The following is a 72,089-nucleotide window of genomic DNA, read 5'->3' as shown; positions in this document are numbered from 1 at the left end:
TAATTAATATAATTAGAAAAGGGTAAATTTGACTCTTAAGTTCCTTTTCTAAAGTTCGCTCTAAAGTTGGTTTTTCTGGGATCCAATTTCTTTGAAAACTTCTTCAGATATTTCCCCGTATAGAATTTAAACATTAAATAATACGAAATTTTGTTAATTAAATTCTTTGATATAATCAAAAATGTAAAGTCGGTCCCAAGTGAAAACCGAACCTTGATATTTCTAAAAGATTTACAATTTGTAAAAACAATATTAGCTTAAATAGTGTCGAAAGTGCCTTACATATTAAGTGCCATACACTTTTTATTTTATCTGATTACATACATTTAATTCCAATACAGCTAAGCTACAAAATTAGGAAAAATATTTGTGAACATACTACGAAGAGATTCAAGTCTTGCATAATTTCAGTTCGGTTCAATAGAAGGAAAATTTCGGTGTTCAATTTTTGAAAACGGGATTTAAGTGTTAGTGTTCGGCAACGCTGACAAAATTTGAGTGTTTGTTTTTTCGAGTTACTTGTTTCAATTTTTTAAACAGGAAAGACGTCTATTAGCGCATATTCAAAATCTTTCTATAGAATTTTATCGAGATTTTCCTCAAAATATTTACTTATATATTAATCGTCTCAAAATTTCTTTTAAGTAAAATTCTCTCAATTTTCTTCTTTGTACAAGACGATAAACAAATTAATTCACCATAAATAAAAAATTATTTCACTTTTATAATTATACACCATGTGTAAATATAAAATTGCTCCTAAGTCTATGCATATTTAATATTTTTCATTATTATACACGCGATTATTATACATACCTTCTTTATATTTACATATTTCTCTTTCTTCTCCTTGTTTCCTTTTCTCCTTCCTCAAGCTCTTTCCGAGATACAAAACAAATTAAATGTATTCATTCACATGCACATAAATAAAAAGCTTAATTTTGCTTTCTTCCCCATTTCAATTCATATTTTTTTCTCTTTCTCTTTCTCTTTATATTATCTTTGATGGAATTTTTAATCCTTAATTAATTTACTTGAAATAACGAACAGTCAAACATCGTTCTTTTCTTTTACTCTCTTTTTCTTTTCTCTTTTTTTTTGTTTTATTGCAATTTCTCTTTATTTCAAACTATTATCAATATTCTATCAACTATTAATAAGAACGATATTATGTATATGATACTTGATTTTGAAGTACCATATCAATCATCAATATACTATATCGTAAAGCACTCGTCATTTTTTAATTGCTGATGTAAAAGGAATCAAATCAACATCTAATACATCAATGTATATAATATATGCATGTATATGAAACGTGCATGTTAGTAGGTGTCAAAAGGTATTTAAGAGTCATCAATGTATAAGATACTTATTAAATAATAAAGATGACAAATATATTGATAAGAGTTTACATAATATATGTACTTAGAATAAAAACAAAATTAAAGCGAAATACATTAAAAATATTCTGAAAGCTAAAACTGAATTATAGTGCAATTTTCAACTTCTAATTGTGTCAATATATAAGCATAGTATATGCTGGAATATAGCAATGTTAAATAAATTTTATTTTTATTTTTAAGTATACAGGTTTTTATTTATAAGCTGATGATATACTTTTAATTTATTTAAAAGATTGATTTTAATGCAAATGATTGTAAAAAATTGTGTTTACATTTTAAGATTTCTTATACAAAATGTAAAATTTTAAGAGTATATTTTAAGAGTTTATTAAGTCAGACAAAAAACAAACAATTATTAAAATAAAACTAATATAAAGAAAAATTTCCTTACAATGTGTCTCAAGAATGAAAAGAATTTGAGGTAATGATAAATTAGACTAGGTAGTAAGATACGAGATCTTTTCATACACGTGTCAAAATTGTGTTGATTCACTTAGTCTTAATTCACGGTGTGTGCTCATTATTGTTATTATACCCTGCACTTCGTGAAGGGTATATTAACTTTGGTATGGAGTTTGTAACTACTTGAAGGAGTCATCTGCGGTATGGACATATATATATATTCTTGCTCAGCGTAAAATTCTGCGTTGATTTAGACATGTCCGTCCGTCCGTCCGTCCGATCGCACGATAACTCAAAAACGAATAATGCAATCGACACCAAACTTTCACAAGTTGTTTCTTTTGTGCCAAGGACGAACCCTATTGTTATTGGACCAATTCGGACAACGGGTTCGGGTAGCTGCCATACAACTCAAAGAGTTTATTTTAATTATTTCAAAAACTAATAAAGGTACAAATATAGAATTTTGTATACATGTGTCCAAATATATTCTACATATGCTCTAAAAATTTTAATGAGATAGCTGCACCGGTTCGGGTGGCTGCCATACAACTCCAAAAGTAATTTTTTTATATTCGACAAAATAATAAAGTCAGAATCATGAAACTTGGCAGTCGTGTGTCCAATTATAGGTCAAAGATATTTCTGAAGTTTTGGTGGAATTGCTTGACAGGTTCGAGCAGCTCCCATACAAGTCCAAAAGCTTATTTTAAATATTTGGGAAAATAATAAAGTCAGATTCATGAAACTTGGCAGTTGTGTGTCCAATTATAGGTCAAAGATATTTCTGTAGTTTTGGTGGAATTGCTTGACAGGTTCGAGTGGCTCCCATACAAGTCCAAAAGCTTATTTTAAATATTTGGAAAAGTAATAAAGTCAGATTCATGAAACTTGACAGTTGTGTGTCCAATTATAGATCAGATATATTAGCGAAGTTTTAGTGGAGTTGCTTGGCAGGTTCGGGTACCTGCCATACAACACCAAAAGCTAATTTTAAATATTTGGAAGAATAATAAAGTCAAATTCATGAAACTTGGCAGTTGTGTGTCCAATTATACATCAGATATATTTGCGAAGTTTTAGTGGAATTGCTTGGCAGGTTCGGGTACCTGCCATACAACTCCAAAAGCTAATTTTAAATATTTGGAAAAATAATAAAGACAGATTCATGAAACTTGGCAGTTGTGTGTCCAATTATAGGTCAAAGATATTTCTGAAGTTTTGGTGGAATTGCTTGACAGATTCGAGTGGCTCCCATACAAGTCCAAAAGCTTATTTTAAATATTTGGAAAAGTAATAAAGTCAGATTCACGAAACTTGTGTGTTCAGTTATAGATCAGACATATCCGTGAAGTTTCTATAGAATGGTTTCACAAGTTTGAGTAATTGCTATACAACAATGAAAGGTGCAGGGTATAATTCAATCGGTTCATACCGACTGAAACGTTTTTACTTGTTTTAACTCTTAATTTCTTAACAACACAATGACTGATCATGTTGTATAAATACTTAATGATATGCCAATGGATCCCTTCAATTAGTATGACACAAGAGTTGTTCGAAAAGGTTGAATTTGTTTTGAAGAACCTTATTTAAATATATAAAAATTCATGAGCTATTCACTAAGATTCTTCTGAAAATAATCAAAAATTGACTACTATAACAAACATGCAATTCGTGAGATAAAATTTTAATGAAAAATGCAAAAGCTCATTCTTTTAATAAAAAAGCTGAGTTTTCAAAAAATTTGTAAACTTTTATATAGATTTCGTGGAAAGTAGTAAATAAGTAATTATAAAAAAGTCACCTTGATTGTCATAATCATTTCATTAATTAGATTACCACACAAACTGAAATCTATAATAAATTTTCATACAAAGTATTGCCTTTAAATTCCGACTTGTAAAATTTTGGTGCAATCAGAATAATTGAATGCCTGTGGCAAAAAGAATACAAGAGTATTTTATTTACATTACAGAACCGATAGCTTTGGTAGTTAGTGCTTATTGTTATAATTTTTGTATTATAATTATTGTTTCTTAATATTTTAATAAATTTAGTTACCTTATAACAAAAAATTTGACAGATAAGAGAGCTTAAAACAGCTAATATTGCAAAAACATCCTCTAGAAGCCTTCACAGAAATCTAAGATATATTTTGAAGGCATTATAATATTTTCTATTTGGAATAGTACTATTAAAATCAAAACCATAAACATCTATATTAACTAACATTTACATATGTAATAATTCGAAATTTTATTGCATTTAAAATCTAGAGAACATAAATCACAAAACACTGTATTTAATTCACCGAAAATCAACAAACTCACATAAATAGATTTATTTATGCAAAAATTTTAAGTAAAAATTCCTTTATCACAAAATTCAATTTTATTGTTGTAGACAATATTGTTTTATTGGTATTATTATAACAAAAGAAAAAGTGCCATACACTCTCGAACTGTATACGTACACACAAGCTTAGGTTCAACAAATTTTACTTTATTTACTGATGTATATATAGTATAATATATTGCATATTTGTAGGACATTTCAGTATATTGATTTTTTACATAATAACATATTATTCCTTATCGATACATTACATAGTTTGTTATAAGGATAATATTTATAGGTCAATACCAGTCAACTACTTTTAATGACATTTTTATATGTCTATGCCTATTAATCAATGTCAGAGAACCTAATTAAGTGTTTGTCAAAGTAAATTTGTGTTTTGATATACGTACTTAGTAGTTATGTGTTGAATACTTTTTAGGATAAATTACAATGAAGCATACAAACTATACAATATAAGAATATATATTGTACATATGTAGGCATATAATAAATGTACGTGTAGTGATATACAATAGAAAATAAAGGATATTTTATAGGTATTATGAACAAATTTTATGGTAGACAATTATTACAATTGTGTATTAAGGATAAAAAGGATTATTGTTCTATTTTGAAGAATGTGTGTAAAATTTTTAAGAATTTTTGAAACAAAAATCCTATTTCAGTGATTATTAGAATCTTTACAAAATTTCTAAATCAATTTCCAATCAAAGATTTAAAAATTGGAAATAATGCTTTTTTTACTTTTTGTTTATATACGAAATTATTCACTTAAAGTTAGATTAATTGTAGATGACATGCATTATAACTTAAGTACATAAGAGGAGAAAAACCAGAAGACAAGTAAAGTATTTTAGCGAATAATTGCAGCAGCAAATTTCTATAAAATCTTTAACAACAATTTTTGAATGAAAAGAGGACAATTGTTATCACTTACTTTTATCATCCGACCCTCTGTACTTCAAGTTTTTAACAAAAATGCAAAGTATTTTTGGAATGATATTTGTCTTTTTGAATGTCCGTCTGTTTTAAACCGAAAATTTGAAGATTTTACACCAAATATTTTAGTAAAAAAATCATTTCCCTACAGCATATTTTTTCCAACCAAGTTATAGTTTCAAAATACAATTCTTTAACAACCTATGGTAGCCAAACCAAAAAACAAATTCCAAATTCTGCAAACGCACAGTTAAGAAAACACTTAGATTTCATATTTTCAGATCAAGTTTTTTTAAAGAATCCGAAATTTCAATAGTTGTCTTTTTAGAATAGAATTTTAATGTTTATGGAGCTTATTAGTTTCTATATAAATATTGATTGTTATTATTCTTTAGAAATTGAAAAATCGGCTCCTGTTTCTTCTACACTGTTATACAAATATCGTCATGAGCAAATATATTTATGAATATTTGAGTTACTCATGACGATAATTTATCAAAATATTTCCAGCGAATTATGAATAAAATATGTATTTCCTAATTAATTAAAATTAATGTTTAAGAATTTAGATCACTATATGCTTAAGATAGAGCATAAAATTACATTAATGCTACTGAAACTCATCAAACATTAAACAAACAAAAACTACCAATTACTATAAATTTGTTAACAAAACTTGTCTCGATTGTTTGTTATTTTAAAAAGGCTTGCATGATGATATTTAACAAAATAAATTAGTTTTAATTCAAATAAAAAATTTGAATATATCTTTCAAAATCAATTTGGGTGCGAGAATGCTATAATCTGTACAGTCCATCATTGTCACCTATATTATATAATAAAATAATAAATAAACCTGAAAATTTTTTAAAACAAAAGGATAAATTTTTCTAAATTTGAATGATAAGAAATGAAATTGACAAATTTTTTTTCTTCTAAACTAAATAAAATTTTCGTATTAGAAAAATTTTCTCATATACTTTATCAGGCTCCTCAATAATAATCAATAAATTTATTATTATCATGATTTTACGCCACATGCATGTGTACAAATACGTACACACACATGTATCTGAAAAGGTATAAAAAAAAATTGAAAAATTTTTGTTGATTTTTTCTTCCCTTAGAGTACACAAAAAGCCAAAATACTTCTAAAGCCACTTTTTCAATTTAAATAAAAAATCAAAGTAAAAAAAAAAAACGTTCCATAAAGAAAAAGGCAAACAAAAGGAAAATTTCCTTTTCCACTTCAAACTCAATTTTTTTTATTATATATATAAAATATTACATATATGTACATATGTATGTGCATACCTTCTTTACAAAAATCATACTCCCTTATAAAATTTTCAACATACCACTATACATACATACGTACATATGTAATATTTCACAATATAGAGCAAGTAATATAATTTTATTTTTAAATCGCTCTCTCTCGCATATAAGAACACTTATAAAGCACACACATTCCCAAATAACTCAATTTCAAGTTTTTTTTTTTTTATTTTAACTTTATTATATTAAAAAGTCATTTTTCTGACCCTGAAATATAAACCTCAAAATATTTTAAATATCCGATCAATCAAAATAAAGGAAAAACGAGAAAAAAAATAGAGTTGACCTTGTCAACTCTGTGATACCCGTACGAATTTGTTATCCTATGTGCGAATAACTAATGTGCTATAACTAACTAAGGGGCAGACTATGACTTTAAGTTGCCGTATTACCATATAAATTTATGCAAAATTTCAGTACTATGTGTTTTTCAAAATACTGTGTGTGCCAAACTACTATTGAAGTTGTATGGCAGCTACCAGAAAGAGCCAAGAAATTTTAGCTAATTTTATCAAGCACATCGGCCCTACTAATGTATTCACTTGTGTGAAATCTCAATATCACAGCTTTTATAGTTTCTGAGGTATAGCCAAATAACTTTTGAAGTTGTATGGCAGGTACCAGATGGAGCCAAGTAATTTCAACGACTTTTATGAGACACATTGGCCCTACTAATATATTCGTTTCTGTGAAATTTCAATACCATAGCTTTAATAGTTTCTGAAATATAGCCAAATAACTTTTGAAGTTGTATGGCAGGTACCAGAAGGAGCCAAGTAATTTCAACGACTTTTATGAGACACATTGGCCCTACTAATATATTCGTTTGTGTGAAATTTCAATACCAAAACTTTTATAGTTTCTGAGATATAGCCAAATGAATTTTGAAGTTGTATGGCAGCTACCCGAACCGGTACCCCGATCATGTCCAATTTAAATAGGGTTCTGGCACTTACTACAATAAATCATTTGTGAAAATTTGGTGAACTTAGCTCAATTAGTTTTTGAGTTATCGTTCGGACGGACGGACGGACGGACGGACGGACGGACAGACAAAGCTAAATCAACTCAGAATTTGACGCTGATCAAAAACATACACTTGAGTCTATATCTAACACCATTATTTCTAAGCGTTACAAACGGTAAGGCAAATTTAGTATACCCTTCGAACATACGTTCGTACGGGTATAATGAAGTATACTCAACCTATATTAGCTGCCATTTCTCTCGTTCTTTTCGGCTCTTTTTGTCTTTTTTTTGTTTCTGTTTTATAATATGTCCAATAAAGTTTTTCTTTAACATACAACAGATATAGATAATAGATATTATTCATTTTTTGCACAACGTAAATGTATCGGAACGTACATGAGAGTTTATTCAGGATCTTACATAGAGTACATTATTTTGGGGGAAAAATCAAATGGACAACAAGAGGAAAAGAGATAAAAAATACTATATATCCTCATATGTATCTCTACTAGCACTCTTTTGTAATATATAATAATACACAAATATATAAATATAAAACAAATTTATATATATATTTCAAAAATATATATTGTACGTATACAATTGCTCTCTCTCTCTCTCTCTGTTCTGTCTATAAATCATTTATTTATCAATTTCAATGTCTGTATTTCCTTTTAAAAACACCATATCTATACAAAACTGTCAGCATATATCAATACAAGATATATTATTATTGTGTATATACAAGAATATATATTCTATGTATATAACAATATTTATATTTAAATTATATTTTATTTATTACAAATATTATACTTTATATTACTTTATAAAGAGATTTACCTTAGAATTTTTCTATATTATTCGAATATACATGCGTACATATAATGTTCTAACATATACTTGCTGACATATATTTTTACAATATTATATTTGATGCATTAACTAAAACCTACATAAATATTTTATATATGTATACAAACATTACATTAAAGTCCTAATTTGCAAATATCGAATGAAAATGTCTCTTCGGTCTTCATCTACTTCATGTATATGATATACATGAAGTCAGAGCATATGAAATTTAAAGATAAAAATTCCATAGCAAAATAAGAAAGAGGAAAATTTTATAGATATTATATAAATGTATATATTATATGCTATACATATAAACAAACGTATATACAAAAGGATCCTTTAAGGATTCAGTTTTAAAATTGTAAGAAATTATGAAGAAAAAAAGCAAAAAAGAAAATTATATAAAAAAAAACAAAAACATAATTTCTCGTATGAAATATAAGAAATAAAATTTTCATTTTTTTTTAACATTTTTCAACATATTTAATATTTTTTTTGCTTAAACGCATTTCTTTTTTAAAAGGTGCTAGTTTTTTTGTGAATAACGTTTAGAATTATATCGCATGTTATAATATTTCGAAAACTTATATACCCAAATCGGCTGAAGTGCAGCATTTGTGGTTTAACTATTTGAGGCTTTTGACAAATACCACAGCATCTTAGTACAGCAGTACGCTTTTCGTCTTTGGGTTATTATATTTCAAGTATAATCTTTCTTTGCAATGTACAGTTATTATTTGTGCTTCGATATTTGTGACAGTTTTTGATTATTTTGTAATCTAGAATTTTTCATAGGTTAAATGTTTACATAGCTCGCAAAAAATTTTAAATTTGGGAAAATGTTTCGGATAATTAAAGAGCTTGTCTATCCCTTTAAAAAACTTATTTAAATTAGTATTTATCATAACAGCTATTGGACTATTACACCGTAAAAAGCTCTCGTTAAATTGCATCAAAAGACAATGGTTTAAACGCTAAACATTGCATTTTTAAAACGCTTATCCATAAATAATTTTGTTTAAATCTAAATTAACTTAGATTGCCTTCAAAAACTGTTATACTCTGAAACATATTATTGTAATATTAAGAAAAATAGGCTACACTGTTGCCAAAGAAAAAATGTACAATAAATTAAACATATGCCGTGTTTTAAAATCCATCGTTCTTTCAAAATTTTATACATAATAAAAAATATTATTCAACTATTTGTTAGATTTTGTACGACAAATTACGAATTTAGTTTCTCGTAATTGTAAATAAACTAAAATTTCTCTCAACCCCTTTTAATTAGTTCAAAATACTGCCTTCATTTAAGACAGTCTAGACATGTTATTCAAAGGTATATCATAAAATATTGTGATATGTTTCAAATTTGCTTATCTTATAATCGCCAGACTGGTTCTTTAACATTTAAATATTTTTTCCCTTGCTCCTCAATTTTATATGGCTATCCCACATAATACCATATACCCTCATCATATTCATTTCACAGCCAAGTTGATTCTCATGGATGTTAAAAAATTTTTTTAGTTCTACACATGGATGACTTTTGTCATATTTTATTCTTTCATTCTTTTTTATTTTTTTTTTGTAAATATGTCGCTTGTAATATTTTATGCAAAACTTGACATTTTCTTAACACAAAAATAACATAATAAGAGGATAAGATTTTTTTTTATTATAGAAAAGCTTTTGATTTTATAAAAAAAATAAAATAATATGAATTTTAAGACTTAAAGTAATATATGTAGACTTATAAGTAAGTATATAAAAAGTAAATTTGTAATGCTAGCAATCTCAAAGCGAACTGTTTCCTAGGAGTGTACACTAGGTAATTTAGATGGATTATGAAATTTTACTCGGAGGAAAACACACCCAAATTTCGATATAAACTTTAAAATACATAAGTTATTGGGGTTGCTTCACGAGACAAAAATGAAATAACAACTCAGCTTCATTAATAGCTAGTTTTAAGATAATTCGATAAAAACTAGCTAAGTCAATTAATTAAAACTAATGATATTCAATATATGAATTCTTGATGAACGAAAACACGGTCACGAGTAAAAGTTTAGTTTCTTACAGAAATAACTGAGATAAAATTTAATACTGTCTCTTTGTAGCAACTCATATATATTTAACATTTATGTTAATAAATTGTGACTATTACTAAACTTAACAACAACATTATATTTAAGGAATTTTACTATTGCGCACTATACTAGGTGTAAGTATTTTAATTGAATGTATATTTATTATGTCAATGTTTAATGAGTTTTGGAGAAGAGCAAAAAATTTTGCACATACATGCATTAGTATATGTAATATGAAACGGCTTACGTAACGTAAGTTTTAGCATAATAATATAAATAATTTTACAATAAACAGTTTAACAATACTTGTTCTTATAGAAATTGACTTACAATCTAAATTAAACATTGTTGTCAGAATCGAAGTTTCAAATTTTTGGTGTAATATAATTTCAGTATCCACCCAATCTTGAACCAGATTTCGTTTCCAATGCAAACTAAAAAATTCATTTTCTAAGTATTTTATTGATAAAATCAATAAATCGTACACTAAATTAGAAAAAAAGAACATGGAGTAGCAATACACAGCGATCCTGCCAAGAAATAGATTTTTTCTACCTCTGAGTCTAAAGCTGAGGTACCTACTCCGTTGATTAATTGGAGTATATTGTGCGGGTTGATTTTTTCATAGTTCTTTTGCTGCGGGGACATAAACACCCAGAGACTCTTTCACTCTGTGCACTCTCTGCACTCTGTGGATTAAACACTCTATACTCACAGAGAACGTGCATCAAATCGTATATACAGAAATATTAAAACTCGAACAAAATAATAAAATATACAAAACCCTCGATAATTTTGTTATTTTCCCTTAATTCAATTTGCAAAATTTCATATTTATATACACTGATTTAAAATATAATCTTATAAGCACCACACCTAAAAATCAAGTAAATAACACGTAATAATATTTTATATTTTGTTTTTTTATTTTAAGAAAAAACTAACGAGTATATGTATATAAATTTACTTATATTTTAAGAAGGATATTATTTAAAGGATATTACAATTTAAAATAACTGTATGAAATTGAAGTTAAAAAAGAAAATGATTGCTTCACAAACAAAAACAAAGTCTACATTTATATAAAAAACAAATATTTCTCTGTTATATTCCAAAATTATGAAGTTGTTTGAAAAGAAAAACTCACCGTTCTTCAAAAACAGAAAGAAATAATTTGTTTTGTGCAAAAAAAAAATTTATTTGTACATAAGTAAAAAAATTTGAGCTCTTCATGAATTTGTAATAAAAATTATTAGATTTAAGGCTAATCTTTAACTTAGTTATGAAAGAGTGTACCATAAAATGAGCGGTGAAAGTCATTAAGTCTTATAACTAAATCGAATCTAAATCTGTTGTTCCAGTTGTCTATTGACGACAGTCAAGTATATGAATAACGCTTACAAAATTTGAAAAATATAATATTCTGTTAATCACTACACTTTAAAATAACTTTAAATATTAAACGCAAACCAATAATTTTCTTGCCTAATTTTTTAGCAACTTTAATGATATTTATACAATGCCAATAGTACGTATATCACTGGCAATGAATGCATTTTCCATCACTATTAAAACACTATAATATTATATAAAGAATTTTAAGGCTAAAATATGAAAATATTTTCTTATAATATTAATTTAATTATATAAATCTTTAAGATTTATATAAATCTATTTTATTTCAATAAGTAAAACATACTCGTAAATACGAATTTTTTTTAAACAGAGAAATAAATTATTTTTTCTTAATTGCTACCGAAATGAATTCAACTAAAATTCATTAACATTAATAAAATACTGCTTTTAGAAACAATCTAGCGATGTTAATTGCATTATTAAGATTGATACTGCATTATTAAAATTACACTCATTCGTATAGAAGTATACTTAAAAATTGCATACCTTTATGACAACGAATGTATTCAATCTTTGAAATAAAATTAAGCAAATTTGAAAATTGAAAGAGACGTTAACATATACGCGAATTTAAGGGTCAATTGCGTGAGCTAAATTGTACCTTTAATGGCATGGCATTTACCGTTAGCTTTCTGTATTTATAGAAATTTGGAAAAGCTTACAGTTTTCGAGAAATATATTTCGAATTTTACAAATTTCAAAAGTCGATAACTTGAATGGGGATGGAAGTGGAAAAAAATTTTCTGTCAACGAAATAAACTATATATTACTGTAAAAGCTGCTAAAATTTCAAACTACCAAACCTTGCGGTAAGGAAAACGATATCAAATATTTGTAAAAATCGGATTTTAGATAACGGTCAATTTTAACGGCCATTTTGTTTTTTTAAAGTTTAAATATGGTATGCCGTAGTACTTTTTTGCGTTTACAGAACTTAAAAAAACGTTTTTGTTTTTGCTTAAATAATTACTTAAAAATATCATTTTTAGGGTTTTGAGGGGTGCTATATAACTTTTAGAGAGAGGGAGATAGGTAATAATTTTCTTCTATGAAAATAAGTTTCTAGTAAAGATCTATGTACGTATGAAATTTCAGCTTCCTATCTTCAAGGGTGTAGAGGCACTCTGTGGACGGACAGAGTGAAACTAATAAGCACGTTTTTCCAAAATTTTGTTGCCAAAGTGGTGAATTTCAACTAAAAATAAAATTAAACATGTTGTTCATTTTGACCTTTTGCTTTAAATTTGGCTAATTTTTTTTAATGTATTAACGATAAAATTGTGTTATACAAACATGATATTACAAAACGTGGGCAACAAATAGACAGAGAAAAATTAACAAACATTTACTTTCTTAATTTTTTATATGAAAACATTGTTTTTAAAGAACTTCTTATACTTTTTATGTAAATAAAATTTAAAATAAGACAACTGGCAATAATATACGTTTATTGATGTAAATATATATATAATAAAATATATACAACTTTTAAATGTATACACGTGTACATGGAAAAACATAATGAAATGACATTATTGCCAGTTTATCAGAAATTACATCTAATACCAACAACACTTAATAATTCTTAAAACTCGATTTAGGAACCTATTTTTAATATTTTTGACATTATTACATCACTTGTACCATCAATAATGTAATATTTCTTCACTTATATTCTCTCTCATTCTTTCCATAATAAACGTTCTACTTGCATGTTTGTATAGATGTACAATTTTTGTTTTTCTTTTGTGTTTATTATTATAAAACATTAAATTTTTGATGATTCACTTAAAATCAAATTTTTCATTTAAGTTAATATTTTGTTCCATAAATTTATATAGATGGCATTATATACACTTATATACATATTTTATATTTATAAACACCATCATGCAAAAAATTTAGCACCAGTTCACCCTCCTTGAAATTTATAAACATTTTCTTTATTTTTCAAATAGGAAAACTGTCATAGATACTGGTTGTATGTGCAAGTAATAAGCGAATAATATACAAGAAAAATTGGCTAAAATCCTTTTTTTTTATAAAATACTCATAAATTTTTCTATCATTTTGGCAGCAGAAGATAAAGATACAAACACTTTCATTATTATCGTGAAGAATATTTTTCATAATTTCACATTTCATGACTTTTCCTACCACCACTCTACTGCCATATACTCCAAATTTTTATATTAGAGAAAATTCTCCTCTTTCGTTGTACATATTTGTAATAGCTACTATGTACGGCAAAAAAAAATTTTGTTTTTTTTTGGCAAAAACTCTGTAAAATATCGAAAAAAAAATTAAAGAATGTTGTTGGCATGACACTAAAAGTCAAAGACCATAAGAATATTTAGAAAATTCGATTCTTTTGTGTATAGCTAGTAACAATTTTCATATTAAAAAGAAGTGCTACTATAAAATATTTGATCTTATAAAAGCGTCAACCCTCTGGTATTGAATAGCTGAGTACGTATGTAATTTATTTAATATTTCAAAATTATACTTGCATACTTATGAATGACAAATATCTAAGTATATATGTATAAAGATGCATATAAATGGTATACATACATTAAAGTGATATAATATGCAAATATACTGGAAGAGGGTAAGAGCTAAAGGAAAATGAAATTATTTTCTATTATTGTCATTTGAACGTATATGCATAATATATACAAAGAACACTATAATGTAATGTAAGTATGTATGCATGTTTTATAATTCATATAGCATCATTATAATGCAACATTTGGTTAGGAAATTGTGGTCCAATTTGTGTAATAGATTGATGTTGATGTGGTCTGCACGACTGCCAAAAAATTATTAGATTTTCGTGATTTGAATAAATAATAACGGTAATTTAACTTACATTATATTATTATGTCACATACTCGAAGGATTTTCTTTCTTTCTCTTTCTATATTTTTATTGTTATTATTATCATTATAATAACGGTTTAATATATATTAAAAATTTATCAAAATGGTGTGTTCCATCAGATAAAATATAATTATGTATAACCAAAAAAAAATATTATTTCCAATTTTGTGCACTATGTACATCAGTACATATGTACATAGTAAAATATTATTATTAGAATAAAAGAGAAATAATAAATTTTAGTTAAGTTTTAAAAAATTTTAATTTAAAAAAATGTGATTATGATGTCAGTTTTTTTTTTAATATAATTTGAGTAATATAAAAACTTTAGTTTTAAACTCTACTATGTATAATATAACTACATTAAGTTGAATATTTAAATTACATAATATTTTTAATTTTCGAAATTTTCAAGGAAAAATTTAAGAACATTCTCGCAAAAAGCAATACTGTATTATTCAATTATTATGATAGAGTGTAAAACTCTATCATAACCCATCGTTATAATGCTATAAGACATTATGTACATATAGAATTCAATGCATTTGTAAATTAAATAACAGTTTATTTAACTGTTATAATTATTTCCAAACTCAAAGTATTACCTTACGTTAGAAGTTGTTGAATATGAGTATGAACAGCATACTGCTCCTGAATCATAAATCTGTATCTCTATAAATTTTAGATGGTGGTCACTCATGTTTTTTACCCAATAAGCATATTTTAATGTGTTTGCACAGAATTTTATTGCTTATTTTTTAATATGTAAGTATGTATGATAAGCATATTTGATATTCAAATCTTAAAAACTAATTTCTTTCTAAAACTTATTATAGTTTTGTTTGGTGAAAGTACAATATTACTTGTAACTCTTATATGCTCACTATTATTATGATAAAGCAAACGACCTTCAATGTATACACATGTGGCCTAAAAGCACATTAATTGAAGCGCTCTTCTTTACATAAAATTTCTACCTCTTACTCTCTAATCTATTAAATAAATTAATATATACCAATAGCTATAAAATATTGTTCAACTTTCAACTGAAATGTCATTGTTACACAATATTCTTCAATATTAACAAATTTCGAAGAAAAAAATTATTTTTCTTTAAAAAATTTCCGAGTAATACACTAATTTCTAATAATTATAATTATTATAACCTTTTCTTTATAAGGAGCTATAAAGTTAAAAAAGTTAACCTAGCTTTATATGTCATTTCTGAGAAGGAAATTTTAAGATCAAAAACTTTCCAATTTATGCGACATTTTAGTTTACTCTAATGCTTCAATAATTTATGATGTCATTCATACAAATTCTAAAATTTAAAAAATTTGAAAAAAATCAATCAAAAATATTCTTTTACTAAAATAATTTATTCTAATTAAAAAATATGAGTAAGTGTTCACACGTTATTGTACACTGTACATACATTCAAACATATATCCATACTTACATGTGTTTATACTTATGCAAATAAATTTAAAGTTTATACAATTATTTTTATTTTCGAATTTTTTTTTCAATTATTTTGTACACCTACCAGAAGTTTTTGTTATTATTATACGTGAAAAAAATCAATTCAAAATTAATTAACAAAGCAGCTAATTCAATTGATTAATAAGTATCAATTAAATCTGTCAGCAAAAATAATAAAACCTGATATTCTTTTATTTTCATTATTAATAGCTTTAGAGTCTAATTAATCTTAAAAAAAGTACTCAAAACTTTACTTGTTGACAAAAATAAAACACTCAATTGAATTGAGAAGTTTCTCTTTGAAGATCGTAAACAAATGGCACGCCAATTTATACGATCAATCGTCACGTCACTTCGCACTTGTTGAATTTTTTACTAATTTTTCTTTTTTATTTTTAATTTTTGTTTTTTTTAATCACTCTCTGAAAATCATTGTTTACTGCTTCCTTTATAAAATTTACATAATAAATATTAATTTAAAGTTAAAGCTGATTTTCTCTTTACGAATAGCGTTTATAATACCAATCAATGTTATTTCAATAGATTGGGGGATAAGTTGCTTTGTCATTGAAAACAAATAAAACTTACTTTGAAATGAAAATTAAAAATTATTAAACCATATTGAAATCATCAATTAAATTTTAATTCTTATATTCACGCAACATTTTGAGATTTTAGAAGCGATTTTAAAGTTGTGCGGTATCAAAGACTAGAGTTGTAAGGAGATTAATATTAAAACTAACTGAAAGTACTAGCAAAGTTTCAGGAAAATTTTCATTATTTCTTGTTCAATACAAAAATCATTGTTAAAGTTGTGCGAGCAAAAACAATATTTTATTTTTAATTCTTTTCTTTCATGCAATACAATTATATTATTAGCCTGTAAATTGAAGTTCCCCTGAAAAATTTTTGTCATCAAAAGCATTACTTTAGAAAAAAAATGTTTTTCTTTTTCTTTAAAAAAAAAAGTTATTTTGGCAATATTTTTATAAAAGGAGAAATAAAAAAAATTTTTCCGAATGATTAAGTCTTGATTAATTTAACATTAAATTTTAGGGTACTGAATATTTTGTTGTCTCGACATACATACTTATAGCATGAATACAAGAGTGTAAAATGTAAAATGTCATTTTCAAGGTCTTTTCATTAAAACTTATATACATAAATGAAATATATTCAAACTCTATTCATTTTAAAATTTTATTTTGTATTAACGAATAAAAATTTGTCCGTCGTTTGCTCAATTCATATTATTTGAAAAAACATTATTTTACGAGTACAGTAGTTGTTACTATCTACAAGTTCTTATGTGCTACTCTCGTATAACATTCTTGTAAGACATAAGAAATAAAATTCATTGTACAATGCGTATATCTCGAAACATTTTAATATATAAGAAACTTTAAACTTAGCAATCACAGTGGATTTGTATTGCAACAGTAGGATCCACACGAATTTTGAATGTGGAAACCCCAATATATTTAAGAAACTAAGACAAATTTTCCTTTAATAAGGTTTTCTGTTTTGTTATTGAAATAAATTGAATGAGACTCATTTACTACCAATTATTACTTACAAAATTTTAGTTCAAATTAATTTCCTATTTTTGAATAGATTACGTTTAGTATAGTTATAAAATATAACTATACAGAACTACATAATAATGAGTAATAAAGGAAGAAACTTGCTCCATTAACACAAATTTTACTATTTCACACTTTTATCAAATTCTCTTATGATCAAATTTACTATTTTAAGAATACCAATAAGTACATCCTAATATGCATACAATAAGTGATAATTTGAAGATGCAACGCATCATAAAAAAATGACAATAATTTGCGGTAAAAAATAATAACCGGAAATTAAAATATTTCAAATTAGACATCGATTATAATTAAATTTCATGAATAATTTGACTGAGGTCATATTAAACACGATTCAGTTTCTATTCTTAGCAATGTGAATACTTACAATTATTTACATAAGATTTACAACATCTATACGAGTACTATCAACTGCATGTATATTTTAAAAATGGTTGTAAATATTACTGTGCTGTCAATGCATGGGTATTACATAATATGGTAAATTGTACGATAATTTTTAATTATTTGCATTAATATCCAATTAATTTCTTAAATAACTGTCGAATGCTAAAATAAAAAAATCTGGAAATATTATTCTTTTTTTAAATATTTCTTTTCAAAGTCAAAACTATGTGACTTTCAAATGAAATTTTAATAGCTAACAAACAAAAAAGTCAATATTTGAAAATAGCAGCTCAAGCAATATGAAATATAAACGCAGATTTTTCTTTTATATTTAAATTATAAAACAATTAATGAGTTCAATTTTTTAAGTCGACAATTAATATGTGGAGGTCAAATTTAGAAAATACAAAAACGTTGATTATCTGATAAAATATTCTTTTCCAAAAATGAATATTTTAATCTCTGTTTTATTCGAAAAATTTGAATTAGCAAATTTCAGCTGTGTTGATTTATTTGCACTAAATGTTTGGTTATAATAATTTAAGAATTTGTTTTCTAAGAAATTTTATGAATTCGATTCATCTTGAAAATCTAAATTTAAGTGGAAATTTTAGAAAATTATTGAACTAAATATTGTTCACCATTGATTATTGTAATTTTAAAAATAAAGTTTACGATTGAACACAATTTTTCAAAAATCTTTAAGTATTGCACATAAATATAATGTGGATAATGTCAAGGTTTCCTACATAAACAATATATTTTTTACTTCAATAATAAATTTTAATTAATTTTGTAAGATTATTTTACTATTCAACAATATTGAGCTATCACAAAATTTTTTCAACACTATTTTTTCTTAATAAACCAGTTAAAACCGACAAAATCAATCAGTTTTATAAAAAATACAGCTTCCCTATAAACTCCACAAGGGCGAGAAAGGTCAAAGTTTACAATACGTAAATCAGTGAACCGTCGGAATAAAGTATTAATAGGAGTATTATAAGTAATATTTTGTTATATACATATTCTGGGACTTTTCATTTTACTACAAATCAAAAATAAAATTTATTACAATACTTTCAAAATACGGAAAATAAAATGTCTAGTCAAAAAACTCTCAAAAATTTACATATGTACATAAGAATATATATTTTGTTTTATAATTTGACTAATTAAAAATTCCTAAAATTCTTTAAATTTTAAATTTCCCTGACCACAAACACTTTGTCATGTTAAATTTCGAAATTCTAAACACATTTAATCAAAAAATATTAAAAATAACCTCAAAAATATTTACATAATAGTGAAGCTTCTTTGGTGTTTGGTATGCTGTTATACATAAAGTTACATAAGTACGTACTTGTAGGTTAGTTTATTTAACTAAATGCAGGAGACAAAATACCATTCAAAATAACAGACAAACTCTTGTTTCAAATCTCAAATGTTATTTGCTCTTTATAATTTTTATGGCTTTATTACATTTCACTTTTCATCGCTTTCAATGAGTACCTATTAACTCATTCCGCTTGATTCCCGAAATTCAGATTTAAAACAAATTTTATCATTTAACTGGAATTAAAATATTGCGCATACATATGGGTAATTTGAAACATTTAATTTCGTCCGTATTTGTATAAGTATATGAAGTTTATCTTTGTGCTGTAATTTTTTTAACATATGTATGTAAGTTATTATAAGATGAATTTATTCTGAAAGTAAGAATTATTAAGAGATAATGCATATCTAAAATTATCATACTATACAACATACAGTTTTACGTTAAACAAAATTACCGGTATTCACTCAGTTTGTACCGAAACTTTATAATGCGCCATTTAATATTTTTATTGCCATGAACAAATAATAGATAGGTATTTGTATAAAACGCTAAAAACAATTAAATTAAATTTCTAGTCCAAACTTCGCCGGTTACTGTGCGGTATTTTCATAAGTGTGTGTACACTAATTCATATTATACTTCGATCCGCCATCGATTACTTGATTTGAAATTTCAATCTGCATACATATATACTGAACAGATTGAAGTAATATTACTTGAAATCGACTTAAGTTTACATTTAAACTACATTTCAATACACGTATATATGTGCATATGCAGTCGGTTTTTAAGTCAAGTAGCGTTTATATGAACTCGAAATTCACCTGAAGTTGGCGTCAAGAGAGACAATTTTGTTTTTGAAATCCGCATACCGCCTCCATGTAAGCTCATCACTAAAATCTTAAAATTACGTAAACGTCAATATTACTCACGAATCACGATTTCATTAAAATTACATTATTATACAATTCTCAAATACGATCTTTCGATTAACATATACCTATCTGGTAGACATACATACATATGAATGAAAATCTCATTTACTCTTTAATCATGTTTTTATTTACTTTTCATTTAAAAATTTTATGATTCTACAAATAATATTTATACATATCTCTATGTACATACAATAATAACAACAGCAACAGCAACAAATATTCAAATAAATTTTTATGTAATATTGGCACTTTTAAAACAAAAAGAAAAAAAAATATTAAAAAATAATTCAATATTTTTTTCTCTCTTTTTTTCTTATTGTTTTAATTTTATTTAATTTTTTTTATTATTATTTTGCTTTTAATTATTTTTTTAGAGAAACAAGTTTCCCTTTATAAACGATCTCCGAGCGATTTTAATTTTATAATCACTAAAGTTAAGCAAACTGAGAATATCGTATTTTTTTTCTTGAATATTTTTGTTAAGCTACACTCTAAGCTTTGAAGAAATAAAAATCAAAACACAATCATCTTATCAGTTTTATTTGGAGAACGTTACAATAATGAAGTCAACTTTTGTGATTTTTATTTTAATAAATTTATTTTTATTGACTTTCACTAAAAGCATTGCTGAAGGTATTAAATAATTAATTTTATTGATATTTAAAATTAAAATTTATTTAATCGAATCTCAAAAATTAATTCTATTTTTTTAATAATTAATAATTTTAGAAGATGACAATGCTAAATATTGTAAAGTAAAAGAACATAGAAATGTAAAAGTTAAAGCTGGTGAACATTTAGTTCTTCCAGAAAAATGCCAAATAATAAAATGTGATGAACAAGGAGAAAAGTATACAATCGAAAAATCGTAAGTTTTTGTTTTTTAAATATTTTATTTTTATTTTTTTTTATTTGATATTTTCGATCTTTCAAACACATTTTTTGAATAAAAAAAAAAAAATAATAACGTCACATTTATTAATTAATTTTTTTTTTTAGTTTATTTAAAAATTAAAACTTTGCTTTTTAATATTTCTTTAATGATAATGTTTTGCCTTAATTCGCAATTAGTTATACACAGATAATTTGTTGTAGAGTCACTGTAATAAATTGATATGTGAAATAAATGACAAAAATAATAGAAATTGATAAGAGGTGACAATTTGAAATTTAATTTTATAGTCGGTAGATACGTGAGTACATGTAACGTGCATTATTTCAAAAAATATTCTTATGTTTACCAGTACAGGGTACCATTGCACCAACCACTTTTACTTTTTAGTTTTTGTTACAGTAGTTCGTTAAGTTTTTGAGTCTTGGTGCAATAGAATATGTATTTACAAATTTCTTGATTAACTCACTAAAAAAGAGTATAAAATATAATTAGATATAGGGCTCAGATATAAAATATTTCAATAATTGTCACAATATTATAAATATGAGTAAATCATAAACCGTTCTTAAAAATAATGACATACAAAGTATTTTAAAAATTAAAATTTTTAATGAGAATGAAATTTTATACATTAGCCTTGCAATGAAATCTTTTTATTATTTTTCTTCCATTAATTTACAAAAATATAATATGTATGTATGTATATATTAAATTATATTTCAAACCATTTATTACTAACCGTTTAAGTTGGATATTTTTCAAGAAAAAAAAGGCAAATTTTAAAAATTTCCAGTAAATCAACTGTTAATTGTTTTTAAATAACATTGTTTTTACAATATACATACTCACTTAAAAATATACATACATATACATACGTACGTACGTTGTACACATTTTACTTCAAGCAAAATATTAACAGCAGGAAATGTGAATTTAGTTTAAGTTTGAGTTGTTCTTTCACTATTTCCAAAATAATTTTGCGAAAGAAAGTGTTGTGAATGCACAGGGTTGTAAATTGCAAAATTTCATTTTCAAATTAAAATAAAAAATTCAATAATGTAAACCTACATATATTACATATGTATACATACTTGTGTATGTTAAAATATTTTTCGGGCCAGTTTTTTAATCGTTTCTTTTAATCAACGAAATTTTATTAGTTCAATGTCACATATGTACATACTAGGTATACATAATATTATTTTTGTAGAGAAAAAGACGAAATTTAATTTTGAGAAATCGATTAAACTTATCTGTTACGAGTATATGAATGGTATGTAGACAAAAAATAAAAACTGATATATAAAAGAAAAAATTTGTTAGATCTTTTAAGAATATTGTTAAAATTTAAAAAAAAAACTAAGTACAATAATAAAATGCTTATCAAAAATAATAACCTGTACTACTCTTCCTTATTTTATTTGTAAACATGTATTTGTTTACATAATTCCTTTTTATATAATATACTTCCTTATCGAACTTTTTTATTGCGAATTATTAAAAATTAAGAAAATGAAGTATAAATTTTGTTTTTTTTTTTGAAAAATGATCAAAAAAGACTAATTGTGAAATAAAAAAATTATATTATTTTCGTATTTATGTATATACTCATATATATATGCAATTAATTATATCTTGCATAAATATTCATACATAGGTACATAATACATATAACATGGTATGGTTAATACTTACATAATATTGCGTTATAAATTTTAATACTTTTATATTATTTAAACAATAAAAATGATTTCATTTTAATTTTTTTTTTCACATTATTACTTTGAATTTATATTTTCCAAGATTATAATAAAACACTAAAAAAATTTTTATAATAAAATGATGACATCTTGTATGTACTTATGATGAAATTTATTAATAGAAGGTTACAACACATAACATATTTTAAGATGATATTAAAATTTTTTATGAAATTTGTGACGTAAATTAAATAAAGAAATTATAGTATAAAATTTTAAAATTTAAAAGTAGGAACAATTTTTTTACATTAAATAATTTTCTGTTATACATAATTATAAAAACAAAAATTACCCAAAAATACACTTAAATGTTTAAAGTATAAGATTTGTAATTTCGCTTCAGTCTGAACGAGCCAAACTAAAAACCTTTTTTTCATTAACAGAGATAACGTTAGCTTCGCGGCTCGTTATTTTCCTTTGCAATTATTCGGTTTGAGGACTTTTTTGAAAGTTTTAGGTGTAATTTTCAAACCTACTTATTTTATATATTTTACAAACTAGTCCACTTTTATCGAAATTATTGCATTATTGCCTCGTGCATTATTTGCCTCGTTTTTAAGAGCTCCAACTCTGGTTGCGATATTGTAAGAAAAAATTTAAAAAATTGAAATATAGCTTCAATTTCGTCCCCAAAAATTCGTCTGTATTTATTATTTATATAATACTAGCTACATTTATATTTCAAACATCATCAATCAGACCACTCTAAATTTTATTTAGAGTTGCGAAAAATGAACTTTCTAGATTTTATTTCAGACGCTTAATAAATAAATAACTTAATAATATAGATAAAATATTTTTGTTTAATTAATTGTTCAATTATTTATTTGTTTTTTTTAATTAAATTCAACATAATTAATTCTTTTCCAATAAATAAATTAGAAAAAGCTTGAAAATGAAAAATACAAACACGGTTTTATAGAAGAAAATTAATATTAACAAAAATGCAACCAACAAATTATTATGAATTTCAATATTTTGAATATAAATATAATTTGATATAAGACAAAACAAAGCAAATAAGCAATTTAATATTGAATACAGGCACTTGTTTGCTATTCCGTGACTACCGTAATCTTATATTCAAAAAATGTGTTTTTCTGTCTCTTATTTATTTACATGTGTATCTTTATTTATGTATTTATTAAGGCAAAATTTCTACTTTTTCACTAGCAATACTTTATATTGTACACATTATTAATTTAATTAAAAAATACATGAATTAATATTTTTAAAAAAAGTACATGTATGTGATAAAGAAAACTTATTTTCTATTTACATGTACTATATATATATGTATATGTAATTAGAACTTGTATATAACAAATTTTTGGTAAAATGTTTTAAAATTTTTTCAAATTTACATAAGCAATATGAGAAATAAAAGGTGTTGGAAATATATTTTTTTTGAAAAATTAAATTTAATTTAAAAATATATATGTATATGTATATATGCATTATAATTATATAAATTTGTAAACAATATGGGTAATTTGGTACTTAGCACAAGTGATTGTTTAACACAAAGTTTTTCATGATGGAAAATTAATAATTAATTGTATATGAGACTATGTGGAAATGAAATTCTTTAAGAAACTATGAGAGTCTAGAACTATGAAATTCTTATGAAAGTATAAAAGTTGTTAATTATTATTTTCTTTAAAGTGATTAATAAAATATGTAGTGTCTAACTTAAAAATGTTGAATTAACTGATTGTGTAATGTAAAAAATAAATTTGTACTTAACTAATTAAAATTAATCAAAAGAATCGTTTAAGTGTTTGAAACAATCTATTTTATAAATGTATGTGGTTTTAAAGGTGAATATTATTCTAATAAAGGTAAATAACAAACAATATAATTAATTAATGTTAAATAAAATATTACTATATTTACAATTAACAAGTATAAAATACTAACATTAATTTAAGGTTACATTGACATTTTTATGCTAAACTTTTAAAATTTTCATTTTTACTCATTTTATACATTATTCATTTCATTACAAAAATTTTTAATAGAAAATATATTAATATAGATTAATTTCAATAAGATTCAAAATATTACTGGGTTGGAACGTACTCAGCGCAATAACTGTTGTTGTTATACTTATGGCATTAGAACTATAAAATTATAATAGGCCATAGAACACTCATTAAATCGTCTTCACTTTCCAGATTTCGCTTTTCTTCTAGTAGTTTGAAATTAGACATGAAATCGTAAAGCTTTTTGCCATATTCAAAATAAAGTGAAGGAATGTAGCTTCCAACGGTCTAGTCTAGTATATTCTTAATATTATTGTGACAGTTTACACAAAAGCCTGATTTTCCGGACATCCGAACAATAGCATTTTTAAATAGTTTAAAAAAATGCATGCAAACGGAAATGTTGATATCCATTAATACCAATCCATTAATATTAATATAATTAATTGGTTAACAATTTTTTCGGGATAAATAAATATTTTTAGCACTTTTCCAAAAATTTTTTGAAAAAAAAGTGCTTATTAGTTTCACTCTGTCCGTCCGTCCGTCCGTCCGTCCGTCCGTCCGTCTGTCCGTGTGTCTGTTTACAAAACTTCTACATTCTTAAAGATAGAAAGCTGAAATTTCATACGTACATAGATCTTTACTAGAAACTTATTTTTGTAGAACAAAATTTTTACCTATCTCCCCCCCTCTAGAAGTTATACCCCCCCGGAACCCTAAAAATGGCCTTTTTTAACTGTTTGGTGCAATGAAACCATAAGCATTTTTGAAATTTTGTTAACGCAGAAAGGCAGTGGCTTGCTTCCCCTACCGCGGTATACTATAGTTAAACTTTAGAAAAACAAAATGGCCGTTCAAATTTACCGTTATCTAAGGTCTTTTTTTTCCAAATTTTTGATGTCGTTTTTCTTCTAGACCCCAGCTTGTAGAAGCTTTAAATTTTAGGGGCTTTTAGACATTAATAAATAGTTCATTTCATTAGAAGAAAATTTTTTTCCATCTCCACCCCCTCACAAGTTATCGCCTCTTGAAATTTGTAAAATTTGAATTTTTGACACCTTATATTTCCGAAACCGCAAGATTTTACAAATTTCTATAAACACAAAAAGCTAACGGTAAATTCCATGAAATTAAAAAATATAATTATTTTTCTTATCTCACACAATTAACCTTTAAAATCGAGCATTATGTTAACCCCTTTTTATATTAATTTTTGCTTTATTTCAAAGACTGCATATATGCGTCATCCTAAATATATGCAATCCTAGCAATAGTTTTGTATATGAATGAAAATAATTTTAATAGTATGATAGGTATACATAGACTGTATTTAAAAGCAGAATTTTCCCTTGTTGAAGGGAAAAGTGCTATAATACAAACCATTCGTTTGACCCAACTTTATTTAAATAGACGCTTAAGTTATTAACTGTGAGGATATCTGACCTCATTTCACAAGTTGCAAATTGATAACCCAAAAATAGCTAGATATAGAATAAAAGTACCATTGTCACAAAATGAGTTTTCCTCAATAATTTATAAAAAAAGTCTTTTTCTAGTTATTTATTGTATTGGGACCAAAAACATTTTTAAATTCTGCAAATGTAAAAGAGTAATGCTTGACTTCTTCTACTGTAATATTAGTTCTACAAAAACAAAAAGGTCACGGTTAATACTATGCCACCTTAAAATGGAATTAACTATCTTAACGCAAATACTTTATCCTAAATGTATGCAATAATTTGATATATTTCTATGATTTTCGCTTTATCACGGCAGTATTTTACAAACCACTGCTTTTATCCGAATTTATTTTATAATATTATAATTGCAACCCACACATCTTAAATACATTTTGTTTCTGCTAATTGATCGACGTTGCAGTTATCGCAATATTAATACGATTTATGTATGCAAACTTATGTGCTTAATAAAAAGTGTTTAATTTAGAATAAAATAATTTAATAACGTTAATTTACTTTATAAATTTGTGAAATGATTTTTAATTTTTTGAAAATTCAACGTTTTGCTGTGGAATATTACAAAAAAGGTTTGTTTTATTGTTTTTAAATTTTGTGTATACCCGTATTTTATAATGTGAATTAATATATTTTTGTTATAATTTTTAATTGAATGTTAATTTTCGATGAAAATTTTTATATTTTCTTAATTTCATAAAAAAGAAAATTTTCCCTCACATTTATTTTTTCCATTTATTTTTTGTGGCATGTTGCTTGAACGTCAAAACAAATTTACAACATCTAGTGATAATTGCACTAGGGCAGCATCAAGAAGGTAATACAATTTTTTTTCTAATTAAATTTCAATATATTTGCAACATCATTTTATTGTGTATTAATTTTTTCAATAATTTTTTTCTAAAGAAAGTTAAATTACAATAAAATAATTACTTTAACATTGTACAATAAAGAAAATAAGAGTTTATAAGTTCTAAAAGTAAAATTAATATTCTCCTTATTTTTTTGAAAACAAATTCGTATTCTATACTCGATTTATATATATATATATCGTAATTCTTTTACAGTAACATTGAAATAGAAAATCGTGCTGCACAACTTCTTATTGCAGATACTAAAAAAGATATTTGATTTGATGAGAAACTTTTGATTTAATGCTGACTACCGAATGGCACAATCCCACCATTTTAGAAAACTGATTTAAAAAATGAATTTGTTACTAAATATTCACGTATGTATGTGTATGTATAAAATAAATATATTTCAAATGTACAAATAAAAGAAGTACAAAGCAATATTTTCCCATACTTTAATCAAAATTTTAATTTTTTAATTTAATGTTATGAATCAAGGATAGTTGGAAGTTATTTCGTCTTTTTTTTGTGATTAATTTGTACTGTCTCAAGAATCACAATTAAGTGTTTGGTTTTTACCGATTTAAAATAGTGAGTGAATTTGATCCGCAAAATAATACAAATAAACTGATAAGTTGCTCATTAATCAAACATAAATATTGATTTATCTCGAATATCGATGGGCTTTCTAGCGTTTAAACCTGCAAAAAAAAAATTATCATAAATTGGAAGCGTTTTTGGTATAATCAATAAAATATTAAATTCTGGTTGAGACGCATGCTCATCATAAAACGGATCAAGAAAAATTAAAGAACTTAATTGGATTTCACTACGTTGGAGTTAAAGAAACATCAAAGTTTATTAAATTAAAGCCAGAGTTTTTCTGTCTTGAAAGTCTTGAAGTCGACATTTACAAATGCCATATACTAGAACAAAGGCATTCGCTTTATTAAAAATTAAAACTGGTGATTGGTAACACTGCATGTTTAATCTTCTTCTTCCAAACCTGAAATGAAAAATTATACTTTCAATTTTTTCTTTGAAAAACTTCTTCAGACCAAAACTGAAACTAATGAAAACAATTTGTTTTAATTATTTTATTTTAGTCAATGTGAAGGTAAACTAGTATCAAATTTGACCGAGACCAGCCCCGTTTTCCACGTGTAATATAATTTTTTTTTTGTCCTTTTTAATAATTTCGATCTCTTTATTTTTGAAATATTTTGAAATTTATTAAAATTTTAGAATTCCTTTGGCAAGGTCAATTAAGGTTAGACAGTCTAAAGAAAAACTTCGACAGCCGAAAGAAAAAGCAGAGATCAGATTAATTAAGGAAAAGCCGGTCAAAAGCCCAAAAGATTTATGTGCATAAAAATTGAATAAGTATTAGAATGGTTGTGCCATATGAACAACCATAGCCATATTATGTATATACTCGTATTTAAATATAATAAGTTATATATGATAAAAAACACTTTTTGAATAAATAAAAATTATTAAAATTTTTCTGTTTTATTTCAATTGAAAATATGATTTATGAGAAATTTTGGAACTTATGCTAATAATTTTCTCTTAGGTCAAAAATGGGTAATACTTTTGTTGCGGACTAGATGCCAAATCTCAAATAAAAATTTCGTGAAAATTGGTTTGAACCTGTAACTTGGAAACCCTTGAGATTTGGTACCTAATCCGGAACAAAAGTTTAATCGATTCTCGACCCTGTAACTATAATGATATATGTTGTATGTCCTGTATAAAAATTAGAAATCTCTAATGGACGCTAAAATTTATAATGAGTATAATCATAGGAAAATTTTATTATTTTCTCAATTACAAGGAGTGAAATATTTTTAGAAACAAAAACTCTTCCTTTGTTATAGGAAGTATAAAATATAGATAAACTGAATCAACCTGTGACATAATACTGGTAACTTTTACCTTTTAAATACTGCAATGTGATATCAAAAATGAGTATTGCCATAATATTCGATGTATGATGATAACGATGTAACAGGGAGTTTATTGAAAAAATTGACATAAACCCCTTAAAAACACACTATAAAAGAATAGACTGAAGTTTATCTCATTACATTGTTATGAAGTTTCTCTCCAAGAAACACTTAAATTCTCATATGACAGAAGACTTCCAATATATGACACGAATATAACAAAAATTCGATGTATAATAAAAAGAATCTGATGTGATCAGCACTTAACCGACCGCAATGTGTATTGACTAGTTAAGTGAAAGTGTTACGGAATATTATAAAAATGTCTGTTAAATACTTCTTTCCAATTTTTAGGGCATTAGTAGGCTTATAGTTAACATACCTAGAAAAATGTAAATTTTGCTCTTAGTAGAGTTTCGCTTTGTGCTACTCGAATTCCCTGAAATGCTCGCCTGTTAGTTTCATTAATAACCAGAACTCGAATATCCAAATTCAAGAAATTCCATTAATTCGTTCCGCAGATATCGTAAAAAATGTAAAATCGACTCTCAGATCAGTTTCTGAGCCCTGTTTTTTACAAAAAAAATTTATATGTTCACTGTTTTAATACGAAGAATTTAAATATTAAATTTCAATGAAATCGCTTGATTATTTCTCTTTATATGCTCACAAATGTATATTTAGTCCGCAGTAAACGTCTAGTTGCTGAAGCCTGACTTCTTCCAAAAGTTAGGAGGTTTCGCGAACGGTTGAGCAAAGCTTATATATGAAATTTCAAGTATAAATTTGTTGAATATTTTTTTTATAATGATCAAAAATCTAAAACAGGACGATTAAAAAGTGCAGTTTCCGAGGCCTGATATATCCCAAAAGTTGATCAATCCGTGCCATAGTTGAAATAAACTTACATAAAATTTCATTCAAATCGGTTTAGCCGAACTTGAGATACGCGCGTGCACACACAGATCGACAGACCGACAGGTTGCTAAAAATAGTTTATTTGCACTTCCCTACCATGGAGGCACTTCTCCATGTTCCCACCGAAATCTCGATATGCAAAATTTATTGCCATCACATAATCTACCTATTGTATACGTAATAACGGTCGGTAAAAAATAATTGTAATATAACAAAAATTTTTAGGCTGCCTTTAAAATTTTTAAGTTGTTATAAACCGACTCATTTATCAAAAATTCATATATTTTGGTCTTTATAGTTTTCTTTATGTGATCAAACCATTTTTGAAATTGCATGACAGGACAGCTTCTATAAAGAGCGTATTATCTGAGTTCTTTATATTAAATTTCAATACTGTAGACTTAGTAGCTCCCCAGCTATGATCAAATAATTTTAAAAGTTGTATGACAGCCGTTGTAAGAACTTATAAAACCATAATCAAATTTTGTCGAATTATTGAACACCAAAAGCCGTTTTTCCAATTATGAGCTGAATTCTCACTTTGTAGGCATACCGTAATTGAATCTTTGAAAATTTCTACACCGCGTTTAAAAACGCTTATTATTCTACTCTAGATATTTTTCTCCAAAGAAAATGTCAAACAATGTATTGATCTTTTTTAGTATGTCAGATGTCAGAAACTGGTTGCCTTTATCACAGGTCAATTTACTTGAAATTTAATATTTCAATTCTGGTTATTAAAACAATATAATATGTACTTGCAAATTTTTCGAAAATGGGCTTGAAAACAAAATTATCACTTGGCGGCTTTTGCAGTTTTCACCAGAAAATCGGGTAATAGTAAGTGAACCTTGCTCAGAATGAAATTACATTATTCTACGTATATTAAATAAAAGGCTACGTATTTACTTTCATAGAACTTAAAATAGGTATTTACACATTTTTGTTTTTCAAGATATTTTTAAAATCTTATGCGACACTTTAACATTGCAATCGGTTATAATGTTCACATTTGATTTTGGAACGTTCTTAGATGCAAACAATACAATATATACGTGAAAATTGAAGTTTGTTATATTTCAAGTAAAGTCAAACTTCTTGTTAAACTGGAACAACTTTTATTCGGGACCGCTAATTAATTTATTATAAATTTTTCATACTACATAACCTGAAAGCATAGTTGACTTACTTTTTAATACGCAATTAACATTGCAATTAACTCCAAATAATTTTACTTATTTTATAATAAATGTTTTTAGACTTATAGCATCCTTGCACTCAATCCTTCCACTATTACTTTTTAGCACAGTAGGTTCTTTATATTAAAAAATTCGTAATGAGATCGAAACAATATTTTTGTTTTTTGAAGACTTGTGTTCATGTAGATTAATTATTCAAAACCCTATTATAACGGGGAATGTAATAATCAAAGTTTACATCTACCTTCTTTGGTGAAGGTGCAATTATCGAAATCAATTAAGTAAAAGCACTTAAAACAAATATATTTAATTTATTGGGAATGATATTTAGTAAAGGTTTTTGAAAGTATTTGAGTTATTTTTATGGTGAAGGAGAGTATAATTTAAGGTTAGAATAAAATTATTGTCATATACAATTTACCAATATATGAAAAATTTTAGTTGTGATATTTGCCCTGAAGAGTTCTCAGAAGAAACAAATTTTACGGAATGTTGTCTTTTTGATAACTGTACAATATTGCCAGAACTGTAAGTATCATAAATTTTTTTACAGTATTCAAATATTAATCAATTTATTTGTTTTTATTTTTAAGCATGTTTCGTGCCCCTCATTTTGCACGATCTGATTATAAGAAAGATATTTAATCTAACGGGATGAGAAATACTTGTTTTAATTTGTTTTTAAGTTTCATATAATATTAACAATAAAGTTTTACTTAATCAAATTTATGAATTTTTATTTTAAACATGCTTCAAAGACAATTAAGGTGATTAAAGTGATTATGAGTTACACTTTCGATTCACCTCTACTATTCCTGTTAAGAACATCTATTATAAACAACTAAAGCACTGTTTCATCAACGATTTTGAAATTTTCCGAATTATTTAAGAAAGCGTAACCTGAATTTGAAATACAATAAGATTTTTTAATTTAATTTAAAAATTTATATTTAAGCTAAACTCAGCAGTTTTTATAAGTTACCATTGCAAATTTTTACCAATTACCATAATGTTTTCTTACAAGTACCACCAGTTTCTTAAGGAAAGTAAATAAAAAATCATACTATGCTTTTCTATAACTTCTTATATCTGCTATCTCTTTTTCTCAAATGACATTATGAAAATATAATCAAAATATAATTTTGATTTGTTTCAGTAAATTGAATATCTGCGCAATAAATACCAACACACTTATCCGAAGGTAAAATGACAAATAATTTAATAATTTAATTTTATATATTATTTAAATTAAAACTATTCAAATTTCAGCACCACTGCAAGACCACCACAAGAAATTCATCTATTGATACGCGACTATGCAAAGGATGTTTAAGTCTTATGCATATGCAAAGGTCAAGGAAATGTTGCGATATTAATTGTATATGAAGATATTTTGAATAAAAATAAGCTTTATTTCGAATCAATAGTAATATTTTTTTAAATTTGGGGTTCGACTCTTTCTTTTTTCTACAGACAATATGTAATTGTTTGAAATTAAATTTGTTAATACTGTCTGCATTAATGATTGGGCCAGAACCAATTTGAAAATCTTTTCAGTATTGTCTAGCCTTAAACCTAATAGTGTAACGTGAAACATATAATGGAATATGTGAATGCGGAATATATTAAATTTTTAACACAAAAATTCATTATATGAAATATGTATAACATAAATTTAAGCCGAATTCATATAATTATCAACTTCATTAACATTATTGATCATTTTTTTTTATCAGTTCAAGCTGCCTTAACACATAGTTTTCATACACCCAATAAAAAAAATTCCCTCATGTTGACAGGCATTGTAAATTCTCATCACAATTTAGTAATAGCTTGTCAGTTTGTCTACATATACATTAATGTAAGTGCATATATCATTAATTAAAAAAACATTTTCACCTATACAAGTTTAATTAATTTATAAAAAATTTCCTACAATGAAAATTTTTTATTTCTAATGTTTCGTATATATGTATGTATATCATTCGCGAATCTATGTCTACAAAAATTATTTGTGGTTACTATTAATTTGGAAGTACGTTTGTAACGCCAACATTTATTCTTACTCATTTCTGTGAACATCATTAATTGTAAATGTAAAATTTTTATTAAAAACATTCTAAAACGCTTTTTCTTTCAAAACTTAACTGCTTTTAAGAATCTATGAATTAAAATCATTGAAATTTTATTAAATTACTCAATATTTTTTTCCAGCAATTGTATTCAGGAGTTTTCTCTACAACTTCCAATTGCGAATGCATCAGCAGATATCTGAAAATTTTTTATAAAAATAAAATTTACTTATAGTGATTTCGCTTATTAAATTCAAGGATTCCATATTCGTTATCAAAATAAGGCAGAGATCTCTCAACACGAAATTCAATAACGGAAAAAAAAATATTTATATTGTTATTATTAATTAAAAACCCTTTTATTTCTCAAAATTTTGAGATTCCTTATCTCTAACTCATTAACGTTGATCGAATCATAAACTCAAGAAAATGAATTTAAAAAATTCAAAAAACATTTTCAAATAAAAATCAATTGAATTTTTCAAAAAGAGGAACTTATTTTTTATTTCAATTCTACCAGTATCCTGTCCCTTGTTATACTTAAATTATAAATTTTTTTAGAAATAATCAGAGTAACCAATACAATGCACATTTTAGTTTCCAAAATTTTATAAGCTACGAGTATATTTCACTTTTACATGAATTTAACCTCGTTCACGCCATAAGAAGACAGTTCGTATTTCAATGTCCGCGCTTGATACATTTTGGCAAAAAGGTAATATAACAAATTTTTAATTTAATATAAAATATAAATAGCTACAGTTACAGCTAAATACGTTGCAGTTTTAGTTAAAAGCATTACCCAAAGTTTTATAAGTTATAATATAAATCACAGTTATAACTAAAATGGGGTAACTTCTTGTTTTCACCCAGTATGTTTGATACTAAAAAAATTAATAGTTTTAAGAATGTTGTTAGAAAACATTAAGGAACTCATACATATCGCACCTTGAGAATAATACCGGACCATCTCTTAATTTATAGGTTCAAATAAATTGAGTTCAAACATACGCTATTTTCATATGCGAAATTAAAGACCGATTGTTATGTACTATTTATATAATATATAAGTTATATACTATAAGTATTGTTTTTAAAGTTATGTAGAATAAACACAATAAAACATAAAAAATATAATTTTTAAGCACATGAAAGACTGCAATATTTTGAATTACTATGTTTTAAATCTCAATTTTTTTTTCATAAAATTGGTATAAATCGAAGTGTTGCTGAAACTGATTTGAGTAAACAGTGTACTATTTCCGTATGTCGCGGTATTAAATTAAAACATTTTCCGAGTTTAAGTGTACAATTTCACCTAATATCGTGATATTGAATTTAACAAAAAATCTATTCTAAAAATAGGCCGAAAACTTAACTCAGAAAATTTTAAATAAAAGCGGCAATTTTTGATATAAACGGTTACTTGATTTGAGGCAAAATACAGAGAATTATTTTGCGCTTTCAAATACATGCCAAGTTAAAAAATTAACAATTTTGAGATGTTGTATGGCATTATTCTCAAGGTGCGATATGTATTTCATGCAAAATTGAACTTAAGAGTACTAATAAATAAAAAATTTAATGTTAATCTTTAATGTTGGTACAGTTTACAGGTCGTTACTATAATAAAATTGGGTTTTATAAATATTAGAAGAACTTGAGTCAAACAGTTTTGAGGCAAGCAAGCAATATGTTTTCAGCATAAACTTGTTACAATTTTAAGCAAGTATTTTATGTTTTGTGAACATTTACTTACCTACATATTAAAGAATGTATTAATAATAAAAATTCAAGAGAAATTGAGGGCTTGTAATAGTTCGTAAACTAACATATTTTGTGCATTAAAAACATATTGTTAAGTAAGAAAAAACAATAAATTGCATGTTTTGAACCTATTAAAGGCTAAGTTAAATACCTGAATGAAATATATAACACATTCTTATTTAATACTGATCAACTCTAACACATTTCAAATTTATGAATATCATATTTTAGTTGTGACACTTGCCCCGAAAAGTTTTCACTCAAAATATATTTAAATGAATGCTGTGTTAATGAAAACTGTACAACAGTACCAAAATCGTGAGTTTAACATCAGAATACAAAATTTTATTTAAAAATCTTTTTACCCACACCTTTTTTTATTTCAGATATAATTTTATGCGTATGCACTTATCACGATCTGATTTCAAAAAGGACATATAATCTTATGCTTTTACTGATGAATATGGTTATATAAATTTGGATTTTCTTTAATTTCATTGATTCAATAAATTTTATTCAATATATAAGCGTAAAAATAATTTGTTGTAGATTTTTATTTAAATGTGAATTTGAATGGCTTAAAAAGGGAGTAATTTACAATGTCGTTAAGGTAATGTACTAATTAAGGTTGTCACAAATACGATTGTATATATCAAAAACCGTATTTTAAATTAGGAAACAGTGAAATCTGAGAATGTTTTTACCCAAAACATAAAATATGAATAACCTATTTTAAACTAAAATCCTGAAATTGTTAATTTACTAGCATTTAAAAACCAATTCAATTCAGTGACTTGTACTGATCCTTAGTTTAGTATTAGTTTTAGCAGAATTTGAAAAAAAAAAGTGTTTGAAAGCAACATTTTATAAAAATTATTATCTTATAAAAGCAAAATATTTTTTTCATACGCCAATCAAAAAAAAAATTCAATGAACAGTGTTTAATCTCACTTTAATTAAAATATTACGTTTTCTTTTTTTTTTAGATTTCCAAATTGTATAGACTTGCTTTCAGAACATGAAATAACACAATTACCAGATTTCTCATACGAAAAGGTTCAATTTCCAATTCCTGAACTAAAAGACAATCCGTATTAATATGACAACTCAAACAAAATATATACATATAAATACTCTTATTTGTTTTTTTTTTTAGAGAAAGACGATATCACGCACCTACATTGCCAATAGCGTCTTATAAAAAAGACATTTAATCAACAAAGAAGAGTTTTGAGACATAAGAAATATTTTATACTTTCATCAATATGAGACCCAATAAAATATAATAAAAATATTTAAGATCTTATAATATTTTATTTATTTAGTTTTTAGTTATTTAAAAAATTCTAAATTTTCTAGATATAATTTGACGTTATGTAGGTATTTCAAAATTAAGAATAAAATTTGTTTTTCCAAAATTTAATACGTAATAAAGCTTTCAAATCGAATTCATAATGTTTATGTTTTCAGATCATCAGAATGTGATGACAACACTCTTGGACAAACATATCCGATCCCTACAACTGAGTAACAAAATATTAAACATTTTTGTTTAATTTAAATTAAATTTATTTTTTACTTTTTAGAAAACCTCGAGTTGAAGAAGCAATGCAAATGCAAATTGTCGTCTACAAAAAAGATATTTAGAGATCGGCAGTCACAAAATTAAAATTTGTATAATTGAACATTTAATTACAAAAATTCAATTTTCTAAAATAAAAAATTTATAATTATAAAACATAACCTTTCTTAAACTCTTTTCTCCGATATTAAATTTTTTTAACATTCAAGGAAACAATAAGTATAGATTTGATGGGAATTTGAAAATTTCCTTTAAATATTTGTTGCAATTTTGTGAAAGTTAGTAAGAGAAGCCTTTTAATCTGTAAGCCAAGAAAAATGTAAATTTGTTTTTTATTTGAGATTCATTTTCCGCGACCCGAGTTATAGAGTTTTTAGTTTTCGTAATAATTTAATCAACAACCAAAGTTCAAATATTAAATATAAAAAAATTCCGTAAAAATACTTTTTACCATATCCTTAGATATGGTAAAAAGTATTATACCGGCCCTGCTGAATTTTCTGATTTTAAACCGTAATATTCCCGGAAAATTTACTGATTCATTTATTTAATAGGAATACAACTAAAGGAAATAGATTAATTACATATCTCTCTGAACATAAAAGAGATGGGGAACCTGCGGCTTCTTTTGGTTTGTTATACCGCCCTGTCTTTCAAAATGAACTTTTAAATAATGATTTCTTTCCGAAATTTTTATAATTTAAATTAAATATTATTAAAGGTGTAAGAGTTATTTCAGCAAAAAATATTTTTGTAAGCTTTTTTATTTCCTTAAAAATCCTTTTAATATTTTCAGGTCACAATTCTGTAGAGGTAGGAAATTACGGCAAAAGACTCTTGACACCAAAGAGCAAAATAAAAATCATACTCATAAAACTGTTAAACCGGAATTGATTCAAAATAAGGAACAGTAAGAATTTTGTTTGGTGTTTTAATTCTAATATTGAATTCGCTAGTAAGAATTATTATGTATGGTGGATTCGCCTAAAAATCTAGCAAATAAGACAGTTTAGTGTTGTGTATTCTGAATTAGTCAAAATTTTTGTGGCATTTTTATTTTTACATAAAATGTCAAAAGTAAGCAAATTTGTCAAATGTCTTTATAAAAAATTTTTATTGCGAAAGTTTATTGTAAAAAGAAAAATGCTACCACTGAGCGGCATATAAATCCACTTAACTCAAAATATTTCGGCAAGTATGCGAATTCGTTACACATAATAAGCCTATTAATTATTTTAAGAAATATATATTTTTTTTCAATATTTTTAAACTTTAAATTAAATTATTAAAGATGTAAAAAATATTTGAGCAAAATATATTTTTCAAACTTTTTTTTCTCTAATACATTTAATATTTTTAGATTATCATGTCGAAGAGCTATGAAATCGCGGCAAAATACTTTTGGGATCAAAGATACAGGTCTCAGAACTAATGGAACAAAGTTAATTGAAAGAAAACCACAGTAAGAATTCTGTTTTGGTGGTTCAATCTTCAATAACTGGTTTTAGTTAATTATTTACGGCGAATTCGCCGAGTAATTTGGCGTAAATAATTAACTAAAACCAGGTTTGGTGGTATTGTATATGGTGAATTCGTCAAATTTTTTTTTCGAATTCAACAAATAGCCTGCTAACTAACAAGTTCAAGAATTTGTCAAAAGTTCCTATACAGAATTTTATTGTGAAAATTTGCTGTGAAAGGAATAAACTATCATTGCGTGGCCTATAAAGAAATTCGTTTTGTAGGCCAAACATAATAAGTCTATTGATTATTTAACCAAATATCTACTTCAGTAATATTTTTGCATTTTCAATTACATTGAATTCTATTTAATATTCTTAGATCACCATGTCGAAGAGCTATGAAATCACGGCAAAATAATTTTGAGATCAAAGAACAAGATATAAGTCTTAAAACGAGTGAACCAAAGTTGATTGAGAAAAAACCACGGTAAGAATTTTTTTAGTGTTTTAATCCTTTATAACTGATTTTTAGGTTTATTATTTACGATGAATTCGCCGAGCAATCTGGTGATTGTGACTGTTAAATATTGTATATGGTGAATTCATTAAGTTTTCTTTCGAATTCAATAAATAACCTGCTAACGAAAATATGAAGTGACAAACAGTATTTCAATATTTTTAGATCACCATGTCGAAGAGCTATGAAATCAAAAAAATATACTTTTCAGACCGAAGAACGAGATATAAGTTTTGAAAGTATTGGACCAAACTTGTTTGTAAAAAATCAAGAGTAAGTATTTTGTTTTGGTGTTTTATCCCTTAGTAACTTATTTATTATGTATGGCGAATTCGTCAGGGAATAACGCGAATATGACGGTCTTGTATTATGTATAGCAAATTCACCAAACTTTTTTTTCAAATTCAACAAAAAATCTGGATATCGTAAAAATGGTGTAACATATACGTGAATCCGTCAAAAGTACTTATTCCTATACTCGTATTTTGATATTAATTTTTTTAAAAAAGAGAAATACTGCCACGGCGTAGCAAATTAATTTTTCTTTATTAAGACCAAATGCAAATTAATTCGCGAGGTAATAAAAATTCAACAAGTTTGCAAATTCGCCATGCATAATTACTTATTTTTAAAAAAAGTTACTTAATTTAAAATTTTCACACTACTTTTCGAATATTTTAAATTGAAGGATTGAACTTGTAAGGCTTTTATAAGCAAAAAATATTTTTCAAACTTTTTCGCTTCTCTTAAATTCATTTAATGTTTTTAAATTAAAATTACGTAGAACTATGAAACCGCGTCAAAACACTTTTGATAACAATGAACAAGATATAAGCCAGAAAACTCCCAAAGTAAAGATGACTGGAAAAAAGCAAACGTAAGAATTTCGTTTTTGTGTTACCTGAATCCTTAACAATTTTTGTTATTTTTTTTCGCAGGAGATTACCAATAATTTCTTATAAATTCGACATCTGAATTTAAATAATCATAATTATGTTGTTATTATTAAAATAAAATAAATTATCAATTCTTAATATAATGTAAACTTAAATTAGTTGTATAATAAAATGTAAAAAGAAAATTGTTTTAAGTGTTCAGTTAATTTTTTAGTAAAGCAGAAAAAAAGAATTAAATTTCAGTTTTTGTCTGATTTCAAGTTATTCGTCTGAATTAGCAACGTTCACCTGAATTATCATAGAAAATCTACACGTATTAAAATTTTAAATAATTATAAAAAAAAATGTAATTTGTTCGAATGGCTAAGAGTCGTTCATAAAATAAGAAGGCATATGACATCCTTTACAGCACGAAACCTTATATTTAGCAATTTTAAAACAACCCAAGGAATAAAATTTTATTCAGTTGAAATAATCATTCAACTTATCTCATAACATGTCATACAATTGCAAATTTATGTAATTTTTCCAATGTTCGGCACACATGCCATATAGAACCAAAGTTTAGACTTCATTATTCCTTGTTAAACTAAGTGGAAGAGAGACCAAACGAGTTTTATTAAGAGTTTCGATCGAAAATAATTAACTAGCCTTAAAATTGCTATTAAAGTTCCGGAATCAACTGTTAACTCTTTTTCAATACTTTTATAAAATTTGTCATTTCTGCTACCTGTCATTTATAATAAACATTTCAAATCATAAAATCTCATACAAAAAAAAAATATTACTTTAAATCAATTTTTATTTTTCATTTATTTAGGTCAAAAACATTTACAATTTAAAATTAATTTAACTTTAAGAAATTGCCTTCATTCTACTGTTTAAAGAAATCTAGACCAAGGGTAAAAAAATATTTTTTTTTTTGACGATATTGTGACTTTCTGACTAAATTTATTAAACTTTCTTATCATAATTTTTTTTTCTTTAAAGTGAAAAGTGATTGATTAACTTTCAAAATCACGATGACATTATCCTTCATAAACAAAAGAAAAAAAAGGACGGAAAAAAATCAACAAAACAAATATTTGTGGAAAAAAAACAGTCCCTACAGGCGTGAAATATTAACATTATGCTATCATTATCATCATCATCATTGTCATCACTATCATTGTATTAAAATCATTATCGTTTTCTATATTATAACATTATATACCTTCACTATCCTGGGCAAATATCACCAAGCCGTCATGTCAATAAAGAAAATATGACTATGTACTTAAATAGCACCGTTCGGAATAATAATATATAAAAGTATATGTTTAGTACATTCATAAATTTAAGTATAGTAATTTCCTTTCTGTGAATTTTTTGTCCTATAATAAAAATATATAATATTCATCGCCTATACATAAACCTATACATAGGTTTGTGTAATTTTTTAAACAAAAGTTGAACGAAACTTAATTTTAGTTAATCATTAACTGAGTACATAAAAAAAATAAGAAAAAGACATTTAATAACAATTTTTATTTTCTCTATAATTATTCATTGTTCTACCGTTCTATCCACTATAACTTATATGTTCGGTAAGTTAAAATCATTTCTTTGCACATTCACTATCTATAACACTATAACTTAGTTTATAGTATAACGATGACAATAATGTCTAACAAATTTTTATTATGTCTTTCGTACTTAATTATGCTCACTAACACAAATCCAAACAATGATCTTTTCTTTCACTTTTTATCTAATACTTTGCATAATACAATATGCAATAGCACTGTGGTGTACTACTGAATTCAACATGTCGTATTTTCAATGGGAATGCGCTTCTTCTTTCTACCTCTACATATTTGAGAGACGCCAATAAATTTAAGTGAGATATCGGTTTGTCCGTTTTTATGTCCGGCTTCCTGGTTTTACATTCCAACATCTCAATTGAATCGCGCCACTCCAGATACGATAACTTATTGATGGTTAAGACAAGGTAGCCCATTTTACATTTTCAACCGTATCTAATATAATAATTAACGAATTTATTTGAATTTTTTTATCTAAGAATATAGAGAATGCTGTCATAAGCTTTCTGTTCAAAACAGATTGCAGAAACAATGCCTGCATAAAGATTTTACTTTGCATTGTTAGAAATATTTTAAATACAAATAATTTTTCCTTTCAGTATGCTTTTTTCTCCTGACTAATAGTCAGTCCAATGCTGGCCATATCTGATTATTTTTTTAACAATTCCCAGATTTTCTGGATTATTTACTTATGAAAGATTGTACACGATTTCAAAAAGTAAATTTACCATTCGCAAATAACTGTACCTTTGCTGTAGAAAATTTTATTTATTTTAGCTATCTTTTCTATAATAAAATATTACTACTTATTACAATCAGCTTTATTTGCAACAGCTAAGAATGAAATATTAATAACGAGCGCCAACAATGTTTAGTTGGTTATCTTGTTTTCATAATATGAAAGTAAATTTTTTTTCAAGCGTAAAAGTATACATTGTTCTTGAAAGAATCAAAAGATTTTCGTAATTATCGATGGCAAAAATATCATGTTTTATAAAACCTGTCCTTAATATCTTAGTGTTCCAAGGACTTTTATATACAGTAAGTTGCAATTTCATAATGGAAAGATATTTATGTAGTTAAGAATAACCGCTTACTTATTGCTATATTATTACCAATCTAGTCGTCTTGCTAGACGAGTCTATAAACGAAATTGATATAACTTCATTTAAGAAGATTATTTACGGAATCAAGAAACCAAAAAATTGCATAGACTGACTAAAAATTAGATTCAACCAATTGACTACCTTAAGTTCAGAAAAGATGGATGTACTCAAACTGAAATAAAAACTTTTTATATTCTTCAAATTCGTTGTGCATTACATTTCAATAAAATATCAATGCACTCTTATTAGAAAAATCTGAGTAGCACATCATGTACATATTTATAAATTTATTAAATAAAATAACAACTATAAAAACTATGCAAGTAAGTAATTAAAAAAAAATAAAATGTTTTAAACGTTTTCTAATAGATTTAATGCGCTAGAAATTATGAGGTTATTTATTAAAAAGATAATTGTTGAAGAAGGCATATACAATAAATCACACAATTCTGCGAATTAAAATGAATTAAATTCAAATCACGTCAAGATACATAACGTAGAATTACACATTTACATTACATTGAGCGCAGAAAATTTTATTACACAAAATGTATAATGTTTTTCAATGTAATCTAAACTGAACAAGAAAATGCTCATTCTTATTTTTATAAAAATATTAATTGGTCAAGAATTTGAATCTTTTCTTTTATTGTTTATAATTCTAATATTAAAACGATAATATTAATTAATGTGGTTTAAACCAAAAAGTCTCACATCGTTTCTCATTGCATGGAGAAACCATTGAATGGAAGGAGGAAGTCATATATGGTTTAATATTTTACAAAGGGCTTCGTTAAAACAAACACGAAGAGATAGTCATGGGAAGGGCTAACATGGTGATCATGATGTACACAAGTTTTGAAGTCAATATTATCTTGTGACTTGTGTTGTAACTTGTATATATACATACAGTATGATTTCACTTCAAATTTTATAAATTGTGCTTAGTGTTTTAGACTGACAGGTCATGCAGGTAAAGTAGAGAGGGGTACGAAACCTTGATGCACTGAAAGTGCGTACAGAGTTGATTCAGAGTAAAAGAGACTGGTGGACATGTCGTTGCGGAATATTTCTCCGGAAACGCCGCTCAGATTCATGAAAAGTGTTGGTCTCGAAATGGTGCCCTGAGTGCATTATGTCCTCAGTTTGTAATATAATTCCTTCTTAAAATATGTACTCATAAGCACTTAATGTACGTACATACATATACATAAATACATGAACATAATCAAAATGATAATATGAAATCAACTCCAAAAATTGTGTCACCACTTGGAAGTCATTTAGAACCTAAAAACTTTTTTTTTCGAGTACATTATGGCCCCAATTTGTGCAAATTTCTATTAATACCAGCAGATCGTTTATGTTTTTAAAATCTTTAATTAAAATTTCTACGAAATTTCTATTTAAATTTTTTTTTAAATCCGTAAATAATAAATATTAAATGGAAAAAGAAGAATTTTGCCATTAACACTAAAATAAAAACAAAAAATTAGAACAATGTAAGGACGCCATTTTGTTAAATTTTTTATTTTATTCATAACACTCAAATAAAACATTTAAAAAAATTGATTATTAAATTAAAAAAAAAGAAAAAAATTTCACCAGTTGAAAGCATTTTATTTTATAATCCTTATAAAATCTAAATAACATGACCTTGAATCCTTAGGGAATTTCAATTGAATTTTATGAATTTATTTTTACATTTTTTTTTCCCAGTTGTTAGATTAAAAATATTACCAGAAATATTAAATATAACTTCTGGCCCGTCAGATACCTTTACATAACAGCAACAAACATAAACAAAATAAAACAACGAAACACAGAGCAAGTATAGAAAAAACAAAAATGAATCTCTGAGATTTTACGCTTTTCATAATCTTTATTGGTAAACAGAATAAAATAGAGGAACACCTATACACACAAGTGTTAGTGCTAATATATGTATGTATAATAAAATATAAAATCCAGTGAACAGAAAAACGCCCTTTAATTCTTAATTTGTGTTGCGTGTAAACAGGAAAATATAAAAAAAAAATATTTTTACAAAAGCATGTCATGGGAATTTTTTTTTTTCGTTGTTTGCAGACGAGAAAATCTCTTTAAATTCCTATCTTTATGCTTTTGTTAGCTTCAAAACAAAAAAAAAAAAAAACAAGAAATTAAAATGAAAATTGTTGTAAAAAAAAAAGAGTACTGAAGATAAAAGGCAACCACTAAACCACTTTTTTATCACCCTGTGGCCTAATAAATATTTTGTTTGTATTTTTTGTGTTAATTTTTTTTTTATTATTTATTGTAGTTGTTGTATATTTTTGTGTCTTTACTTATTCTGGCTTCATTAACCTTGCAGATGAAAGAAATTTTCGCCTCTAAATAATAGAAAGAAAAAAAATAAGGAATAATTTGTTTTTCTTGTTAAGTCGTTTTTAGGCTTCACTTTCCATTCCATTTTTTAAAAGACAGTTAAAAAATTGTTCAATAATAATATAAGAATAAAAGTGCCTTGCCTATTCAATAAAAAATCAGCTATATAGTAAGATTTGAAAGCAGAAGTGAAGAACATAGAACAAGCATTTTACTTCATTAAAGCGTTCTTCTATACACCATATTAGTTGAACATAAATTTACAAGCACTGTTTAAACATTTTTTTAAGTTAAACTAGATTTTGGTGTCTACTAAATCCCGAACTAATTTCAAACAAAACGAAATTGCTAAAAGATTAAAATTGAAGAAATGTCGAATACATAAAATACTTTAAACTAAAAGAAAGCTAAAATTTAATTGATTGGGGATTACTTTTGAAAAGTTAAATAAAGTAATTACAACAAAGATTTTGAAGGAAGCAACAATGGTTTTTTCTTTAAATCAATTGAAGGAATCCAGAGTACAGTCATACATAGGTATTTGAATTTAATTTAATCTCGCCTACTACTTAGATTTAAATTAAAAAAATATGAACATCAGCAGAAACATTACTACCTAATTTTTAGTAATTTGCATATTTGAAAAGTTATTTTTCATAGCACTTCAATTATAAGCAAGGATTCAGTTAAACCAATTAGAGTGAGCTCTTTCCAAATTTTGAAAAATTTTATTTTCATATTAAATTCAATTTAAAATCAATGAAAAATTAATAAAATTTTATTTTAAATATAAAACACAAAATTATTCGAATGCATTTGAGTCTACATCAGACAAAAGATGTATATACATACGAACCCAAATAGATCTATATATTTATATTACTTAATATTACATGTACAAATGTACGCACCCTATATGTATATAATTTTGTTGCATTTTGGTTCAAGTGTACATGAAAATTTAATTGAAAAAGTTCAATAGGATGTCGCAAAATCAAAAGTGGATAATACAAAATTTTACTCTTTTCTTTGGTACTTTAAACATTTAATAATTGTAAATTACATGTGTAATGACTATAAATTAGTTATTGCTAAATTTATAGAAGTCATCATTCATTTTTCAAAGGTTCATTTGAATGTAAACTTATAAACGTAAATATGTAGGTGCTACTCGTACATTATATATTATTACTTTTATTCAGTATATATTAAAATATACAGAATTAAAGTAACTGAACTAATTCTCAAATTTGACTACGAACACTTGTGCCTACTGTACTGCAAAATTTTTATCTTCAACTTTTAGATAGCTCTTACGGGTAGTGCAGAAAATTCGAAGACCAATGAAATTGACATACAATAACTTTCCAGGAAATCTTGTTTCAGAATTTTTTGCAATTGAAACAATAAGTAAATCTGTTCATATTTTTGATAATCAAGACATTGGCTAGTGGTTTTTTCAGGAACACTAGCAATTATTTTTAATAAATCAATTTTTAAATGCACACAGAACTAGAAGTATTTCGAATGGAACAAAATTTCTAAAATTTGGCTCTCATTGTTTATAATAGTTTTAGATATTTTCAATTTTTTATATTTTCGTAAAGACTGAATCCCACCGACGCACATTATCTATTTAAATTATTAATTAGATTTATTTGACTTTCATGCAAAAAATTTAATTTCCTTTTCCTTTAATTTTTTCCATTTTGTTTTTTTTCTTTCTTACTTATTTGCAGTTCAGACAATAGTAAAATAAAATTTGAAATATGACCAGGGATTTAGAGAGAAAAAAAAAACAAATTAGATAATAAATTAAATTTTATTTAAATTGCAATAATACCGCATAAACACACCTGATCTTTTTCAATAGAATTATTTTTTTCCGATTTTTAATACATAATATTTTCATTAGTAAATAGAATAATGCGAAATATTCAAATATTAAATGGTTTTCAGGTGTTTTTCTGCTTTAATTTTTTTTTCTAATTAATTAATTTAATAGAAAATTTTTATTTTTCAATTTTCATCTAGCACTTTCCTTAACTAGAATTATATTTACATAAAAGATTATAAATTTAATTAAAACTTTAAAAATTTTTCATTTAATTTTAAATCAACTCTAATCAAATCATTAGTTTAGGTAAAATTGACTAAAATGCTAATATTCGAAAAATTATTGCATACTTTTCGGATGATGGTAAAAATTAAGAGAGACGTTAATGGTAATTTTCTTCTATTGAGATAGACTTCTACAAAATACATAGTGCAAAATCACAAGTTGTGATCCACAACAATCTATCCCAAATGATAGAAAAATTTTGTAAACATACAAACAAACGGATAGAACATATTTTCTCTCAATTTTGTTCTAAATACAATAAAAATTTATAAAAAATAACAATTTGTATGCTTTAAGGTTCGTGAAACATAAAGTTGTCTAGCGAAAAATAGTGCTCGTTTTTTACCGACCGAATTATATACAATATGAGAGGTCACGTATTAGCATCAAATTTCGCATGTAGAGTTTTTGGCATATAGCGAAAAATTAATAAACTATTTTAGGTGAGATGTCTGCAGATCTGTCTGTCTGCCTGTCTGTTGGTCTGTCTATCAGTCTGTTTGTGCAGACCAGTATCTGAACCGATTTTGATGAAATTTTATGTATGAGTTTACTTTGGAGGTGAGACGTTTACATTTTTTATTATTTTTAAAAAGATTTCCTTGAAATTCAGGATGTTAAAACAATGACTTATATAGATTAATATATTTTTATGACTTAATAATTAATATATTTTTGGAAATATTAGGGCTCGGAAACTGAATTAATTAGCAGAATATTTTGAAATTTAATATTTGTACCGGAAGTAATTGACGAACTCGATTTCGGCTAGCATAAAGTATACTTGTACTAAGAGCTAAAATTACATTTTTCTAGATATGTAAAAAAGCTTCTTAGTGTCCTTAAATTCCAGTTTCAGCGCTTTTCCAAAAATTTTTTGAAAAAAAGTCAGTCAAACTAAACTGTCCGTCTGTCCGTCCGTCCGTGGACATGTTCACAACATTTCTACACCCTTGAAGATAGAAAGCTGAATATTAAATTTCACAAATTTACATAGATCTTTACTAAAAACTTAATTGAGTAGAAGAAAAGATTTGCCTATCTTCCCCCTCTAGAAGTTATATCCGCAAAACCCTAAAAATGTCATTTTTTAACTATTTACTGCAGTGAAACCATAGGCATTCTTCAAATTTTGCAAACGCACAAAGGTTTTGCAAAACTCCTATCGCGGCATACTATAGTTAAACTTCAAAAAAAAAACAAAATGGCCGTTCACATTTACCGTTATCTAAAATTCGTTTTTTTTCAAATTTTTGAGGTTGTTTTTCTTCCAGACCCCATGTTGCAGGAGCCTGAAATTGATAATTTTTAGGTACTAAGAAATAGTTCTTTTCGTTAGAAGAAAATTTTTTTCCATCTCCACCCCCTCTCAAGTTATAGCGCCTTGAAATTTGCAACATTTGAATTTTTGACACCTTTTATTTCCGGAACGGCAAGCTTTTTCAAATTTCTATAAACGCAAAAGGCTAACGGTAAATTCCATGACATTAAAAAATATAATTATTTTTGTTAACTCACGTAATAAATATTAACTCACTAACTTTATTACGTTAACTCACGTAATAAATTAATTCTTTATATTAATTTTGGCTTTAGTTCAAAGACTGCATATATGAATCATCCTAAATATATGCAATTCTAGAAATAGTTGCGCTTATGAATGAAAATAATTTTAATAGTGTGGTGGATATACATAGACAGTATTTAGCAGTATTTTCACTTGTTGAAGTGCTACAGCAGAAACCATTGGTTTTACCCAACTTTATTTTATATTTATATTGTGGTGTTTTATTTCAAAAATTTAAAGTTGTACTATTTGTAGAAGTTTGCCGTGATTTCTTCCAAAATAAGATTAACCATATTTTGTTCAAACTAATTTTAAATAAATAATATCAAATATCAATATTTTAACTATTAAAACCAACTTAGCCAGCCAAAGTAACATAAGTAACTATGAAGTAACTTAAATATTGGAGCCTAAACGTTAATAGAATTTAAATCTTTATACAAATATACGATAAAGAAATATACTGTCTGTAATAGGAGCAATGTATTTATTTTATAAACATGGGAAGTTTACACATTTCACCACCTGCATAATAACATTGCCATAACATAAAATATCACAAAAACAAGGTTATAGGAATAAAGGAATTTGGATTTTCATTTTGTTTTTTATTTCCCGTGATTTTACAATAATATTTTGGGGACTTTTTAAACCAACTTTTATATAAAAATTACGTTACATACACAAAATTTAAGAAATAGGCAAAGTCTCTTGTACATAATAGCAACGAATGGCAGTTTTCGAATATTTTATAGAAATACCAGTAAATTTCGAACTGTTCCAGTTGTAATAATAAAAAGAAACGAAATTCGTTTTTTTAACCACGTAATCTTGTACTGAATCAAGTTTTTTATGTTTCTTATTTTCAATGTTGAACACAAAATTAATTGCATACTTCTAGAGCAATCACGGACAAACTAAATTGCTTATGTTATTTGGAGATTTTCAAGCTTAAAAAGAAACGAAATTTATTACTGCACTTCCAATTTAGAGCAACACTCTGTCAACTTTACCTTGTATGCAAAAGGAAAATTTTTATTACTAAAAAATGCCGAAATTTACAATGTTTTAAACAAATTATTTTTTTTAACTTTTTTTACCCATTTAATTAAATGTGCATTTTTTGTAAACAAAAATTTTTTTTGCATACTTTTGTTTTAATTACACACCATTTTATTTTCAATTAAATTTAAATAAAAACCCATTTTTCTTCGTTTATTTCAATTTATGTGACAATGTAAGTAAAACATTTATAATATGTATGTATACAAAATGTAGATGCTTGTTTCATATACAATTTCTTTTTTTTATATATAGGATTTGTTTATTAATAGAAAGTAAACGAGTGTAGCTTTGTCACATTGTTAAGAGCTCGGAAAGAGTGAAAAATATTAAATTGGAAGGTTTCAACATTTTGCAATTGTTTCGAAATATTGAAGAGTTCATATCAGTAAAATAGATTGCGACCTATTTAGCAGTTTAAAGTAAAACTATTTTAATAAAGTTATTGAGGCTATAAGCATATAAGCTCAAGCCAAACCGATTTTTATGAAAATTTATTTATAAGCAATATGTCTACTTAATCATTGAGGTAAATTAATACAGTTTTACGGTAAACCAGAACGCGCATCGTATACAGAGTAAGAATATTAGCTTTCTTAATGCCAAGTTGGGTATAATTTTATTATATTAACATAAGGTTGCTGAAAAAAAAGAGAACAAACAAATTTGTTGTTTTGATTAAATTGTCAAAGCAAGTTTTGATTAAATTGTGTTCAAAAACGTCAGACAATGAATTATTGCTACGTTCCTTCTATAGGATATACGTAATACTCTAAACGTATAACGTTTCAGAGTACACAATAATTCCACCGACCTATAAAAAGGTAGATGAAAGCAATAGTTAAACGCAAATATTTGTAGTAGATCCAGTGGGAACATCGGAACATATATTTCTGGACGCTTTCATTTTTTACATCACATCAGATTTAGATCAGTGAAAAAAAATCTGTGAATGGTGTTCATTTTTCACTTCAAACTGGTAAAAGTTAAAAATTCATGTTCTTTTTTTACCTTTACGAACTGGTAAAATCGAGCTCTTAATGCTCAGAAAAAATTTTCAGATTTCACAGACCTTGTATATTATTTTGAAACTTCAAATTTGAAAAAATATTAATTGTTATATTAACTTACAGTCCTGTAAGTACGTTTTTAAAATCAAAGTTACATGCACAAAATTTTTTCATTAAATCGGTATAGCGTGTCCTGAAAATTCTAAATTTGATTTTATTCCACTTCTGACCTAATAAACGAAAACGCCCTATATCTTCATTATTTAATTTTTTAGGCTAGTTTTTACTCCTACATTTAAAATAACGTATCATTTACTACGCCCGATTAGTTTTATACAAAACTATAAATTTTTTGTTAAATTTGGCATCAAATAGCGTTGTATTTTTTTCTAATCTAATTTCAATTCACCTACTGCTTGTATTTGTCTCTTAAATATATAGAGAGAACTAAAATAGAAACAGTTTTGAGCATTTACACAAAATTAAGTTAGTCAAGTCATTAGTAATTATATAATACTAGAAATTGTATATCAATGACGAATCAATTGAGTATCAATATCGAAACATTGATTTCAGATCTAATAGGATTCTTGTTAGTTAATTTAAAAAACACAATTCTAAATAAATGCGATATATCATCACTTTGGCACAACTTATTTAGCTTGTGCTAAACTTCGAATCTCTATTTTTTCATGTAGAAGAGAAAATCTGATTCTGTCCCTGTTTTGCTAATAATATGATTCTTTTCAAGCACCACCATCAAACACAAGTTTTCAATTCAAACTTGTCTATTTTACTTAAAATTATTTTAAAATATTTCATGTTATTAAATTTTTTGTTGTAAGATCCCCTTCGCTTTACCTTAACATGTACCTTATTCGTATCTTCCATCTAATTGTTATGCATAATATTCGGAAAAAAATACTACAAAAAATTTTAAAAACAAGAAACTCGAGAACCGCGAATAACAAAGTGATAGATTTTATTTTTACTTCTTTTCTACCAGAAGTAACTTAAGTTTAAATCATTTAATGTAGGTAAAAGCCGATTTCCACAAAATAACAAAGAAAAACTAACAAAATTAAAAAAATTACAAGTATTACTGCAATCATTTGTGTAGAAAAGAATAGGAAAATTTCCAAAATAAAATTAAAAAATATTTTCGCAACAAAATTAAAATGCAATGAAAAACTATAAACTACAAGTAAAAGCGAATAAATTAAAAATTCCGCATGAATTTTCAGAATAAATAATTTTTTTTTTATATTGTTAGATTTTCACCAATTTTCCAACTATACCACACAAGAAAAAAAAATTATTTAAAAATGTAGGCGGAATTATTCACATTTAAAACAGAAAACCCAAGAGAGAAAAAAAAGTAGGGTAACATACAAAAATGTCGAAAAATCGCTTAAAATATTCAATTTAAACTTTGCACAAGAAAACTCATTATGTATACCTGTGCAATTTATTAGTATGTATAAAAAATTTGTTCTACAGTTTGTAATCGTAGTATGAGCTGCACTATGTACCTGTTACCGCCATAAAATTTTTATGTGTTATATTTTTGTGGTTCGTAAATATTGTTATCAGGGTAAATGTTATCAGGGTGGTTTGCTAACTAATAAAATTAGCAAATAAAGAAATAATATTTATGTGTATCTTATACCTGCTATAGTTATGTTACCATCTACCTATTTCCCTACTATTTAGAAATAAGGAAATTCGCAGTAACTGCATAATAGATCTGTTCTATATATATATAAATATTTATTTAAATTTATGCAACCCAAAAAAACTAAAATTTTGGCATATTGGATATACTTGGAAACAAAAGAACTATACGATGAACGATACTATATGTCAAAATGTTTTTGAGTTTTTGGTGCTTTATTATCAACCGTATTAAAATTTAATATTAGAGTATTTCATTAAAATTAGAACGAACATAAGATGTGAACAAGATCTAACACCTCCACCGCCACAATATCTTGGTAATATAATGAATTTCCAGCCTTGCATAAGTTATGAATTTGAATGTCAAAAATAATCAATATAGTTGTGCTTGCTTAAACAGTTATATAATAACCAATAACATGCAAAACTTGTGAAAAAACTAAAGGAATAAGGCCATATCTCTTTGCCAGAAAAGGGAATCGCTTGACTTTTCAAACCAAACCTAGCACTAGTCTTAAAAAAGAAACCCCATAAAAAACCGATCAACAATCACTTCTCCAACTAAAATTTTGGGAGTATCCATAGTTCTTCTTCTTCGAATTCTGGTAACCTTACTTATTATATTTGTAAATTTTTTGAATGGTAGAAATACAGACAATTAAGTTGACTCCCCTATTGAATTAATTGACTTTCCAACGGTTAGTTGAGAAAAATAACACATTTTATAAAACCTGTTGTTCAATAACCAAAACCAACTGAATTGCTTAAAAGAATTATTAAAATACTTTATGGTTGGCAAAAATTAGAACTAAATGAAAATTTTGCTTTTTTAAATTGTGTTTGTTTCAATTTCATTTTCCAACTTTGCTCTCTAATAATATTTAAATATAAATACAAACACTAGCCCACTACTCTGTTCTGCAATATTCCTATTCTTATACTTCTCTACTCAATTTCATTTATTTACATAATTTTCTGTTATTAATTTGTTTATAAATCATAAATTAAATATTATATACGAACACAACATAAATAGGCAATATAAAGCACCAGCATTATTTTAGTGAGTTTGATTTGAACAACATATTTTATGATCTGTTTAACTAAATATTCAAATATCGAAAAAAACTGCTTCTGTATACACACACACACATAGTATACATACATATAGTATATATGTATACACACATAGTATAAATAATATACAAAATAATAACAATAAATATTTTCCAATTCATATCAATTACAATATCCTTTACAATATCGTCCTCAAAATCTTATATAATGTTATAAGGAGTACCTTTAAGTACAAACGAATAAATATTTGACCAATTTGTTATTTATTTGTCTATTATTGTATTGTTAAAGGTAAAAAACAGCAAAACAATGAATTTGATACGTCATAAAGGAATAAGAAAGAGAGTTTGGTTGTTGAAAGAAATCTGCTATTTTGACCACGTCTAGACCCACCCTATTAAATTTTCTCGTAATATCATTATGATGGATACAATCACCAAAAGAAAAGCCTTCTTAATATCACACAGTGAAAAATACATTTCTTATATGAGAAATGGAGTTCTATAGTTATCCTTATATATACATGTGTAGAATTCCCTAATTTACGTTGCTACTAACCTTATCATTTCAACAAAATAAAAGAAGAAAATAAAAGAAAAACAAACAAAAAAAAATAAACAAACATTTCACCTTCAGGCAATATTCGTTTTATGGATTTCTCTTTTCCACTCCTCCCCACTCATCTCCACTCTAAATTCTCATCTAATCGTTGTTTTTACACAAACCACAAATTTTATAAATAAAACCTATATTTATAACGTACACCTAGATATGCACGTATGTTCCTTCATTTATAATGTAAAAAAATTTTCTTATTTTATTCTTATTGTGTTTATTATTTTTTGTTTTTAATATCCTTGTCCCCTATTTTATACTATTATTTAGGAGTCATGTTTGAACGACTATTACTAATATTATTTAAGTATTCTAGCCACGATTTTTCAATCATTTTAGCAAATCATTGGTAGCTATTATACAGCCATCAAAATGGAAAGGCTCAAACTTAAGTACCATTTTTCTACACTAAACTTTTTTTAAATAATAATATATGAGTATAAAATGAGAGCAAAACGTGTTGGTCTTATTCATGCCATTATATAAACAGTTTCAGAAAAGAAAAATAAAATAAAAACATAGAAAAAAAATTAAAAGAAAATATGCTTATAAAAGTGAAGGAAAATATTTTTTCCGTTATCTATTTTACTAAATGCTAAAAGTATTTTTTATACTTTAGTAAGGGGGCGGGGAGGGGTGGGGGGTTTTACTTTTTAATATTTTATAGAAATTTTTTAAAATATAGAATGGAAGGGTATAGCAGAATTCTTACTCCAATTAAAAACTGTAAAAGTCGATAATATTAACATAAGAATAGAAATATAGAAAACATAAAAATTTTAACATTAATCAGGAACCTTATTCAATAACTAGCTTTATAAATGTAGTTTAATATAGTTCTATATTTACCTTTATTCATAGGGTGAAATTCTTTATGAAGATCAAAGTAATACCACACACTTCACTACTGGCTAACTCCTTGCTACCTCTTTCGAACTTTGGCGACCAATCACTAAACCGTCTGACGTTTCATTGTGAATCCAATCTAGAACTACAGAAATTTGATATCGGCTATGTTTTTTAAGTTTTTTCCTCATACTAATTTGTGTGTGATAACTGCTTCTTATTTTTTCTTACATACGTACATATGTTATTTCTAAATTTTATGTAGCTACTCTGCTTTCCTCTTCCTATGTAACACTCCCTCTATACATTTTGCTTTCATATTCCGCTTATTCTAATACATACATAAGTTCTTGTTAGCTAGTATTACATATATCCTCAATGTACTTTAATGTTTTTCTCTTTTCTGCAAAGCGAAACAGTGTTCCCTTATTCATAATAATGCCGCATTTAGAACTTCTCAATTTTTTTCATCTTGTGTAGGTTGTTACGAAAATTCTGTAGTAGCTGATAAATTATAATTATGCCATACATATGGGCATATTCAAATGTAACAAAATATATTCAAAATTGAATTTTTTTGTACAATTTTAGAATATTCTTTAAATTTTTAAAATAATTTTTAAGCTGCCAGAAAAATTCAATATTTATTCCACAGCTACTTTGTTCTATTGCCAAATATTTTTAATTAAATATAAAAATTGAAAACTCAAAGCCACTTCAATCAATATTTTTTTTAATTTGAAGAAAAACAAAAAATTGAATAAAAACAAGATATCAATCGGAATACTTCGGAGTACAAAGCATTGGACAATGTTTTTGTAATTTTTTTTTTACTTCGGAATGCTTCGGAAAATAATTTTAGTTTGATGCCGTCATAGATATTACATATTATATGGCATTACTTATTTTTACATATTTGTTATGAAAGGATCAATAAATTTAACACTTTACTTTATTTTTAGAAAAACAGGAACACTCGACATGTTCTTTAAGAGGAAAAGAGAACAACTTCATTGCTAAACTGAGAAACATTTTACAAAAATTTAAAAAGTTTTAATTGAATCAAACTTTAAAAGTTTCTTAAGTCAAATGGTTAAAAATTTATCGACTTTGTATTAATGATGAAATTTCTGTGATATAACTAGCGTAGAGCTTTCCGAAGTCTAAGCTTTAAATTTCATGTATCATTGAGTTTTCACTCGTTGGGTAATTATACATAACTGTTACAATAATTAAAGACATGTAATTTGGATTTTAACCGAAAAAAATTTTTAATCAAAATTTGGCTGCTTGACTGCGTTTCCCGTTTAAATGCGTCAACTTTTTTGAAACATTCAATGTCGAAAAAATTTGTTAATTGTGTTTCTTATAACTGCGCAAATCGTTTAACTGCATTCATTTTTAGCACATTTTTCTCAATTTTGTTCTAAAATTAATCGCTGTGCTGCCTCAGACATAAACCAAAAAACAAAAACTATTTTTCAAAGTTTTTAAAAAATAAATTTTTTTATAGATGGCGCATACGTCTAATGATATAATTATGTAATAAAAAATTAAAAAAAAAAAACATTATTGAACTAGTTTTTTTGAAAGTGATATTAGTCCAATTTTTTCATATATTGAGATATTTAAAGGTTTGCGTTTGAATCAATTTAGAAATATTGACCATAATAACATAATTTGATTATTTTATGTGTAAATAGAACCCTATTGCAATTGCGGTTGTAAGTGTGGAAAGAAGATGTTTATAGCTCATAAAAATTTCCATTAAATTAGTGGACTTAAACCACTTTCAACAAAACCAGCTCAATTACATCTCTACTTCAATATTTTGAATAATCTATTAAACATTATTGAAAACCCGCTTAGCTGCTTTTATTTGCGCAGGTAAACGGGTTCGGTTAAGGGCTTTTCTCAAATTAAAAAAATTGGATTTTTTGAGACGCATTTTAGCGGGTATTACTGTATACAATTTATATAAAACATAGATCTGAATTACAAATCCAGTCTGTATGATCCAAAAAACACTTTAATCTATTTTGAATGGAAAACGGTTCATCTTACCTCTAAATTTACAAGACTTGCCTAATTTTTCCGAATTTATTTTGAAATTTTCATATCAAAATTTCCTAATTTTCCCACAAATCCCTTTACCTTATCCTTAACTTTACCACAATATCCCTAAAGTTATCAAACCAACTTAAAAATAATTTCAAACCTTAATTTCCTTTTTCACTGTTTTCACTTTTTTTTTTTATTTTTAAATATTTTGTTTATTTCTCTTTGTTTTTTTCGGGAGGATTTTCATATTTATTAGAAAATAAATCACGAAAAAAAAACTCTTAATGCTATTTTGTATGTATGTACGTATGTATGTAAGTATTATGTATAAGTAAATTGAGGAATAAGTGAAATAAAAAAAAAACTGAAAATTCTTTTTCAAAGTAAATCAAATATTATGTTAAAAGTAAGATAAATATTAGGTTATAAATGAGAAAATCTAGAATAAAAGAAACAAATAGCAATTTACTTTAACTTTAGTTTTTTATTTTTTATTTTCTTTATGCTAAAAATTAGTGTACGAGAATAACCTGCATATAAAACAGAAAGCTATTTTTTTAAAGAAAAAAAGTTATTCTCAATCTTAAATATCTTTTAAATTTAAATAAAATTATTAATTTTTAAAGAAAGGGTCTACCAACAGTGGCGCCTCGATGTTTTTTTAAAATAAAAAACACAACTATTTGACTATTTCATTCTTTAACTATTTCACTACTAAAAATATTACGGTTATATAAAATTGCGATTATGCGAAAATCAAAATTTTTTAAGGACTTGGCTGCACATTATTATTATTTTATATAAACTTATAGTTACTAATATTTTCGTACTTATTAAGCAAAATACATATCTACGCCTAATTGTTATGCAATTAGATGAATCATTAATTTTTTAAAACATAATACTTCGCTATTCTGTGTGATGAATCACACTTTAGTAAATGCGAGCACAATGTAAAGGTCTCATATGTTCAAAAATTTATTGAAAGTACATTTTTTAAGAATTTTGGATTTTCAATTTATTCGAATTACATACAAAAATTTTAGTCATAAAATTGAAAATATTTTGTTTATTAACATTTTGTGTACATTTTTAGAAACTCTTTTTCCGAAACTCCAAAATAACATCCAAAATTATATAAAAATGAAGGGACTTATAATCATTTTTTTTTTCTTTTCGAATTTTCATAATATCAAAGAATAAATTTATTTATGAAAAATAGCATTTTCATAATAAATTAGAATTTTAAATGGATGTCCTTTTTTTCAAAATAAATATTTACCTATACAAAGTTAAGATTTACAATTTAATAATAATAAGAAGAGTAAAAAAAATTTTCTAAATGTTATTTGACTACTAACATTTTCGCCAATTTTCACTTATTACATTTGAGAATTAAACAAAAATTTATTCAAATTATTGTAAACATTTTGCACAATGCCTTTTTCAATTACGGAAAAACAAAAATTTTCGTAAAATTTTACAAAATTATTTCATTTGAAATACGAATTTTATTTTTTTTTATTTTTGTTTTAAGAAACTCAATAATAAGATCCTTTTAAAAACTATATAACAATTTTCTTTTATTGTTTATGGGCATATAAAATTTTATATAATTCTCTTAAATGGTAGAACCACCCTTAGTTTAGTCACCGTAGGGAAAAGTTTTTGTAATGTTTTTGTTGTTTTTATTTTTTTTTATTCGGTTTCTAAAGAACCAATTCAATATACTGTAAAATAATCGAAAATTTTCTTTTGGATATTTTCCAATATAAAATTATTTATGTTTGTATGATTGTGTTCATATTACAATTTTTTTTTTGTTTGGGCAAAAATTCAACATGAAAAACCATAAAGGTTTCAAATTTTTTGCTGATGGGAAAATTTACAAATGAAAGTGGAAAAAAACTTGATAATAGCTCAATGCTTTAAGTGCATCATAAAATGCAATTTCATTTAACATACATATATGTTTGTATATATACATATATATATATAGAACTGTTCAGTTTTCAATTTTTAAAAATTTTTAAGTATACAAGAAAATTGGAACTATTCTTGATTCTAAAAAGGTACATTTGAAAATATGAAACCTTTGTTCAAAATTTCAAAATTATAAAATGTTACTGAGTTTTTTTTTCAAATTTTCAATATAAGCTTGCAAAATTCTATAATTTTTGATATTTTATGGGCTACAAAACTTGATTCCAAAATTTTCTAAATTTTTGAAATATGGATAATACCATTGATATTACCATGATTATCAATTTATTGTAAAGGACGACAAAAACGTTCTTCGAATAGTCTGGTTCAAAGCAATTACAAAGTAGATCTGAAAATTTTTAAATTTATACACCATTTTACTGAAAAATCATTTAAAAATGAATATGAATTTCACAATATTTTTACTAATAAGGAAAAAATCATCTAATATATTATTGTTTCTGATTATTTAGTCAAAAAAATTGGCATTATGCACGTTATGAATCCATGCGAATCTCATTATATAAAAATTAATCTAAATTGCGATCGATTAGAAACTAAAACAAACTGAAAAAAATTATTATACAAATATAATACAAAGAGTCAAGGTAACAAATACAATCAAATTTTATATACATTCATGGTATCTTTTTTTAACTATACATATATATACATATACTCCTATTCATTTAATTCATAGACATTCATACATGTATAAATATTTGTAGGAAGTTTATATCTGTTTCATTTTTATACTGCATCAACACGTTTTGCACTTTATTTTCTAAAGTGAACTTAAACTGAAACTTGTACACTAAATAACCGAAAATGGCACAAATGCAATGTAATGCAGAAAAACAAGGAAAACAAAAAGCAAGAACTCAAAATAAAAAAAATAAAACATTATCAAAAATCGATTTTAAATTGGTGATTTTCTGATGATTTCAATGATGATTACATCCACATTATCATGATGAACTTCAAAAATATACTGAAAAAAAAAACGAACCAATCCAATAGAAGAATACAACAAAATAACAAGAAAATCAATTTCAAAAGGAAACTTAAAAAATTTTTACCGTTATTATCTTCAACTTTTATTTTTTTTTATGTTTTTTTTCTTTTTTGTTTGTTCTAAAGAGTCGAAATTAATTCTACAAGCAAATAAAGCGAAATAAAATTTTCGAATTGATGCGATAATATTGTCTAGAAATCTGTTTTCAAAATGATTTACTCTTTAATTACAAAAACAAAAAAGAAGAAAATTTCAACATTATACAACATAATTATTATTGCATATATATGTACATTATGTAATAAAACTATATTTATTAAAATATATAGGCAACATCGGCAGCAATACTGTAATTTAGCACACTATCTAAAACGTAGCACAAATATACAAGTATAGTAGATAAATGAAGTTTCAAATATTTCCAATCCTATAGAATATTGATTGGGCTCTATATACACTAAAAACAAATAATATTATTCACAGATAATGCAATTAGAATTTTGATTTCTAAATTTATAATTCTAAAATTTTGAGTTATATGAACATTATAGAAAACATATTGGTATAAGTAAATCTAGACACACAAGAGGGAAATAAGTATATTATTGAATTCACAATGAATTGAATCTGAAAAATATTCAGAAGGAAAATCTTTTAAAATTTTGCATACTTAATATTTTTGTTCAATGCGTCATTTTTCAATACAAAAATTCCGTTCGTTATTATTTTTCACAAATGAATTATAGTAATTGTTCGTCTTTATGCATATAGGCTTTTGGAATTACAATTTTAAATAAAATTTACATCGCCAGTATGATAATTTGTATTCGGGATTTTATGAAGTGCTTTGATAAAAATTATATATTAAAATATTGTATGATTTTCTTTAAGAATATCTCATAATAATTACAGTACGTTTTGGAAAATTATTTAGATTTTGACTTAACAAAAATTTATTAGTTACCTATACCTATGATTCTCTATTATAATCCCTTGCCCTACTCGACTTGTAAGTCAAAAAAACAAAGAAAGAGTATGGTTTAATAATTTGAATTTGAGCTTGCAGATACTCTAAATTATTGCAAATAATTAATAAATTTTAATAAAAATCGTTCACTTTTTGAATGATAATTAAATTTATTTAGTCTTACTTAATAGACCTATTACTATTTACAATTTTTAACTTTATTTTATATAATAATTAGTTTTAAATAATTAATAAAAAACAGGCTATAAAATGATAATTATTTACAATATTTATTGCCTTAGTGATTTTTATATTTCTTTCTTGTTTCAATTTTAACCCTCCTAACTTTCACTTTTAATTAATTTTAATCTCCTATACATTAGCATGTTTTGAGTTTTATACTCTCTCTAAGGAAATGCAATATAAAATCTATTATACTTCTCCAATAATAATTTTGTTCATTCTCTACATAAACTAATATATTTGTTAAATAACATATAAGCATCATGTGGTTTTCAATTTTGAATACTATAATCAAAACATTAGTGGGGACACACTTATCCATTATGATATAGTTAACATAAAGTATTTAGAAGCAATTCTATTAATCGTAATATTATTATTCTCATTCCTCTATTTTGGAGCTCTTGTAATCTATTCATTATTTCCGAATTAAACATGAATAGATATAGATGAAAAATATTCAAAATGAGGCCTTAAATAGTATTATTGCACTTAACATAAACAAATCTGATTTTCTGATTTTATGAAAACAATCCCAGTTTTTTGCTAATTTTTTTACAAAATGGAATTCGAGTGTGGTTGAAAACGATATAATTTACTGTCAATAACTACGACTAGATACTTAATTTAGTTTACAACCTCAATTGATAAATCATTAATTTTAAAAATTATATCTCATTAGGCTAAAATAAATTCCTAAAACTTAAGCTTGAAACTGTCTAAAAGGGGTATATTAAGATCTTATTAACAACAGCTACAGTTAACATTAATATTGATGAGAATATAAAAAATTTTAAATATTTGTACTTTGCACTTAAATTTTTTAGGAATTGTAAAAGTTAAAAACATTTTGAAAATCTTCAAATCTTTTCGATAGATAAACTCTTAATTACTGTCTAAATTTAATCCCGTAAATCATTAAAATTATTATGTCAATTTAAGCTTAATTAATAAACTTAATTTGTAAATATAATGTATTAATGGGTTCAATTAAAAATTAATTTAAATATAGATAAAATAAAAATGCATCGAATTTTGAAAAATTGAAAGCTTTCTGAATTGCACATTGATCTTTAAAGAAGTGTCGAATCATAAAAGAAGGACTACTGTTTTTAGTCGCACAAAATACTATTAAATTTTCACAGTTTTTTAAAAATATTTTCCTATGAAAGCATTGACAATTTATTAGCGAATCCAATTTTTATCAAAAAATTAATTTCGGATTTTTCAGAATTACATAAAATGAAATCCGGAATTCCGGTAAAATTCCGAAGTTGTTATATAAAAAAATTTTTTTTTCAATTCTGATTTTCAAAATTATCCAATGTCGGTACTATTAAAGCTTAACCTGATTTTTGTTCAAAATTTTCCAGCGGTAGAAAAAGCTCTACCTGCTAGAAATCTTCGAATAAATCGCTATGATACTAATAGGATTTTTTTAATTATATAAATGCCACTTGTTGGAATTCCGGAGATATGAACAATATATAGAAATTCGAATAATCCAAAATTTGGTTTATTTGGATTCCGGAATTTCGAATTTTATAAAAACGAATAAATTTCGGAATTCCATAATCCAGATTTGGATTCCCTATTAACAATAATACAATATTAAATTCATTCTTTTTTTATAAGTATTCTAAGAAAAACAAATATTCGAGAACGAGAAAAATTAAAAATTATTTAACTTTATTTTCCTTGTAACAATATTTTCAGGATTTTTGAAAAACAAACCATAAAATTTTAATTGCTTAATTCAGCTTAAGTTAAAGAAGTTAAACTGCACGTTTTATTTCTCTTTTCTTTCCCAAACATTCTAAGTACTTAAGTAATTAAGAATAAAATGCTGTATTAAATTTACATTTTTTAAAATAGAAAACATTACAAGATTTTGAAATTTTACTCTTTTATTTCTTACTTCCTCATTTTCAATGTTTTTTCGTGTTCATGTTTGGTTTACGCCATTTTAAACAAAAATTATAATTATTGTTTATTTAATTGAATATTTTTCAGCATTTTGAAGCTGAAATTATATTTGAATTTTTATTTTTATTCAATTGAAAAATCAAAGTGAATACAATATTCTTATACTCACTAAAAGTACCTTAATCAATCAAAAAAATCATATTATTACTGAGCAATAAGCTGAAAAGAAGGAATGTAAAAAAATTTATCAAAGGATTATTAAAATCATTGAAATGCGTGTATGCGCTGGTATGTGTAATAAATATAATATTATTCCGTTCAAACGTAAAATTCTTTAATTTTTTTATACATATTTTATTTTTCTTAATAAAACATAAAATTTTTCAAGGTCAAAAATTTAAAAAATGAAATTTCAAAACAAAAGTTTCTTTGATCCCTTCGTCCTTTTGTTCCTGTTTTATTATATTTTATTTTATATTGTTATAAAAATTATATCACCTCTGTAATCTCATTTTATTATTTAATTTTTATTCACCATATTTATGTTCATGATTCGTGTAAATATTTTATCTTTTCTGAAGAAAAGAAATTCTAAAAATAATATAACATTAATTGACTTCAGACTCGACACTCTTGTTTTCGTAGTTAAACGAAAAAATAAATCTGATGTGGTCAGCAAATTAACGAATACAATGTGTATTTTCTAGAATATATTAAAAAATCTAAAGTCATTTATGGATATTGATTTGACAAATGGACATAATAAATTTAAATAATATTATGATGAATGATTGCTAGTAGAAATTCACTCACTCCCTTTGAAAGCAATTCACTCTTAAAATTTTCTGGTTTGTTAACAATTTTAAAATCAAATCGCAAGGAATTCTGTTGCTTTCTTCTGTTGCTTCTGTTGAAATTCCTTAGATATGTTGCAAATTGTAAAATTGAACCCCTATAGTCAATATTTTCAAAAAAATTTGTTTGTTCATCGTAATAAATTACAAGGAAATCGTTTCATTATATGATTATATATTCAAACTGGGAAACATGTAAGTTAAATTCATAATAAAGGTTGAATTACTGAAACCCGATTGCTTTCAAAAGCTGGGAGCTAGTTGAATTTTGATTATTTGGTTGCATATACGATTCGAAGAAAAAAAATTATATAAATTTTCTATGGTATGCCCAAACTATATGCCAAATTTTCATTAAAATCGGTTTGGCAGTGCTATAAATACAGAAGTGAGCAAACAGACAATATAATAAAAATAATAGTTTATTTACATTTCCCTATTATGGACAAGTACGTTTTCGTTTTCGTTGAAAACTGGTCTTGTGAAATTTAGTGACACACCATAGCCTCCCTTATTGTATGCAATACGGTTAGTTAAAATAACTTAAACATGAAGTACGATTTAAAGTATATATAGAATTAAGAAAAGAAAAAAATAACAATGTATGTAGATTAATAAAAAATAAAACAAAAATAAATTTACACGCGCACACATATTTACTTCACGCAATGCTAAGAATTTTGTATGTATAGAAATAGAACACTCTGTTAAATTGAAAGGTGTTCTGTGGTAACTAAATCAGGGTTGCGGAAACCGAATATGTTCGGTACTGTTAAATAAAATTTTGTTAAGAACTTATTATTCAAATCGTAAGATAACAAACGTTACAAAAATGTTTTTCCTTTTGAAAGAATAAAATAATAAAATTTTTCTAAAAATTCTGAAAAAATTTTTTTTTTGAAAATGCTTTTAAGCATTTGATTAAACAACCGGTTCCCTTACAAAAGAACTGTAAACGGCCTCTCCAAACTCTTTTACAAATAGAATAAAATACGTTTCATATGAGTCCAGCAGAATAATATCAATATAAAAATAGCTATTTTTAGTTTGGAATGCTTGTTATTTCCAAACTATACACAAAATACAAGCTAAGTTTAAGTTCCAAGTCCTTTTTACTTGAAAAATTTTAAACAAACTTCTTTAAAACTCTGGTATCTCGAAATCTTTTTTCATATATGAGAATTAGTTCTCAACAAAAGTTTCATCTGCTTTCAATGTTCTTAATTTCGGGACACTGTAGATCATAGGATGCACTCAAATTAATGTTTCTTAAGGAAACAGCACTTTATAACTTTATTTTAGAAGAAAATTCTTGATATCATAAAAATGCCGTGTTGCATAGCGCTGTTTTTTCATCTACAAACAATTATTAGAATAATACAATATGCGCCTATATATACATTAACAATATCTATATCTACATTATTATAATAAATATACTTATGTACATATTTAGAAGTAATTCAGATAATAATATCAACATTGTTAAGAGTTATATCCTTTTTGCCGCACAGTTTACTTTTCAAATCATTTTATGGTTCATACCAAATGATTAAGGATCTTTTAACTATATAGATGCATTGGTACATACATAAGATATATGTAGAGAACATTAATTGTGTATTTATTTATATATATATATATATATATATATACATATAAACTCATAAATAAATGTATGGAGTGTTTTTTTCATTGTTGACTTCTATTTTATTATATTTTTCTTTTCCTTTATTTAGTTACAGAGTTACAGAGTTATTTTTGTATTATTACATTATATAATACTTTATATATGTATATGCTAAAATGTAGATCTATATTATTAAATTTATTTGGTTTGAATTGAATAGGAGGTATAAAAGAAAATACCAGAGTAATGATGTCATAAACATGATTTACACCCATTATTTGTACTTCTTAACATTATAAGATAAATATTATATGTATGTACAAATATTATATGAGTATAAAAGTATATAAATAATATGATCTACATTGTATATGCATTATGTATACATAATATTATAAAGACAAATTTTCTTTTATTAACATTACCAGTACTGTAATGCTATATTAGTCCTAAAATAGAATAATAATAATAATAATAACAGTAATAATGATTATGTAAGGAAGGAAGTTTATAATAATTTTTTATTTAGTCCCGTAGTCAGAATATCAAAGAGGAGTTTTTTAATATTTAAGTATTCGGCAAATTTATCAAAAATTCTGTTTGAAATTTCGAAAATTTATTTAAAAAATTTATTTTATAACTTCCATAAATATTATTGGTACTAATTAAATTTAATAGAACTGGTGAGAGAGGACAACCTTGTCTAACATCACTTAACCTGCTTTTGTAAACCATTTGTGTGGCACCATTTCCTTGCATTGCTTTAATGGTTTTAATTATCTTATTGGAAGCTTTCCCTTAATATGAAAGCTCTCTATATTGCATTTCAATCAGTTGCAGCTAAATCCATTTTGAAGATATTAAGAATTTTAAAGAAAATAACCAATATTATTATATAATTATAGTAACTTGTAAATAATTAATATCAAATAGTGCTTATGCACCAGATTTTAATTCTATCCCGGTTTCTATTTAAGAAAAGTTAAAGTATTTTATTTGTAAAGTTTAATTATAACTCTTCAATTTTTTTAATTATTATAACAATCGAATAATTAACAAAAAATAATTATAATTACAAATGAAAAATTCAGAGCGTGTGATTTCAATTTTCTGTAGTTTCACTAGAAAATTAAAAAACACAACTCTGCTTATAATTTATAAACTCCTAATTATTATTCATTTATCCCTAATTAAATCAAAAAATTAGTGCTTTTTTGCAAAAAATTTATTATTCTAGCTATTTATTAAAACTTTCATTGTTAATGTTATGGAAAATTTTAATTACTAGTATTTTCAAATTAATTTTTTTATCTTAAACATGAAAATTCATACATTGTAATAGTTTTAACAATATCCAATCAAATAATACAAATGAAAATAATTATCTAATATGGAAATAAACCGTATTTAATGAAATGTTATTTATGATAATGAAAATGTTAATTATTTCTCTATAATTTTTAAAAAAAATTGCATATGTTTGGGCGTTTAGCAATTATTAATAACAATATTCCGTTCATAATAATTATTGAATTGTTTAACTACTGTTTTAACTATAAATTGCTATATTATTTATAAAACACTTACCTCATATTTCATAATACTAGTAACAATTAGGATTTAATTGCAATATAATTGTAATTAAACAATTGAAATATTAATTTTGGAAAAATATATAACAAAATCATAATAATATATAGTTATACATAAAATATTATTATAGTAATAGATAAACTAATGTAAACTATGAGATGTCAATGAAATTACGAACAGTTTATTATACATTTTAAGTAAAAGAATTTATTATTTTTTGATTTCGAATTTACTAAAATGCAACCCAATTTATAATTGATGTTTCGGTGAATATTTTTCAGGAATTTTAGCTAAAATCCACTAAATTCTTAATAATTCACATAAGATAGCTATTTATATTTCTAATTTTATTTTGCGTCCTATTTTGTATAACGAATTCATCATGAAATTTGATGAATATAGTGGTTTGGTATGTAATAGCTACGCTAGTTAGCTATTATGATATGTTAGCTATTATTATGATACTTTATAATACTAGTAACATTGTACAACGCTGCCATTGTGTAAAAGAAAATTGCCGAAAATATTTATTCGCTTTATATAATTCGCCAAATATTACAGAGAATTCGGCAGCTAAAGAAAGTTTGGCAAGTTGTCGAATGCTTCCCAATACACGTCAATATATTCTTTGTTAAAATTATATGTGTAAAAATGCTATTTCTAGAAAAATGATTAAAAATCTAAAATTCGGAAATTGGAACGTGCAATATAAGTTTTAAATCAAAATTTAAATTTAGTTTGAACAATTTACAAATAATTTAGATAAATTAATTAATAACATTAAATGGAAAAAATTAATTCAAAAAATAAAAGTTTACAAATTGAAATACAAATTATTCTGTTTTGAAAGATTATGAGATATTATCAGATATTTTACAAGAGAGATCAGGGAAATATGTGTGACAATTTAACATACATAAATAAATTTAAAGGCTAAGAGAATCAAAACCGTATAATATTTAGAACTATATTAATATTTGTGAGACAAAATCATGAAATGTGAAATGTGCTTGTCTCTTAAGAACAATTTTTAAAGATTTCACTTTTGAGATTACATACCAACACTTAATTTATTGCTTGAAAATATGTATATAAGTAGGTTTTATTGCGCAAACATACATACATACGTTATATTTTTATATGACTTAAATCCTTATGTTGAATTTTATTTTATTCTTATTATTATCCTTAATATTTTTCCTTATTTTTCTTTTTTACATAAATATTTTTTGTAAATTTATTTTACATTATGGTGTAAAGTAAAGAAAAAGACAACTGTTGTATTCTTTGTTATTATGGTACTTACTTATGGCACAGTAGCATGTATAATATGTCAGGTTGTCTGATTTTCTTTAATATCTAATATTTATTTTATGTACTGCTTTCTTTTTAACTTTATTATTATAGTTAATGTACTTTGAAGTTGTTTTAAAATTAAATTATGATTTATTTTTTCTTCGTGTATTTTATATTTGGTTTTGGTTTTATAATTACAGGCACCAAAGAAGAAGATTGAGTGGATTTTATTATTATTTTTCTTACATTTATTGTTTTTTTTCTTTTATATTTTATTTAATTGCTTACACAAATTATTTATTAAGGATTAAGTGATTAAAATTTTAAGAATAATTATTTAATGACCTTTAGAGAAAATATTGTACTAATGAGGTTAACAAAATTTATAACTAAATTTTATAGCATCTATATGCAATGTGTGATAAGTTTATTTATATACAAATATATGTCAAAAATATTATTTTATATAAATAAATATTGTTAAATTTGTTATTATATTGTATATGAAATGTAAGTTATTGATCTAGTAAAAATTTTTTTTTAGGAGGGTTACTCTAGCATATGAACAAATGAACTCAGGTAACATGAACTTCTAATCGCTTATATTTTTAATTCTTAAGTAATATAAATTGTAACTATTGAAGAGACGGATCTTTTCAATAGCTAGGTTCTATACATAATTTGATTTTTCTTAAGGAATATTGTATTGGCTTTATTTGTTAACAAGTTAGAAATCATATAACTCTTTTCAAAATCCAATAAATTCTTTCTAGAATAAATAAAAATACTTATTTAAAAACCAATCGTCTATTCAAATTGTTTCATTAATATTTTTACCAAAATTGTATTATTAAAAATTATTGCATACTTTTCGGGGAAAGAAGGAATAATTGGAAAAAACTTTAATATAACGGTTTTATTTGGCATTTAAGGAGGTGCTTTAAAATAAACAATTATATTTTTTGATTTTTGTTTATAGAAATCGGAAAAATTTACAGGTTCAATTTTGCTAATTTCGAAAGACAACCACTTGAAATGGGATGAAGTTGGAAAATAAATAATTAATCAATGCCTAGTAGCTGCTAAAATTTCAGATTTCTGCAACTTACCACGTAAAGAAAACATTGAAAATAAAACAATGGTACATGCAATTATTTAGTTCGTTTAAAATGATTTAAATTGTATATCATTTATGTCCTACACTTATCTAGCAGTATGTACATATTTCACATATTTTAAAAGGAAAATGACAAGAAATATTATTGAAAATGCTTATGATAACGTTTTCGTAAACTATCACTGAGAACTTTTTGATTCGAAATCATAAATAAGCTTTATTATCTATTAACAAAAGTTAATGCAGCCGTAGATTTGCACCATCTGAATTTGAAGTTAATGAAACAGGGTCTTAGTAACATTGTTGCAATTTACTTTTTCATTCCAAAAATAAATATACATGTTGTGCTATATACAGTACATTATGATGAACTTTCGTGTTCCCGAGTATGTGGCAGTGCAAAATAAATACACCACGCAAAGCGGGATTAGTGTCAACACTTTTGCTAATACATCCTTAAATTTCGTTTACATTTATTAGCATTATATATGTAATAACTTTTTGAATTCACGTGAACATATTAAAACCTACATAGTTTGATAGATTTTCGTTTATTCAATTTTCCTACGAACACACAAATTATCAAATTTAAATTTGCTTATTATTCTGAAGTAAATTTATTTCTAACTTGAAAAGGACATTTTTACCTTTTCACTATAATTATCTCATTCTCTCCATTTAAATAATATTATGTTCATGTTATTAAAGTTTTCTAGTTATAAATCTTCATTTAAATTACAGAAAAAAAATATTTTTTTGTACAATTTGACAATATCAATATTTTAAATTTCATCGCAAAGGTTAATACTCTATTCTATGTCCTTTCAATATTATGAAATTATGTATATATATGACTAAATAATATATAATATAATAAACTTAATGCCACCACAAACTTTGTAATAAAATTAGCTATTGAAAAGGTAAAAAGAAAAAATTCACCTGAACTCTTTTCATTTTATTGCCAAATAAATTAAGGACATTCAGAACAAAATTCAAAATCAGATTAAATCTATACTTTTTTTTCTTTAATAAAATATGCATATAACAACTATAGACATAGACATATAGGTATTGTAAATCTCCCAAAATCAAAGTAATTTATTAGTTAATTCAATTTTATTCTCTGTTAAGAACAGAACTAAATAGATCAGTACTCCTTCTTCACCTTTTCTCTTTTTTTTTCTTACTTTTTGTTCCTTTACAAAAAAAAAACTAATTTACTATAATGGTTTCCGAAATTGATCATATACCCTCCCACCTTATCATTATAGGTGTATAAATCAACAAATAAAGCAGAACAAAATTTTTTTTTCTCACAATTGTGATGCTTTTCTACATATACTTATAAAGAAAAAAATATCGAATAAAATATATACAAGAAAAAAATATCATCCTTTTTATAACACATTCACCACTTCCTTATTCACAGCACAGGAAATACAAGGAGTAAAAAAAGGAAAAGACCAAGAAAAAAAGGGATCCAGTAAAAGAGTATTGTCTAGACAAATAAGATTATTTTGAAACCGAAATCAAACATGAATAAGAAATAAAAGCAATTTTCCTATTTTACCCTTGTATTTGAAAAAAAAAATTGCCGCATTATATTGGAAAATTGGATTCCCCTTAGTGATGCCAACTGTAATAAAAATAAAATTGAAAAATCTTTTTTTTTTTACTTTCTTTTTAGAAATCCTTTTTATTTAAAAACAAAACAATAAATGACATACGATTTTTTTAACTAGATTCTGTTTTATAAATTAATTTAATCTGGGCGAATTAATTAAAGTTGAGCGAATTCGAATTTCTCTAAATTTTTACGGCAAAATTTTCTGGATCCGAACTGAATTCTGAGCTCTTTGAATTTAAATCTTATACGAGGTTGTTACAATATATAATACAAGACTTAAGATTTGCTATTATGCCTAAAAAAGTATAGATGAAGGTGTATTCCTTGATTCTTAAAAAAGATGAATGTTAGCTCCATTGGAAACCTGTCCGAGAAATCATTAGAAAAAATCTTCTTCTTGCATATTTAAATTAAATGGTAAAAAATAAAATGAAAATAATAATTAGAATAAAATTTTAAGTAAAACACGTGAAATTATATATTTATAAATAAAATTTAGGTCGAAGGCAAAACCACAACGCGAGTCAGGAATCATTTAATTTCAACGTATGAAAGGAAAACTATTCGATTGGATGTATCGTACGCAACACTTTCTTATTTCAAAATACTCTACGACTCCAATTTTCATTAATTAAAATTGAAAAAAAAAACCACGGTTAAAAATGAATCAATTTAAATTTCCAAATTTGTCCATGTGTGCATTACACACAGCATCCTTTTGCAACACAATAATTTATGATACTTATATTTTTAAGTTATTACTCTTAAATTGAATAATTTTTGAATTAAGTTTTTCCACAAAATAAATTTATTGTAATCCATTAATCTATTTTTTTTTTATTCAAATTAAATTTGTCACCAAGAACCTTAACTTATTTGGCATGTCTATGTCAGTTGAATAATACTGAGTTGACAATGAATGTGAAATATTACCATTTAAATTGGCATTTTATTTTGAAAAAATAAATTCAAAAAACAAATAA

The 72,089-nt window shown here is 25.2% G+C and overlaps 1 protein-coding gene and 1 long non-coding RNA gene across 10 annotated transcripts; both read left to right on the top strand.

The window, feature by feature from the left end:
- The first annotated feature begins 20,866 nt into the window (after positions 1-20,866).
- LOC129609428 (uncharacterized) lies at positions 20,867-38,897 on the top strand. 9 transcript variants are annotated; one of them, XR_008697017.1, is made up of 5 exons: positions 20,867-21,057; positions 21,154-21,292; positions 36,772-36,828; positions 36,888-37,793; positions 38,244-38,897. XR_008697017.1 is itself a non-coding variant. In XM_055521360.1 (4 exons), exons 1-4 carry the CDS (start codon positions 20,985-20,987, stop codon positions 36,946-36,948), a joined length of 330 nt encoding a protein of 109 aa, XP_055377335.1. In that variant the 5' UTR covers positions 20,867-20,984; the 3' UTR covers positions 36,949-38,897. The 9 variants fall into 9 exon arrangements, 7 of the variants coding, with proteins under 7 accessions (XP_055377335.1, XP_055377321.1, XP_055377328.1 ...); XR_008697016.1 differs by having other exon boundaries at positions 36,888-38,345; positions 38,726-38,897; XM_055521360.1 differs by having other exon boundaries at positions 36,888-38,897.
- A 131-nt stretch (positions 38,898-39,028) lies between these two features.
- LOC129613256 (uncharacterized) lies at positions 39,029-39,939 on the top strand. The gene is made up of 3 exons (XR_008697295.1): positions 39,029-39,136; positions 39,648-39,740; positions 39,802-39,939. It is a non-coding gene; the product is annotated as an uncharacterized LOC129613256 (long non-coding RNA).
- The last annotated feature ends 32,150 nt before the right edge of the window (positions 39,940-72,089 follow it).

This window comes from Condylostylus longicornis, unplaced genomic scaffold, assembly GCF_029603195.1.
Source record: "Condylostylus longicornis isolate FDR11 unplaced genomic scaffold, ASM2960319v2 ptg000004l, whole genome shotgun sequence".
Classification (NCBI taxonomy): Eukaryota; Metazoa; Arthropoda; class Insecta; order Diptera; family Dolichopodidae; genus Condylostylus; species Condylostylus longicornis.
Note: the sequence above shows the minus strand (reverse complement) of the source record. Positions and strands in the feature narration are given on the sequence as shown.

What these genes read in the sequence shown, in the direction of transcription:
- LOC129609428 (XM_055521337.1), top strand. Translation starts at nt 20,985, where the DNA reads ATGAAGTCAACTTTTGTGATTTTTATTTTAATAAATTTATTTTTATTG. An exon ending in CACTAAAAGCATTGCTGAAG is followed by an intron (nt 21,058 to 21,153) that starts GTATTAAATAAT and finishes TAATAATTTTAG; the next exon opens with AAGATGACAATGCTAAATAT. An exon ending in ACCAGCCCCGTTTTCCACGT is followed by an intron (nt 28,560 to 28,641) that starts GTAATATAATTT and finishes TTAAAATTTTAG; the next exon opens with AATTCCTTTGGCAAGGTCAA.